The sequence below is a fragment of the Pongo pygmaeus genome, chromosome 10 (genome assembly GCF_028885625.2).
Source record: "Pongo pygmaeus isolate AG05252 chromosome 10, NHGRI_mPonPyg2-v2.0_pri, whole genome shotgun sequence".
In the NCBI taxonomy this organism is placed as follows: Eukaryota; Metazoa; Chordata; class Mammalia; order Primates; family Hominidae; genus Pongo; species Pongo pygmaeus.
The window spans coordinates 56,725,826-56,797,914 of NC_072383.2; the positions used below are offsets into that span (position 1 = coordinate 56,725,826).

A 72,089-nucleotide genomic window follows, 5' to 3' on the forward strand; every position below is an offset into this window, starting at 1 on the left:
TAATACACACACCTATAAAAAACTATAGATGACCATGTTGGGAAAGTTTTAAGTATATTTTGATTATAACAGACACAATTTTTTTATTGTGATTAAAACAACACAACATAAACTTACCATCTTAAAATTTAAGTATATAGCTCAGTAATGTTAAGCATATTCACATTGTTCAGGAACAGATTTCCAGAACTTTTCCATCTTGCATATCTGAAAATCTATACCCATTAATCAAGAACTCCCATTTCCCCCTCCTGCCAGCCCCTGTAACTACTATTCTACTTTGTTTATTTGGCTACTTCAGATACTTCAAAAATGGCACAGTAAGATTCGAAATGACAAAACTGGGAAAAATATACCAAGCAAATAAAAAATTAACTTTGTAATGAATAGACAGACATCAGACACTCCAAGCAAGTTAAACCTTGAGTAACATTGATTTTTAAGAAGTGGGCCATGGGACATACATCAATGAAAGAGACCAAGGAAAAAGACCAGCAAGACAAGTAGGACTGGAAAAATGTAGAGATTCAGAAAGGTGCTACAACAATGTTGTAGTCCAGTAAAATAAAAACTGTAAACATATGGTCAAGTTTGGAAGTTAGGAAAATTGGTGAACTTGGCAAAAGCAATTTCAATTGAACATGAACAAATTTTGATCTTCCAAGGTTGAAGAGGAACTAAGATTTTGAGATGTTTGAATGAGAAAAATAAGAGAGGGGATAATCTAGAGGCAAGGTTAAGGGAAGATAGATATCACATTATAGGATTCTCACAATTATATTTATAGGTTGAGGACAAAGTTAAGATGGAGGGACAGCAACTTCTCACTCCAGCTACATCACTATAGTTCGTTCCCCCATAAACCCCGTACTTCTTAACTTGGAGCCACTCACTGTTCCTACAGAAAAAAAAAAAAAATCTCTTGATGCACGTGGCCATCTGTTTACCTTTAGTAAACTGCATAAGTTGACTTCCTGCTAAGTGCCCACACATCATCTAATTCATCATGTGATTACACTGCTAAGTGCTAGACCATATCATCTGGCGACTGTCAAAAACACAGATTGTTTTACTTCATTTCTTCCTAGAAAGTATCTGATTAACACAGAGGTTAACTGTTTTTAGTATTTCTTATACAATGATATCACAGCTGGCTTAGTAACTATCTGCTTCCCTGTGATTTTCTCAGATGGTTCACAGGGCTCTATGGGAAAATAGCTGTTATGCTTGGGGTAAAAGCAAAAGCTTTGTCTTAGAAGAACTGGATTCTGCCAAGTGAGAAAGAAGAAAAAACATTTCAGGACAAAAGTTTTGTCATTTATCTAGCACTTTCTTGAGAGAATATTTGTCTTGGTAATGTTATCATAGCCATAGCATCTAAGATAGCACCTAGCCCTGTAGCCACTCAAATGTTTGCAGAACTGAAGATGAGATAATATATACAATGATGTTTAGTTTATAAAAGGACACGGTGCATAGGGGCAGATAAGGAGTACTGTATGGTCAAAACATTCGGGGGTGATGAGAGCATGGCTTGAAGGGTGAGCTGGGATGTGTACGAAAGGTCTTATATGACATAACTAGGATTTAAAATCAGTCATCGAAGGTTTTTAAACAGGGAGGTGGCCCATTCAGATTTATTTTAGAAAAAAGTATTTCTGGTGACAGCAAAGACAATGGATTGGATAAAACAAAGGAGGAGAAAGACTAGTTAAAACACTGCTACAAAAGACAGATAAGGGGCTGAACTTCAGCTGTGGCAATGGGATAAGAGGGAAGGTATCATCAGCCTTGAGAAAACTCAGGAGGAAAACCAACAGGAATGGTGATTACTGGTGATTAAGCAAGAAAGAGTACCAGAACTGGAACTGCTGTGGAATGCAGGTGGAGAAAAGAGATAATTGGCTTAGCCTGGGACATGCTGGTGAGGTGCATGTAACACTTCCAGGTAGTACAGTTAGAAAGTAAACATTCGGAGACAATCACTGCCAATTACAGGGGCCTACTGAGCTATAGCATTTAACACATCGATAATAAGTATTTATTCATGAACCTGCTTCCTGTCCCACTGATAATTAGAATAAGATTTTATTCATTTTTCACATCACCAGAGCATAAGAAATGTTTGAAAACTGAGCGTATTGTTACCAAATTTTAACTCTGAGCTGTAGATGAAAATAAAGCCATAGGAAGTAATCTCAAAATAACCAACAAAACAACTACAATAACCTCATAAAAGTATTAGGTGTTGTACTGAAGAAAAAAAGAATTAAGAAAAAAGTTATACTTGTAAAATAGAAGACAAAGTTCAACATGAAACCCAACAAAGGTATATAAAAAAATTATAGAAGAAAAGCAAGAACTGTACAGTTGTGAATTCCCTTGTCATATTCTTTAAAATGTATTCGTAAAATATCTTTAATTAAAACATGTAATTTTAATTAAAAGCCACATGTGAATGTTGGTTTAACTTTTCTGGTCTTCATGGATATCAACCATCATGCAGGCAGATATGGAATCCAGATCTGACACTAAAAAAAAAAAGGAATGAAAAATGAACTTGTAATTTTTACAATAGTAAGAATGGACTTGATAAATTATGCACATTTTAATCTAAAATATAGACTTTCATATGTTTTATCTTAATAATATACCTTGAGTAAAATAAAATGTCTTTGTCAAAAGGCATCCCATTCAGTAACAGATTTTTCAACAACAACAAAAAACCAAATGGCCCAAGATATTGAGGTAATTCAGAAAATATGTGGGCAAAACCTCTTCTCTATTAAAATAAAATACCAATGAAAATACTTCTGTGCCATTTTCCTCACGTTTGAGACCAAGCAAGACAATTATTTCAGGACTTTCCTATTACACATTAGTTTAAGAAATGCCCCATAAAAAAGGTTAAGTTCTGGCACCTAGATATTTCTGGAGTATGAAAATTATTCAATTCATGAAGAAACTGTACCTCTCTTTGAAGACTAATTGTTTTCTTGGCAGGGTATTGTGTTATCCAATGTGTTAATAGAATGCTGTCTTAAACGATGAGTTCAAAATTATCCTATTACATAAATCTGATCATTTCAGATCGCAAGAGTGGGAAGGACAGCTCAGGCATTTTGCAAGGACATTTGGTTCCCATTCTCTTGAAGGATACCAGTGTAGCACATCTATCATAATATTGGTTATAAATTACTTCCTATCACATTGAATTGAAAGAAATAAAGCCTCCCAAGTGTGTAGAAACACCAAACCACTTTCCTTCCTTCTGTCAATCTTTAAAAAGTAGTATGGCTCTATTCTGAGCAGTAACTTTTGGTTTCTTTCTGTAGAAAGGCTGTGAAAATAAATTATATATATTCCACAGATACTTAACTTTCATAAAATTTTGCCAGAACTAAGGAATATTTTTCCCCAATATCCTACAATTAGTGCCAATAGTGGAATTAAGATAAAAATAATACAGAAATTTTGTGAACATCTATTAGGATATGTTGTACATGAACTCATATCAAAAAGCATAGGATGATTAAACTGGAATTTTTAAGTATTCCTCCAAGCAATGTGACATTTATGTACACTAGGCTTTTTACCTTGCGTCTATGTTATTTTAGGTTATCTTACCACCTACTAGATTGATTTTGTTAATTCAATTTGGAGTCTCAAAATCATATATATTCTTTTCCTGCAAATGTCAAAGAGAAATCAAGTTCCTACTCTTTCTCCAGACGGTTAACATTACATCTAATCCACAAATTTCAGCACATACACACAGTAAAAGGGTAAAATCATACTGATGTAGAGTGAATCTAATTTTTGAATTTCAGGCGTTAATGATTTAAATAAACCTTTGTGCTTAAGTATGGAAAAATTAAATCCTTTAAAAGAAGTTCATAATAACTGAAAAAGGCCCCATCTGGCAATAATGAAGACAAATTAACAATAAAATTTTGAAAATCTGGCAATATGATCAAGCCAAAGCATACGAAATTACTTCTCTGTACTTAGTCACTGGTGGTCCAAAGAAGGATCAACTTCCTGTCTTGGATTCTGGCGTCTAAATTAAAGCAGGAAAATCGACTGCAATCTGGGTTCCAGGCTTCTGGCTCACAAGCAACAAAGCTCGAAACTCACTAAAAGCAGGAAGATTTTAACCCCAACATATTCTCTAAGAAGAATCTGCTTTTTGAATAGCTGCTTTCAGTTTAGTTCAAACACAAGACAATGGCATAAATTCACACCTTGGAGGTCAGTTGATTTTTAAAGCTTATTGTGCTATATTAACTCCTTTTGTGCCAATTTATCTTGAGCAAGAGGATTTTTCTTTAAACTACACATATGAGCTAGAATTTACTACAGACTAAAAAAGTTTTATAATCTGAATTATTAAACTGAATTTTTTTCCTTTCAGTTATTTGAATTGTGTCATCTAGTTTTGAAAATATGGTTATATTCCAATGAGAACACATGGACATAGGAAGGGGAACATCATACACCGGGGCCTGTTGTGGGGTTGGGGGAGGGGGGAGGGATAGCATTTGGAGATATACCTAATGTTAAATGACGAGTTACTGGGTTCAGCACACCAACATGGCACATGTGTACATATGTAACTAACCTGCATGTTGTGCACACGTACCCTAAAACTTAAAGTATAATTAAAAAAAAAAGAAAATATGGTTATATTCATTTTTCTGTGTATATATGCCTGTCACGTAATTACATTTTTCAATGAATACTGTTTTAAAACAAATGTTTTAAATAGTTTTATGTGCTTAAGGAACAGATTTTATACTTAGTTTTTAACCAAACCTTGATGATCAAAGAAAATATTTTGGTAATTGTTCAAGAATAGCTTAGAAGTACCATTTATATACAAACTGCTCTTCCAGCAGAAAATCAATAAAAACAGAAAACAATTCTAGCAGCATCTCATTATAACCTGGAACAGTGCATGAAAGTCCACTTCTGCTATAGCCATTTTAGCTATAGACGTATGCAATAAACCACTTGCTTGTTGTAAGAAAAGGGACGGCAAAAGTGAAACTACTTGGATAAGCATAAGGCATTAGACCACGTAAACCATTATTATAATTAAAGAAACATGAATTGAGAAGTGATTTACGGTAGTTGTACTGTATTACACCAGATTATAACAACAAATCTTTTTTTGTTCGTAGATTTAGAAATAAATTAATGTACCTTAAATCTCTGTAGCTCCTTCTCGTTTACAATTGTGCTTTCATATGCACAATCTGATTTCAAACTGTATTACAACAATCCTGGGAGGTAGACAGAACGGTCATTTTTATTCATACTTTAATGGGCTAAATATAATTCCCATGCAGTTTGAGACGCGATAATGTGAACTAATTAAGCCTAAATTGTGCTAAAAATAATAAAAATTGTTACTGTATAAATGGGACTTGGCATCAAATTGACACATTTTATTAAATATGTGCAAAATATAACGAAGTAACTTCTATTTAAAAAATGGTACAAGGCAGGTATTATTTAAAATGCTTTAGTAACTCATTTTCCATAAAAAGAAATCTGGCATTATAAAAATACATAAAATAATCATGATTTATATCATTAATTTACGTAAGATACTTTTTTGCATAAAACAAAGTTAAAAAATAGTTTAAAAAGGTATTCTTATATGAGCATCATTCCCAGTATAAAAATTTTCATAACTTTTTGTAATTTTGGTTCATCTGTTATAAATAAAGCATTTTTATCCTTTTAAAATTCATAACTCCATTTAAAAAACATAAGATTCTCTCTCTTTTAAATAAAAGTTCACTTGAGGTAGTATGTTAAGCTTTTCCTTTGGTCTCATTCAGTCTATGTGTCCAAGTCATAAGACTGAAAATTTGGAGTCCTATAGTTTTCTAAAGTCTGTTTAAAGGTACAAATGTGATTTTCTTCCTGAAAATCTGTCCTTTCTTTCCCATCTTCCTCTGACCCAGAGTCCAAGTCTGGGGAAGAATGAGCTTTCGAATAAAAGGCTCTTGGCTGACAATCTGATGGCTGTCCAAAGCTTGAATAGGCATCTAGGTGAGGTCTCCTGAGAGCTTTTCCAAATGTACCTGAAAGAAAGAAACACCTTGAGCACATGGGTCCCTTTGCTAGCATGTGAATCAATAAAACCCATGGCAAATGAAGGAACATCTTACCCCATGAATATGAGTAAGTGTTTTCTACAAGTCCACATTATGGCACTCACATACATGTACATCTGTGTTACAGACAGATCACTTCTAGAATGGAGCAAAAGATATTTGCCTTCCCTCATATTTACATCCACTGAACAAATGCATCTATTCTTTATCATTTCTCATGACCTGCAGTAATGTTAATGGTCATGCAATAAAGTTCCCCAATGTAAGTTTCCCCATATCCTAGCTGAGAGCCCACCAATTTTGGTGACGGGTGTGTTGGATGGTAACATCCAAGTTAACTGAGGCTAAATATAGAAATTTTCCTTCAAAATAAACCTGTGTCCTGCCCTTTCTTCATTAATTGTGGCCAAATATTACTCAATTGAATCAAGTTCTTGCCTCAGTCATACAAAGCATATTATTTTAATTTTTTCCAAAAAAGGAATGTAAATAATTACACCGGGATAAAACATAACATTTCGTAGAAGTTGGGTAAAATATTTGAAAATTCTCCTTTTTTTAATTTTATTGTCAACATGGCAAGTTGTGGCTGATTTTCCCATCTCTCTGTTCAGTGAAAAGATGACCTCAGCTCTTCCATCCTATTATCCCCATGCATCAGACGAAAAAATTCACAACCTAATCTCAGTGCCAGCCAGTGTCTAACACCACCAACTTGGACCTTAAGACTGGTTTTCTTTGCCAAAGGTAATCCAGCTTGTCAGACTAGCAGTTGTTGCTAGGTAGGATGCTGTTTTCCACCCTTCGACTGCGGGTTCAGTTGGAAGCCACCAGACATACCAAACCACAATCATGCAGAGCACACAACTCCACCCCAAAGGCCGTGGGAGCCCAAAACCACTTTTTCCACATGGCTGACAAGCTGAGCTCCTAAGTCCTCCCCAAACCCTTGTCTTGGAGTAGATGCCACACACGGTGCTACTCAGAAAGCTCCTGAGGCTTAGTTATAGATTAAACACATCATCAAGTAAAATCACACCTCTGACTTTGCTTTTGGAGGCATTTACACTAACTAGTCGGATGTCATGGCAGCCTCATTCAAGAAACCATTTTTTACCAGTTTGACATTAAAGGCTCTCATTGCTCTCTCACACACAACTTGGAGTATGGATCCTCAGACGAGGTACCTGATAACTTAATAAACTTACCCATGAAAGAATTACTCGAGGCAACCGACGCTGGCTCTGGATTTGCACTAAAATCTAAAGCGGACTTGTTTAGACACAGATTTTTCATCCCGGGTCCTTCATTTTGAGAGTAACTAGTATTAAGTAGCTTCCTCACGTGTGAAGGCCATGCTACATTACTGAAGCTCCGTTCGCAGGATTCTTCTGAAGGATGAGAACATGGGTAGCACTCCTTTTTCTTTATGTAACTGGGCTCATAGTGGTCCATTAAAACTGTTCTTGGGTCAGGACTGCAACCTTTTTAATATGGGGGTAGTAACAGAAGGAGATTACAGTTAGCACATCTAGAAGTCTCTCTAAGAAACAGAACTGTACTCAAGCAAGAAAACCACCTACCTGTATGATACGTTTCAAAAGGATCTGAGCCATACACATTTCCCTTCAAATACATAGGGCCTGTGGATCCCAAAAACGGACAGAGGAACAGATCTGTGGCAGCTTCCACATCAGCTTCACTGCTATTGTCAATATGGCAGGTCCCTTTGAAACAAAAATCTTAGTCAATGATCCAATTATTCAAGTGCCATTCAACATTCTCCCCAGTTTTGGCATCTTCCATATTTACAGACGATAATTTGACTAGAACTTTTGTCACATAGACAAAAAAATTGCAAAAATTTACAGTAGGGTTTTAAGAAACTTATTAGAGGACTTGATTAGCCATTGTGCTAGGTGTGGCGGCCTTATTGCTCACTCAGTTTCTACGGGAAACTGATGTGTGCAGATCCTGCAGCCAAAGCAGCCATGCTCTAAACCGCATACCATCAGCACTGTCCCCTTCTTACAAAAGGTCCCAGATGACCAGAACCAGGATTGGCACTTGGCCAATGACCTCTTAATGCCCATCTCAAAGATAAGCTCGGCTAAACATATCATCTCATGAGTATTTGAACCAAACAACACAGAAATGATACGCCATTTACTGCTGGACACAGCAGGTGAAGAGTAAGTGACACCATCAGGGTTAGAGATGTCAAGATGACGCATGTTTCTGGGAAGCAGAAACTGGGCAGTCAGAGGTGGTGGGCTGAGAGAAAAGCAAATATGCAGAATGTGACACAGTAATGCTGGTGGCCCAGAGCTACTCTGGGAGCAGTCTCATCTCCAGCCCCAGCATCTAGGCAGCCTGGCATTATGATGCCCCAGTTCTGTCCCTTTAGGTTTTCCTTAAGTGTCTTTTCAGTTAACCCCATTATACTTTAATGAGCTTGGGTCTCCACTCTTTGCCTCTAAATGGGTCTAACCAGAATACTCACTTCTATGCTCAGATCCTGTAACTCTATGCTCTCTATTTCTGGCTTGCCAAGCGCTTTTAGTTTATCTCACCTCTGACGAAACTGTGAAATTGAAAACATATACTTCTCTCCCAACTACAATGTCTGGCACAGAGCGTATAATAAATACTTATGGGAAAAGTTGGTCATATATTTTAGAATAACATCGATGGCTTCCACTTGCTGAGCCCTTAATACGTGCCTAGCGCCATGTAGTTTTCCATCTTCATTTCATTTGCACAAGTACCTCACCAGAAAGTACTGCATGTGCCCCACAGTACATGCAGTAAGTCGTAGGTCTTGTACCAAACCTGTGCTCTTGTATTATGCTGTCTCCATTACTATTCTCAAAACTATGCAGCACTGAAAGCAAGGGTCAGAATTAGACTTCTCAAAGAAGCTGGGCACGGTGGCTCACGCCTGTAATCCCAGCACTTTGGGAGGCTGAGGCAGGCAGATCACCTGAGGTCAGGAGTTCAAGACAAGCCTGGCCAACATGGCAAAACACCGTCTCTACTAAAAATACAAAAACAAAAAAAAGCATTAGCCAGGTGTGGTGGCAAGTGGCTGTAGTCCCCAGTTACTTGGAAGGCTGAGGCAAGAGAATCATTTGAACCCAGCATGTGGAGGCTGCAGCGAGCCGAGACCACACCACTGCACTCCAGCCTGGGCGACAGAGCGAGACTTCGTCTCAAATAAATAAAAATAAATAAATAAAAAATAGACTTCTTAAAGAAATAATGTAAACTGTTTGACTTTTAAGCCCATTCATGTAACTAGTTAATATCATTTAAGGGCCAAAGAACATTTGTAACGTAAAGGATATACAAATATCCTTTACACATGGAATAATTACATTTTTCTAAACCTACTAGTCTCTTTTTGTTAGAAACAAAGATTTATTTTTTCCTAGTATTTAAGAGAAGGGTATAGAACTATACAATTTCAACCTTGCTAGTGATCTTGGGCCAGGTCCTACATGTCAGTGTCTTGTGAAAATGTCTTGTGAAAATGAATATCATATCTGAGCCTTCCACCATATGACTTCAAAACAATTACAGCCCACGTTCATTTTAAACACTTACCATTACTGTCATGTTGTGGTAAGAAAAATCCAGCACCTGAAGATGTGACAAACTGGTGGTGGCTTCCACTTTCTGAAGACACGTACCCATCCTGCCTGTCAGCTAACGTTCCCTGAGATGACAAATAACTAGGAATATCTGCTGGCAAGTTGGTCTCATCTGTAGTAAAACAGCAGCAATTTATTAACCAAGAATGATCGTTAATTGTCCCACAGGCATCCCGGGTGGATGGCATAGACTATTTTGGCTTCTGCATACATCAAATTAGGGGAGATCTACTCTGGCAAAACCATCTCGATTGTACAGTACTCTGGAACGGCAAATTAGGGCTTTGCTGCTCTGGGACTTATAAGCTGACTTTCTGTTTTATCACCCATTGGATGCACCTCCCAAATTTCAAAACAACAAATGTTTAAACAGATTTTTTAAAAGGCTGAAGGCCTAAGAATTTTCATGGGACAGTATCTAAGCTTTCGAATTACGCTTGATTATTGCCATATTCCCTGCTTAATATTACTAATCAATATCTGACTTTGCACATATTAATCAAGTCACAGCCCCTCTTCCACTAATAAAATCCAACCTAAGTACATTCACATACGCATACACAACAAGACATACAACTACTGCAGAGAGTAAACCTTATCATTAAAGGGCTGTTCCTGGTTCTCCATCACTATCTTATGAAGGAGTTAGAAATATTTTAGTCAGTGACTTGGATTTTATCTCACAGCCACAGGGTATCCTGATGTCATTTTAACAAAAGGTATTAATCTTTAAACATCAGCTTTATTTGGGGCTGGAGTTTTTTAGCAAATCATATTTCTGCAGCTTGAAACAAATGAGTCACCCTTCTGGGATGAATTCAGACTGCAAGACACACATTCTAGAAGTATTTGCAGAACCACAAATACACATGACTCCCGTGACCTGTGCCAAGCTTCTGTTTACACACCTGTGTTGGTAATGCTGCAATCTTCATTCCTCCGCCTTGTGTGGTATATGATGACCACCCACACGAGTGACGTGCCCACCACACAGCAAACCACGGCTATGATCACGACACCCACAGTGGCCCATCCGTCATCGTCTAACGATGGGGCGGTCATCTGAGGGGAGTCGCAGGTTGGAGTGGGGATCACACTGAGGCGCACGTTTCCTCTCTCAGTGCCAAGGGTATTAGACATCTCACATGTGTATTTCCCAGCATCACTGACATCTGAGTCCACAATAATCAGAAGCTGATTGCCTGCTGCAAAAAAGTGCCTCTCGGTTACCACTAAAGGGCTATCATCTTTGGTCCAGTTCAGTCTAGGGGGAGGGCTTCCTCCAGCAATGCATTGTAGGACGGCCGTTTCTCCCTTGGTTACAGTTCGGTCCAACAGTGGCCGCAAAAATGATGGTGTTTCTGAAATAACAAGTTATGCTTTTAATTTCCCAAATAAAATTTAGTTTCCATATCATAAAATGTAGCATTTAAACTTATTCAAACTGTAGCCTAAAATTTTATTCTCCCACAACTTACTGGACATGCTTTTTTAAGAGCCTAAACATATACAACATTCAGTATTTCACTATTCTGCTGTCATTTACTCATAACACCAGTTAAGGATAATATCTACTATTTTTAAAATCTCAACTTCCCTCATTTTTGCAAAAGTCGGGAAGCTGGTAGTAGGGGGGAGAGTGGGAAACAAAAGCTTTTTAAAAATAGAAAGTATAAAAATAATTTCAAGCACAAGGGTATGTTGATAAATAAAAAAAATCAGAATGTTTAAGTTTTTTAAGTGAAACTTTTTAGGGCCGGATGCCTAGGCCTATATTAAAACTCTGACAATAATTTACTTTTATTATTTAGTATCTTAATAGGTTACTTTAATTAGCTCTTTCAAAGATACGTGAACAATAATTGTGTTTACATTTTTAAAAAGCATTTGTTTAGGTAAAAGATGAAAAAAAAACTCTGACTTCCGGAGAGGTATGGTAGGCAGAGAAAAGACAGTAAGGCCTTACCAATTTGTTCCTACATTTTTTTTTAATGTTCTTTATGGTGTTAAGACTACTGAAATAGACAGCACAGTGGGGAAATTAGAGGAGGGTGATTCCCCCATAAAAGGGAAAGCATCCCAACTTTTCCTCGGCCCCTCTCTTCAGGATGGAGGGGGCAGAGATTCACCTCAGTGGCCAGACTTGAGGATGGCATGCAATCCCTGACTTCAAAGTGTTCGAGAGGCCATTTGCATTAATACTTCCCAGGAAAAGGCAACGCCCCATACATCTTCATCTCTTACTCTCACAACTTCTGGTACTTAGGGACCTTGGATGAGCTAGTATCTTCAAGACTGATTTATACTACAGAATCTTAACAAATTCACCCACCTAGGACAGTCAGAGTTGCATTTGCAGAAATACTTCCTGCACTGTTCTGAGCTGTGCAGCTGTATACCCCAATGTCCTCTATCTTCACATCCACAATAAAGAACACGTCATCCTCGGGCATCACATGCATGCGTCTCTCCCGTGCAGCTGGGAAGTCTGTGCCCCCATCCTTCTGCCAGGCTATCTGGGGGGCTGGGTGCCCCACAGCAGCACACTCCAAGCGTGCCATGGCCCCAGCTCGGATGGTGAGGTCCATAGGGGTCTTGGTGAATGAGGGAAGCACTGAAATCAGAGAAACAATATAGGCATCAGCACAATGGAGTCTTACAGGTTCACTTGCATTCCTTTTTATTATTTTTTTGTTTGTTTGATACTTACAGATTGTCCCTGACATAGATTGGGCACCAGTTAATTCCAATTTCAAGTCAAGGAAATTAAAGTTGAGATAGAAAGATTAAAAGGCTTGCTCAAGGTTACAGATACAGAAACAATGAAGTCAGGATAAAACAGAGGTCATCTGATTCTCAGAATGAAGGTCTTCCTGCTATTTTCTGCCACTTTTTAGTTTCCTCAATAATGAACTGTGAGATTTTGGGCATATCAATTAATCTCTTTGTACCCTGACCACTCCCTTCATCTATTTTTTTTAAAGTCTCTCCTGGTAGCTCTAACATTCTGTGACTTTTAAGATGTATGTTTTGCCCTACAATTTAAACTCAAAACTGTTCTATGTGCCAGGCCACAGCCATCATTTGCTGAGTGAATGCATTAAAGAATCGTATTCAAAATCTTCTACCATGGCAGATACAGACAGTTAAATGATAAACTGGCAAGGATCCTACTGTAAAACTATATACCTACCACACAAAGCAAACAAGAATAGACTTCTTGTTTGCTTTAACAGTGGCTAACAGTGCATTTACTGAGCACTACCTTGTAGCCATTTTGCTACATCCTTTACACATATTATTTCACTAAATAAGCATAATGCCTCTAGGGGGCAGGTCTTATTATCCCTAATTGAAAGATGTGGAACTGGAGGCAGAGACATGAAGTAACCTGCTGAAAATCACGCGGGAGTGGCAGGATCACACAGATCTCTGAATTAAAGGCAGTGCGCATCCAGCATGATGCTTTGCAGCCTTCCAGATCAGTATACCACACTGTAAACTCTCAAAGAGGAAAACATGGCTGGGCATGGTGGCTCACACCTGTAATCCCAGCCAGCACTTTGTGAGGCTGAGGTGGGCAGATCACAAGGTCAGGCATTCGAGACCAGCCTGACCAACATAGTGAAACTCCGTCTCTACTAAAAATACAAAAAAATTGGCCGGGCATGGTGGCACACGGCTGTAATCCCAGCTACTCAGGAGGCTGAGGCAGGAGAATTGCTTGAATCTGGGAGGTGAAGGTTGCAGTGAGCCGAGATTGCAACCAGGATGTCATCCAGCCTGGGTGACAGTGCAAGATTCCGTCTCAAAGAAAAAGAAAAAAAAAGAGCAAAACATGTCTGGTTCATCTCTGTGTTACTCACCACACTGAGTACGGTGTCGTCTTCAACATAATTGCAGGTTTAGATACAAATAACCAAGAATCTTAATTTTGTGGAATGAAAGGTAGGGAAAGGAAGAGTCAGGTGGGGAACTGTGAGAAGAAAAGACAGGGTTTAAGATTAAGAGAGAAAAACAGGTGCTTTCTATTTCTAAAAGGTATCTTTAAATGCTAAAGGAAAAGTCAGATCACATACTATTTACTGTAAGCTTGGCTTTGACAGAGTAGGATGAACCAAAGTGATTGGAGATGACACACTGATATTTCCCCTCACTGGCAAATTCCACCTCGCGCAGCCGAAGGATGGTGGTATACTCCATCACCTCGCCACCTTGGGCCCGGAGGTGTGCATAATTTTCCATTTCGGCATCATGCAGTAGCTCATTGTCTTTTTTCCAAGCAAAAGTCATTGGGGAATCACTGCTGCTGGCAGCTGAGCAGATGAAACTCAAATTGGAACCTTTTATTGCCGACTGTGTTTCTGGCTGAACCGTGATCTGGGGTTTGGGAAAATCATCTGTTCAAAATGGAGAGGAGGAGACAAAACAATGTTAAAGCTCAAGAGTCCAAATACTACTGAAATTTGAACACCAAGAAATGCAAAAACAGCGGCTTAGGTTTTACCCTTTGTGTATGTTTTCCAGATAGACTAGCAGTCCCCGTGTTGAAATGATACACTGGGAGTGTTTATAAAGTAACTCATTTATCTCGAATACAGATGGAGATCTATTTATCAATCACTATTACCTGAGAAAAGACTGTTATTTTGGAGCTATCAGAAAACCCACACTTTATTCCTGATCCCTTATGCTTTCTATAAGTAGAAGAAGAAAGCAGTCTAAAAACTTCCAGGCTCAGGGATCATTTTTGAATGCTACTACTATCAGCAACTGCAATTGTTCCCATGTTCTCCCCAGATAAGGAGCAGCAAAATTAAGAAATCAAACATCAATCATGATTAATCAACAAAGACAGCCATTAACACTCCATTTACCAAAACAGAACCACTATTAAAAAACAGTAATTTAGGTAGAGGCAAAAAAAAAAAAAAAAAAAACAGCTGAGAGCAAAACAAAAAGCATCTGTAAAACAAACTGTAAGACACTGGCTTCGGCCTGGAGCTTTGAGAGGCCAATCATGCTGCTGTGCTACCCTGTCAAAGCTACATTATAATTAGAGCTAAGCAACTCTTTCATTCTAAACAGTTATTTTTAGCTCTCTGTTACTTTTTGGAAAAGTTACCTTTTTGAACTTCAGTTTCTCAGAGATGATCTAAACCCAGAAGGAAACATCTGAGATCTACCAAAGTGTACCATTTGGGTGCTACTACTATTTGAAAAAACAACTTTTTGTGTGTATTGAATGGGTTATGGGGGATGCTTTGATAACTCCAGTGCTGCTATTTTTCAATGTCTGCATATTGTAATCGAGGTGGTTTCTTTTCTGTATTATTCTGAAATTCTCATCTAATTGTAATCTAGGTGGTTTCTTTTCTGTATTATTCTGAAATTCTCATCTAATTGTAATCTAGGTGGTTTCTTTTCTGTATTATTCTGAAATTCTCATCTAATAAATCGATGTTCAGATTCACAAGGAAGTGAAAAGAACTATGGATACTATACATGTGTTTCAACGTAATACGGGGATCAGATCTTGGGACTAAAAAACTATGAAATAAGGACCATGGGAAAGGAGAAGTTCAGGCCCTTACAGATGAATGCCAAAAGCTTATTCAGTTCCAAAAGCTACATCAGAGGTTTTATTTCCAGAAACTACTGGCACTGCTTAATGCTGCAACCTAAAAATATATATCGTGGACAAAGCAGTTTTAAGTAAATTTTTAAATGCCAAGGCAAAAGAAGGTTCTTAATATTTTAACACCCATGCTTAAATAAAAGCAAATTCTGATTTACTGTTTTATAAAACATATTTATTTTTACAGAGGTCTCCATGGCAGCTAATAGTAAATAGCAGCATCATGTAATAGATAGAAAGTTGCAACAGAGATGAAAACTTTTCTTTTAAATCCAGATCTGCTACTAACTAGCTATGTAAAGTTCAGGTAACTAGATTTCTAATGCTGAGATTCTTGGATGCTGAAACAATGGACCTTAAAATTATTTATAATAAAATCACATTTCCTATTACTTGTAAATGTTTTACCTGCCAATAGTTAATTTTTTAGCACCCCATAAATCATTAATAATTTTCTCTTTCATGTAAACCTCCCAACAAGCCTCAGAGTTGGGAAGAGAAGAAAGGAGAGTCCCCATTTCATGGATGCAGAGACTAACGTTTAGGGAATTTAAGTTAAGTAGAAGGGCTGGGATTATCCTTCCATTCTCCCAAGATCCAATTTCATTCTCTTTCCACCACACCATCCTGATGCCAAAACAAAGATGAAGCAACTTTAGAAAACTCTCTTTCCCATCTGTGAAATTAAAATAATCAGCAAACTACAGACCCATTTTCCTCTACCTCAGCAGAAATGAAAGCTTTATAAAGAGATCATAAATCTATTCAAAACCATTATTTGGATAAATGGGAGGGGGAAAAAAGAAGAATAAATAAAAGGCAAGGGCAATACTTATACTCACCACACACAAAGCCATCTGGGCTAACAGCAAAAATGCTTCTTCCTTTTAGCAGCTGAGGATGGGCACAACTGGCATTTACAAAGCTCTGAAAGTTGTTTTCCGCCACCCACTGTGGGAGCCATTTTAGTTGGCAATCGCACAAAAGGCTTGATGTATTTAAATGCCTGAGGAGAGTAATTACATTCAATTTGTTCTGTATGAAATGCAGATTTCTACAAGTAAACTAAACCCAAGTAAATATTAACAAAGCAATGAATTTGGAAACTGAATACACACATCCCATGGAATAAGTATCCTTACAGTCCATTTTAAAATACAAGAAATGTATCTAGCATGATTTTCTGTTGTTCTTACTGTCCTACTGAGACAGAAGTGTTGATTTATCAAAAGTTCCTTACAACTGAAAAAATTACTACTATATTGGGTGACTGTACTATATTTGGTCCCACAAAGTTGCGAATTTAAAATAGAAAGAAAAACTCATTTCAACAAAAAGAACAAATAAACTCCTTTTCTGTTGCCTAGTATAAAAATTAAGTATGTTAAGAATGTGCCAGGCACTTTTTATAGATACATAATCTAGGGTGACACACCATATGACAGTTTTCCCCTCTATACTTTCAGACTCCTAGAAGGAAAAGAAAAGCTTACAATTGTTGCAGTTTCTTCATTTGTGAAAATGCATTGCCTTGTAAAGACATGATTGCGTTGTCACTCAGGTCTCTGAAAAATCACCAAATCAAATGCATCAGAGCAAACTACCATCATTTCGTGCTTTTGGACAAAGTTTGGGCCCACATTGTCCACCCCATCTGCCAAACAAATACTCCCTCTATGTGTTAAAATACATGACTGGGGCAACCCCAGAAGAATCTACTGCAAAGCTTGTGCTGAAGACTCAGGGCATTTGTATCACAGATAGGTTTTGTTTTAGTGAAAAAGATTCACTTTCTGTCATCACTTAAAGATTATTTGACTCATTAGGGCCCATGCTGTTCTATTATTTCATTCTATTACTCTTTATTCAAATTAGCAACTATTAGAAACTTCTAAATATACAAATAAAATTTCTCATAATTATGCTTTTATAAAACATTTACACAGTATTTTTGAAGATATGCACTCAGCTAAGTGATTTACATGTGTTACTGCATTCTTACAACCCAAAATATGATGGCATTACTACTTAGCTCAGCACGAAAGGGGAAGGGAAGGGAAGGGTTGAAACAATTATTTTCAATTCCAAAACCTGTGCTTTTAACCATTAACCTAATTCTGTCACCCACAGCTCACTAACATAAATGCAGTAAGATGTTCAGACAAGATATACTTGTTAGAACAAATACTTCAGGCAGGAAATTCATAAAATGAGCACACATTCTGGGTTAATTCTCTTTATACAGAGACTTATAAGCACTCTGCATTAAAGTATTCACCACAATGATTACCACTCTGTTTTTCTTTACAGGGGTCAGAGTATACAAAGGGAATACTGAGTGAGATAAGGGGAAGAGAAGACAAAGAAAGAAGGGACCAGACATGGCTAGACGAAGAGGCTGGGGCAATCAAGGAAGATTTAAGAAAACTGAAGCAGAGATTAATACTCCACTGATCCACTAATTCCACTTTCCCAGAAATGGAATGGGCCAAATGACAAACCCTTTTGGCTAGTTTTCTTTTCAAAATAATTGGTTTCAATAAATACTGCAATGTTGGTCTGCCCTTCCAAAACTCAGCTTTGCAGAATCATTCTACTATGATTTGAACTGCCACACTCACTGTCAGGACGGCTCACGATCCAAGTCTCCCTCAGACGAACTGGTGCAGTCAGAAGGTGACAACACAGTGGTTTACAGATAACAGCTAAATCTTCACTCTCAATACACAGCACACATAGGAGAACCCAGTATGTATTTTAAATGGAAACTTCTTTTGTCCTGGTTAATACATATTAAAACTTCTGGCTATAAGCATTCCTTAACAGTCAGAGTAGATATTATACATTACTTTGTACTTTTACTGTACAAGCGTAAAACATACACCCACGGTCATAAGCAGCTGGTTGGTTCCCTTAGTTAAAACATGCAAGTTTTGATTCCTATCAATGTTAGCTAGCTTTCCTTTCTTAGTGGCTGAAAATTCCTGAGCCCCTAAATGACATTTCAGAAATGTGTGCCAGGAGTTACTAGGAGTTACTGGGAGTAGCGGCAGAGATTGTACAGGCAAGAGCTAGTGTGATGCAGGGACACTGTGAAAGTCGGGGCAGCTCTGGGTTGCGTCCTGCTTCTGACAGCTACTAACTGATGGGTCAAGAAGAAACAAAAGAAAACAACAAAAAAGAGAACAATGGTAAGGGGGGGTTGTATGTTTCATAATTAAACAACAATAAGAGACCAACAATTCTCAAAGTAGTGCTAAAACTCTCCTATGTCACTCTTAAGGATTGTGGAACATTGTCTCTGTTCTTTAAAAGCCAAGTCATCTCCTTTAACTGTCCAGTGGAGTCAATAAACTCTTAGAAACTCCGCTTAACAATAAAGATAATAATAGCTATTGAATTGTATTCTGATTAAGAATTAAATGAGAATATATGCGAATATGTGGTACAATGCCTGACATATAGTGGATGAACTACATCTAGTAGTTTGTTGGTTTTTTTAATTAAATAATCACTGTTTGAGAAAAACAATTAAAAACCCATTAACGAGATACAGCTTTTGTCCTTAAATACAAAGGAAAGCATATACCTGTATACTTCTATACAGGTAGGTAGGTAAGTAGGTAGACAGAGAAAAAGACAGAAAGATAGGGAGATGTTTAAATATATTTTATGGAACCGGAAGGAGCCAACAAAATTACATTCCAGTTTGTTTTATCTTTCATGACACATAAGTAAAAGCCATCTTAGAGATTCTCTTTAGGGTAACTAAATTCTAGCTACTCACAGATGCTCCAATGCATCCAAACCAGTGAAGGCTTTTTTAGTAATAGATCGGATCCGATTTCCTTGGAGTATCCTGGGGAAAAAAATTACATTGGAACACTTAATTTAAAAAGCCATTTTGGGGTGGAACTCTCATAAACAGAACTGCTTTTTAAATTATGTGTGAGCAATTCCTCATTTTCTTCAACTAAACAATATATCCTGTAAAAATGTGTCCATGTCATCTATTTCAATAATGTAGTTGAACATGGTTTTCAAAGCATTCAAACAAAGAGCCCAACAAAAATAGGTATTCAAAAGTCACTCTGCTGATTAAGTTAAATCATTGTTTTTCAGAGTCCTTTTAGGAATAGGTAGAGACTTTATTTCAAGTAAAGTGTCTCAGAACACTAACAAAGCAGATAATAGTGAACGTTTTCTCCTTCCTCTCCTTCTCTGTGGATACCTTCCATCCACAGGAGTTTGGGACTATAGGGAGCTGAATTTGAATACTGCTGGCTTAAAACATGTAATTTGACCATCTGCAAGACCATTTTATGGCTAATTGTAAGATGTTTTCATCCTGTTTTGCTTGTAACCTACCACAGCATTATCAGTGGCTACTAAATTACTTCATTAAAAAAATTCCTACGAGGACAGCACAAAATTGAGGATTTCAAAATGTGGAAATTTGCATGCACTAACTTTTACGCAATGATAATTCCAAAAGTCTAAGCCCTCAACATAGATGAAAATTATTATGAGGATATTAAAGTAAATTACACACACTAAAGTGCTGAATAAAACACTTTCAACTAAGGAAGAAAAAGTTAATAATATACATCTCATGCAACAGCAGGCATTTGGGGAGAGGATCAAGGGTGGTAACCAGATTAAGCACCGATTTCTCATCTCTTCATGATGTCAACTTGTATAGCTGACTTCAGTGAAGACAAAATTTTTAAATCAAAGAGTGAGCTAAATTATGAGGCAATTCATACTCACAGCCGCCTCAGTTTGTCAAGCCCAGAGAAAGCACCATTCATGTCTTCAATAGTCCAGGAAATTTCATTGTTCTTCAGATCCCTAATTTTAAAAGAAGCAGTCCCTTTAGAGTGATAAGCTCAGAAAGCCTAATATCACCACCCAGGTGGCATATCATTTGTAAAAAATTTCTCATAATTCCCCACATTATCTCCACCTCTTTCAAAATAATAGAAAACTCTTTTTCTCCAACTTACTTCTTACACCCTGCCTGACTCCCTCAACAACGTTTTAAGTTTTTCCCTAAAATCAGAAAAAACTGACACTGGCCCTATTAATTCCTCTATCAAAATGACTACATTCTGAATGATCCAAACAGTCTGAAAAATACATTAAACTTTAAAACCACTGTTCCAACCACACATGCAGAAGTTCGCCAAAGCATACAGTATGTCTTTCAATTATGTAATGCTTCAAATAGCGAACAGAGCAAAAGTTTCTGACAGAGCAAAAATCAAAAGCCCATTGCACAACCTTAAATTACCATTTGAGAAATTTTTCAAAGGTTAATTAATTCAACTCCCTTTTCTTTCTCTTAGGACAGAGATCAGGTTGAGGATATAACTGGAATGATAAACAGTATCTTCCTTGCCCTTTGTAGACCTTTTTGCTCTAAGTAATTTTTAACCTGTATTTTACAAAGAAAACTTAGTAGACTTAAAATTGTTTCCCTCTTAAGCAGTTACCAATTTCCTGGAGATCCTGAGAAGGTTCACTGTAATCACCAAAACAAACTGATCACTGTCCTTTTGAATCCCTTTACGAAACACATATGGATGAAATGGATCCATTTTAATCAAACTGATCTGGGAAAGATTAAGACACTACTTCTGAGGCTGTATGCATTTCCTTGACAACAAAGGAAATCTGCTAGGAGAAAAGTGGGCACATTTAGGAACCAATTAGGTTCGTGTACTGACAGCAAAACGTGTAACTTACAAAGTCTTTAAACTGGAAAGCCCCCGGAAGGCACAATCAGCAATGTAGCTGACTCTGTTGTTCCCAATGTGCAGTGTATTTAGTAAGCTTAGGCCAAGGAAGCTTGAATCATCTAACCTTGATAAGTGATTGAAAGTTAGGTCCCTGTAAAGAAAAAAGAGAAAAACAATAGCTTTTATTTTTCAATTCAACACAATGATTCGTTTTCCAAAAGACAGGTACTGTTATGAGCTACGCTAATCCTTATTTTTAAATTCTGCCTTAATAATACCCAAGTAAATACTTCTAATATCAGTGATTAAAAAAATACATTCTCTTTACTTGAAAATAACCATCATTGCTTTTGCCAACGTGCCATAGAACTGCAACAGTAGAATTGGCTTCAACTTATCACAACAAAAATAAGACTAGGTTGCATGTGAAAAAAGCTGTCACCTTGGAAACTTTGTTATGAAAATTTCACAGATCAGCGGTAAGAAGCTCATGCCCTGGCATGATCCCTGCTCTCAAACCTGAGGAGAATAAAAGGCAACTCACAGCTCACTGAGCTTCTGGCAGAACTCCCAGGCATCAGGGCTGATCCTGTTGATGGCATTTTGGCTGAGATGAAGTTCCTGCAGCATCAGCAAGCCGTAAAGCCAGCCTTTGGTAATCTCTGTTAGGTTGTTATGGTCCAGCTGCCTACATTTACAGTAAGAATCAAAAGCGGGATCAAAACTTCATTATCTAGTCTCTTCAAAGGGGACATATGATTACAACCTATTACATATTCCTATTGTTATTAGATGTTTAGCTTTTGTTATATGAAGACATCAGCAAAAAAATACTACATAGTCTATACTATACTAAATTTAGGTACTTATAAATTATTGATCACATTACCTGACTCAAAACTGAATACTGAATTATAAATAAGATTGTGGATGATGAGATGTTAACATAGGATTTCACATAAGACCTACTGAATGTACACTGAGCATTCTATGATCATACTACCTCAGTAGGAACTGTGATAACCCACACTTACAAAATTTCCATGTTGCTCAGCCCCCAAAAAGCTCCATCCATAAGTTTCGTTACTCCATTTCTTTGCATTTTCAGAGACTTCAGAGCACCAAGCCCTTGGAATGTGAGTCCATCTACATTTTTAATCTTGTTTCGGTTCAATTCGCTGCATTGAGTATTACAAGAGTTAGCTTATATGACAATTAAATTCTGGAGGTAGTAATAAAATGTATCATCACTACAATACAGTTCAACCAGTCAGTGTTCAATTACATAGAGTGTTTTCAGTTTCTAAACATTTTTATTGCAAAGAATTTCAATTTGTTAAGCAGGCAGTGAATTTCCTACTGAAATGTGTCATGTGTTTTTGGAATAATAAAATACTGAAACTAGACTGCACTTTAATTTCTAAAGTCTTGTCCACTCAGTATAGACACAAACAAATTAAGATTTGTTTTTAAACAATCCAGAAGGAGATTATTAAGTACACTAAAACATGAGGTCTATCAAGGAGCTGGGCCTCAAGTTTATCCTGTACAATCTGTTTACAAGTTGGTAACTATCTTTCACCCTTCTTTTTAGGTTTACTGCTTTCTCTTTAAGGCAGTAGTTCTCAGCCTTGGTTGCACACTGGACGCAACCTGGGAGTTTTAAAAATTTCTGAAGCCTGGATCTTACCCTTAGAGGTCCTAATATAATTGGTCTAAGGTGTGGCCTGGGCAGTGAGATTTTTAAAAGCTCCCCAAGTGTTTGTCATGTGTAGCCAAAGTTGCCCTATTGCAGGAGTCTGTTCACAGATCGCTCTACCATTATTAACAATTGCTCTACCATTATTAACGAGACAGATCTTTACAGCCACTTAAGCTATCAGAGCCTCCTGGAGTTGCCGGTATTATTCTCATAAATCACAGCTGTTGAGACCTCGGATTTTTTCAGTGCCACAATGGCACTTTTGTACCAGCGTTGTTCAACAATTACACTGTTCACTCTTTCAGTAACAATCTAACGTGTCTTGTCAAGCAGCAGCTGGCACAAGATGACGAGATGATGTTTAAGGCTCTTTCAAATTTGGAGATTCTACAGCTCCAACTCTCAAAGGAAAGGCAGCTACATCCTTGTTCCTAAACTCCTTTTTGCCACATTGTAGATTTTAAGGAAAAGACACCAAGGGTTTGGAGGAGGTGAGAAACAGTATCTAAGAGGACATTTTACTTACAGGTGTTGCAGTTGGGGCAGTTTAAACATCTTGGGTGGGATAGCTGAGATTCGGTTCCTGTTCAGCTTTAACACAAGGAGTGTGTTGGCCAAATTGTCAAAATACCCAGGTTCCATTGATGTGACTCGGTTGCTGTTGAGATACCTGTTGAAAGTTTAAAGATGAGCTTCTCCTTCTGATTTATTTGCAAGTTAAAGTGCAGGCCATCTCTGTATTAGAAGGAGTCTCCAGAGAACCTAACTGTCAATGGAAACTTAAAATAACTACTTTTTAGGTCCTCAAGGACAGATGTTAAGATTCACACATATTGCTGGGAAAAGAGTGATTAAAATATGTGATGGATGCAAAATTTTTTTTATAAATATCCACTTTTTATGACATTCATTTATTAATAAAACAAAGCAATGGTCTGATTTTGATTGTTTTTTTAAAAATGAGCACTTTTCACACCATCTAGGTTTTCTAATAAAAAATATGTAATTTTTTGTAATCTAAAAGTGTAAGAATAAACTGAAGATTGTGGTCGTTCGAGCTTACAGCAAATTTCAAGTCAATAAACTATACTTTCAATCCATCAGTAGTAAAGTAGACAAAGTTTGTTATATCTTATTTTTTCATTGTAATATTTTCATTACAGGTGAAAGTTTTTGCTAAAGAAAACTTCACTTACAGATATTTGAGCTGTAGGGCTGGAAATGCAGTTTTGAGCTCTGAAATATTGTTGCTGCTAAGGTCCAAAGTTTCAAGGGACTGAAACTCTTTCAGATGTTCAGGTAGCATTTCAACAATCCTGTTTCCAGCCCTAGAATTAAAAGAAACCACAGTTAACAAGGTTAACGGTACAACAATCTGAAAGAAGAAAAATATTTTCTATTCCTGACTGGTTCTTCAGAAATATGGAACTGACTAATCTAAACAGTACTTTTAAAAGTTAAAGAGCAATATCATGGCCATTTTAAGTTATTCATTAAATTATAAATCATAATATTCAAATATGTGGAAAACATTCCTATATAAATCTGGGGTTCTGTTTAGCAGCTGTGGCTGTCTAAATGCTATGCACTTAAAGACAGCGGTTTGATTTTTATCCTATTTTTCTTTTTTTAAAAAATTTTTATTTATTGTTATTTTTTAGAGACAGGGTCTCACTCTGTCACACAGGCTACAGCGCAGTGGCACACTCATAGCTCACTGCAGCTCAAACTCCTGGGCTCAAGGAATATTCCCACCTCAGCTTCCAAGTAGCTAGGGTTACAGGTAAGTGCCACCTCATCTCGCTAATTTTTTGGTACAGTGGGGGGGTCTCACTATGTTGTCTAGGCTGGTCTCAACTCCTGGCCTCAAGCAATCCTCCAGCCTCGGCCTCCCAAAGTGCTAGGATTACAGGTGTGAGCCACCACACCTGGCTATTTTTTTTAACAGCTCTGCTCCCTTCTCCTTATTAAATGGTATACGAAATGCCCAACACCAAGGTGGCATACCAGGCACTCATGAGTTAATTCCCTATTCCTTCTTCTTGATTCCTAATCTATTTCCAATTCTTCTCTTGAAAAGTGCCCATATTACAGGTGCCAATGAATTTAAAATACTCGTCAGATTGGGGATTTTTTAGAACTATGCTAGAGAGATCCCCTTTTCTTTAAGAAATAGCAAGTTTCAAGGCACTGCCATAGTCTTCAATACCAATGAATATGCTCCAGCCCTTTCAATAGTACAAAAGTATTACATAAGAGCACTCCAGTTTGAATAATGCCTTGGCATAATTAGATCCAAACATGTTTTACATTAAAAGTCTTAAACATCAGACCATGACGTCCAGTATGGCAGCCACTAGCCACAAGAGGCTCTTTAAATTTAAATTAATTCAAATTAAATGCTAAAATTTAGCTACTTAGTCACAGTAGCCACATTTCAAGTGCTCAATAGCCATACACTCCTGGTAGCTATCAAATGGTACGGCACACATACAGAATGCTTCTACCATTGTGTAAAGTTCTATTGGTGAGTGTTATACTGAACAAATGGAAAGAAACAAACAGAAAAAAAAAAAAAAAAGAGGTCATTTCAAAGTTCTTCAAAAGTCATCAATCAATATAGTAACTCCCAAGAGAAAATGCAGCATTAAATGACAATTTTGTTAGAAAATAGCAATCAAACGGATGTGCAAGCCATCATAATTGTCATATTAGATCAGGCAGTTTGGTCTTTTTTAGACCATCTTTTGGCAGCAGAAAATAACATCAAGTTAGAAAGGATACCTACAAATCATAGAAAGGTCTCCTCTTTACAACGCAAGAAACAATGAAACAATCTGAATGCTCTAAACAGAATTCTGTGTCTTATTTAAGTCACACACTGGTGTTTGTACACGGTCTGCAGTTAATCTTCAATTAAAAAGAAAACTTACAAAATATATCTTGTGCATTTTTTGTACCTAAAACTGGATTTCTATAGTGTTCTGAGCTCTTCTGCATTATTATAACTCCTCAGTCTCTCACTATCGCAGTAGCTTCCCAAGTGAGGTGTACCTCTTACATATTTTCACAAAATCTTGTGCTGCAAGCTGACGTCGAACTTACACCACTGGTCTTCTCTGCCATACTGAGATATTCTTAGAAGCAGAATTCTCTCTCTATATCACCCTTAGAATGTGTATAAAATCTAATAATATTGAAGATCGATTAAGTGCCAAACCGTATGCTAAACACTTTTCACATATTATGCCCTTTAATCATAATAAAATTTCTCTGGTACAGACATTACAAAACATCTTAAAACTAGGGCTTTTCACCTAACAAGTTCAAGCATTCCCGAGCCAGCTCAAAGAATAAGCCCAATTGTTCCTAAAGCAATCCCTTAAGGCTTCTTTCATAGAATACAGAGTATGAAAGATATTCTGGCATTTAATTTCTTATGCAGATATGTACCTCCCTTGAAAAGGCTGCTACTTCCCACCTTGCAAAAATGCTGAACTTCTGGTTTTAAACTGATCTGGGAATCTACCCTGGCTCACTGAGCCATCATCATGCCAACATTAAGAATGCCCCAGAACAGAGGCCCTCCCAGTCTGTGCTTGCCCACTTTGCGGCTGAGAGGAGGCCCCAGAGCTTGCAAGTATTTACTATCTACCAGAGTCAGATGGCCGACTTTCTGTCAGGTGCCACCTTCTTCACAAGAGAATAATAAGGGGAGAAAACAGGCATACATTTTAAATTTAAAGAACAAATTAAGAAAGCATCTCGAAATATTGTTAAAACTCTTCTGAACAGTATTTTTAAGGACTGTGGGTGGATTGCCTTTTTCCAGCTTTAAAATCTAAGTCATCAGAAAATCTAATGTCAGGTAACCAGCATAGATAATGTATATCTTAAGAGCTGAACTTTATGATAATAGTAAAGTTTTAAAAAAGAGACCATTCAGCAGTCCCATGTACAAGTCACAAATGAATATCAAGCCCTTCAGATTCCCATAAAGTCTTACAGGCTTTTGTTTAGAGTCAAGTCAGCCACGACCTCTGATTTTGACCATTTCCCACATCTGGATTTGCCTGTGTATAAAGTCCTTGATCTAGCTGTGAGGTATAGGGTAATGCAAGTGAGACAATTAGTCAATTCCTAGGTCCCGGAGATGGATTCCATCCAGGAGACAAGCCACAAGGCCTTAGGGTCAGGGTGTGTGGGTTAAATAAAACCACACTGCTTTAGGGGACAAAAGTTTTCTCTTAAATGCATAATCCAAATGTTTGCATTAGTAGGATGTCCTCCTACAAACACTGGAGTCACTCTGAAGTGCCTGAGTGCCCCTCTCTCTATCCCCTCCCCCATCCCTAGCCCTATCTCCCTTCAAACTTTGCATCTGGTTTTGGTCCCCAGGCTGTCTGAGGCAAGTATAGATAGCTACACTTGTATTTAACAACAACAAAAACAAAACACTCAGCTATGGATGTGTGCAATAAATAAAGCAAATTAGTTGGGGGCGGGGAGGCAGGGAGGCCCACAGGTGTCTATCATGTTGGTCAAATAAGGCTACCAGTTAGATAACAGACCATACAATCTTTGGTTTATATATTCGTTTGTTTATAAGGTAATTATGAACAAGGTATTAAAACTGCCAATTACTTGAGTGACGAATAAAATTTTCCTTGCAGTAAAAGTATGCTCCAGCCAAAGCCAGCAATTTCCTGAACTGCACACCTCCTAAATTGCAGTGTGAAAGTGCTCAGTTATAGATGGAGCGTGCACAGTGCTGTCTTTGTCAGCACTGCTTCCTAGCACAAAAATCCCTTACAACTGCCAGAATAATAGTCCTTGTATCACAAAAATTTAATCTGTCCTAATGGAACTGAATTAAATCCAAATACTCGTTTCTTATTAGCTCTCAGACTAACTGGCAAGTAACTACCTGATATACACCATAACAGTTTAACACAAAACAAACAAACAAATAAAAAACTTGCTTTGTATAATAAAGAGAGCTAAAAACGAGAGACAAGTACCTTAAAAAAGCTAGATTAAAAAATCTTTTTTATCATCTAAAATCCTCAAAAAAAAAAAAACATATTTTATGGAGTTGGTCAAAAATATCCACTTCTAGAAGACAAAGATTCAACTCAACCCCAGCTTTAATTTTTCTCCAAATAGGAATAAATGCCAAACTTGATCAACACATTAAAAAGCACTGTAGTTAATTAATATTTTTGGCAGGAAATGTGCAACACTTGAACAAAAACAAAACTCTGAATACCTTTTTCCATTACTTAGTGTGGAAATACCATCTTTCCATTGTTCAAAAATCACAAACTAAACTGTAAATACTGGAAGGTGTTTCAGTCTCGTACAAATCCATCTTAGAGACTAGGAATATTTTGGTCTTCTATGTTTGTTGATAGTACACGGAGTTCCACGGTTAACTAATTTCTGAAGTGAAGTATAATTAGTCCCTTGTGGACACACAGACCTGGGGACTTGGGTTGGTCAGGAACGCCAGATGGTTCCCTCAGGCTTCTAAGAGGCCACTGGAAAAACAGGAGTCCCAGGTATTTTGGCCTCAGCTTCTCGGGTCTAATGATAATGGTTTCATTTTGTTGCCAATTTCACTTTTCAACCAACTTTGCCAAATACCTTTAAAATGTAGAGGCAAACATGGCTTATCATTTTCATCTGATGATATTTACTCTGAGAGCACTGGAGTTCTACATGAGCAAGATGGACATGCCCCTTGACCTCACAGAGCTTAAAGTCTAGTGGGGAGGATAGCAGGCAACAGGGAGCTGTCCACAGTGTGGTAAGTGCAGTGACAGGAAAGGAAGAGTGGGCAGTGGAAGTACTGTGGACAGACTTCTAGAATGTTGGAGGTCAGCAAAACTTCCCAAAGGAAGGGAAGAAACGGCCACACTGAACTCTGTGGGATGAGTTAGCTCAGCAACAGACAGTAGAGGCTAGTGCTCTAAGCCGAGGCAAAGATTTGGGCAAGTGAAAGCAGAGCAAAGCTTCCCTTAGAGGAAATGAAGGAACACCTGATGGCTGCGTACAGAGTGCACGGGTGGAGAATGGAGAAAGAAGAGGCTCAAGAGTGAGGCTGCTGGGAGATAACAGCAGTCAAGTTGGGCCCTGGAAACCACATCAGGCATTTGACCTTTATCTCAAGATCAACTGTGGGGAGGGGGCCAGAGGATGTCAAATGGTGGGGTGACAATATCACATGTACATTTTAGAATGGCTACTCTGATGACTGTGGGTGGAAAGACTGGGAGGAGGAGGGCATGACCAGGTGCAAGGGCACCAATTAGAGGCTCCTAACTCCATGCAGGACAGACGACAGAAGGATGACGGGCGACCTTGATGCCCACTTGGGGGGCAAAGCACCACACTTCCTCTGGTTTCCAGGGCACACACTGTGCTTTTCTCCTTCCCTGACATACAGGATCAGCAGCTCTTCCAGCTCTGCAGCCTCTGGCCATAGGGACCCAGTTCAGCTCTACTGCAGTTCTCATTCACTATCCATTACCATTGCATTTGGTGCTTCTGATATGGGAGGTTTTCTAAGACGCAGAGTGCAGACTAGGGTCCCCCTGTGCTCAAGTGTGAGATGCTACTGCCCAGAACAGCCCAATACTGGCATTTTAATGCATCTGTAATCACTAAGAAAATGGATAAGTGCATTATTCTCACATATAAGAACTGTGCTAGTTTGTTCGGATACTCTTAACACCTGCCTTGAATCTAAATCTGGACCAAATTAACAACAGTAAAATACAACTTATGAGGTTAGTGATATGACCACTTACTGTGATGATTGGTTCTACTTCTTGATTCACTGTAATCTCCAGAAAGCCTAAGTGTCTCAAAAGAACGTTCATGCTCTCTTAAGTGGATATAAATGGTGTTAGTTTAATTCCAGGGTCTGAAAGGAGAACCACAGAGTGGAATATTCTTTGTTAGTGAGGAACCAGAATATCAGGTTTTCTCACGCTGGAATTCCTAAACCAACAAAAGTGTAGCTTCCTGTTGAATAAGGTATATCTGTCGAAAGTTTTAGCTGTCTCCTACCTAGTACATGGATAACAGGCAGCTTAAGACCTTGCAGCTGTGATGTGTAAGGACATGCAATCTAGGCAATTTAGAGAAGGTATCTGCATGCAGCATTTGCCTTTTAGACGATGTGTGCGCTGAAATTTTATGTGAAGCCATTTTTTATGTTTGCAATACCGTCTTTTCTTAGAATGCATCACTCTAACCACATCCCCTAAGTCCAATTCAGTGATTGCAACTAACAAATTGCTGAATCTGTGGTCATTCCATACAAACAACCATCGAGCAAGCAGATTAAATGTATTGACTGGTACAATCAAGCCTGGCCCCAAGGAATACTAATTTCTATATATAACTTGCAAACAACCAGCTTAGCACCATTTATAAAGGAATTACAAACTGTTAAAGAAAACACTACATTCTGCAAACACATTAAAGGTCACTTATATTTCCAACAATAACCCCCACTCCCTCCGAAAAGCTTCCTTGAAAACTATCTTGACTGGAATAATTAACACCCCATAATATCAGGCAACTTTTAACAGAAATTTGGCAAGCAAAGAACTCCTCTCATACAGATAAAAAATAAACTGTCTCTGCTCATCATTTTTCTAAAAAGATAATTAAGAGCTTTCATTAAAAGAACACATGTTTAGACTGGTCCATTGGTACTGTGGCATCAAAGAATAAAGCCAACTGAGGAAACTTGTGTAGGGAGACAGATTCTTGATGAAGAATTAAGGACACTAACCAGCAAACGAGTGTTGGTGTAAGAAGCAAAGAATCAGTTCTTTCAGCAAAAAGTCAGGTCAACACAAAACATAATTATCCTTTGGATCACAAACATAATAAAGATGGCCACATATTAATATTTTAATATAGAGGTCCTGCAATAATCAGTGTCTTATTCATGCACCAGTCATAACACATGTTAAAAATGAAAAAAGAAATATGAGCCAAGCTCCACGGTGCATGCAAGTAATTCCAGCTATTTGGAAGGCTGAGGTGGGAGGATTACTTAAGGCCAGGAGTTCAAATCCAGCCTGAGCAACATTGCAAGACCCTGTCTCTTAACACAACAACAAAAAATCAATAAAATAAAAATAAGTCAAAAGCCCCATTGACACCACATACAAAACAGCCCTTCTTTGATCTCCAAGTATAAATTCAATCTAGTCCTTTACGTAAATGGAAATTTGAAAAGCAAATCCTAGAAGACAACAGGATAAAGAAAACATTGAAAAAATATTTACTCTGAAGTAATTTATGTACAATAAAAATGGACTCTTTGATTTAGTAAACTTAAAAATTTTTACTTTCTTTTTTGGGGCAGAGGTCTTCCACAGTCATTTTCACACGTCGGACCATTTATCTCGTTTGAGTCTCCCCTACTAGGCTTGTGATTTACTTGTGAGTAGAGAGAACCTCTGATTTATCTTTGGTTCCCCAGAATTCAGAATAAAATGAATGGGTACAAGACCCCAGAGTGAACAAACTAGAGTCCAGACACTCAAGAGCAGCTGTAGATTGCACCATAAGGATTTATCTTAGCTATTGTTCAAAACACATATGAACATCAGAAAACAAAATGTCCATTACTGCTGCCAGCCAGAAAGCATAAACATAAAACTGTGATACTCTATATTAATCAACCTACTGATAGGATCTGACACAGTAACTCAAACTACAGCTCCCCAGAGAGGAGATTTAGATTCTATTCCTGGTTCTGTGCCTTTATCTACTATGTTTTTGTGAACCTTAATTTTCTCACCTGTAAACAGAGGGAAATGAAATGAAATGATCTCTTCCAGCTCTACTGAGTTGTGACTCTAGATCTGGATGAGAAACACTGCAAATGACCAGATTTGCTGCAGAGAAGTCATACAACTGCATCATGTAAATACTGTAGCCTCTTGTAGAACCTACCCTCCCTCTTGGGGGTTTCTTTCACCTCTCTCCTCCTGGGAGTCCCATTACCTTGGCTGTCTAGTCTTCCTCTTTCTTGGCTTGCTCCTTCATTTTCCTGGGGTCTATCTTTTGTTAGCTTTGCAAGAAACCATGTGTAAAAGCTGTCATTTCATGTTTGAAAATATCTTTACAGGACAATTTGGGTGTATATAGTTTAGGTTATTAATCCTTTTCTCCCTTTTATCTTTTCCTTGAGACGGAGTCTGGCTCTGTTGCCAGGCTGGACTGCAGTGGCACGATCTCAGCTCACTGCAACCTCCAACTCCCTGGTTCAAGCAATTCTCCAGCCTCAGCCTCCTGAGTAGCTGAGATTACAGGCACACGCCACCACGCCCAGCTAATTTTTGTATTTTTAGTAGAGATGGGGTTTCACCATGTTGGCCAGGATGGTCTCGATCTCCTGACCTCATGATCCGCCTGCCTCAGCCTCCCAAAGTGCTGGGATTACAGGCGGGAGCCACCATGCCCAGCCTCTCCTAGGATTTTGAAGACACTGCTCATGGATCATGCCAGCTTGGGGAGCCAGAGGCCATTCTGACTCTCTGCACCAGTGTTTTGTCAACTTTAACACACATCAGAATTGGTGGGCAGGGGCTTCTGGAAGACCAGATTGTTAAGCCCACACCTTCAGGGCTTCTTTTTCTCTGGGTGTGGGTGGGGACCAAGGAAGCTGCATTTCTACCAAGTTCCCAGGTGATGGTGATGTGCAGTCCTCATAGGACCATCTTTGCCTTGTTTTCATTGAGACGTAACTCAGTAGGTCCTTTCAATCTAGAAATACGTATGTCTCACTTGCAGGAAATTCAAAATTTTTTAACTTTCATAGTTTTCTCCTTTCCATTTCTACTGATGTCTCTTTGTGAAATTCCAATTAGATAAGTGTTAGACTTTTTAGTTCATCTTCCTATTTTCTTATTTTTTCCTCCCATGATTTCCATCCCTTTGTTTTTTGGTTCTTTTTTCTGAGTTTTTCAACTTTCTCCCAACATTTTTATTACCTTTTTAAAGTGTCTGGTACCGTATTTTTAACTTTTCTGAATATTCCTTTTACTGTTTTTATTTCACCATGTTTTTCTGATTTTGTGGACATAGTACCTTTTCTTTTCTCTCCAAAGATATTAAATTTGTTTTGATGTTCCTTTCTCCTTCCATTTATCTCTGATTCTCATTTCTCATTTGTTTCAAACTCTGACTTCATTGTTAGAACCGTCTTCAAAAGTCTGATGATCACTGGCTACTCATTCATACTTAATAAAAAGCAGCACTAAAAGCCTCCTGAGGGCTGTGTGTGGTATGGGCTTGTTGAATGGTGAGTGCCAGCACAGCTGAAAGAGGGACCTATTTTAGGACGAAATAGCCACATGTCAGTTTCTGTGAATCTTCTTTCAAATTCTCCAATCTCCAGTCTGGTGAGTACAGCTTGGATGCTACCATCTGGGAAGGCTAACACGAAATAAACTGAGGGCTGGGGGTGTTGCCTTCAGTATTCATATTTGACTTAATTTTCCTGATTTCAGAAGATGTTGCCCCCCTCAATCATTACCCCTTCACAGCTGGGCCTCTGTCCTGAATCCCAGATACTTTCTATTTAAGGTCTCCCAAAATTAAATTTCCAGACCTCTGTGTCATGGGAAAAGTAGTTACTGGGCTGAGTTTTGGAGGCGAAACCTGGAGGTCTGATTACTTTTATCTTCCTATACAAAAATTTTAACCAATCCTGTTTTCAGTTCTACTCTGCACTCCCATCTTTATAGGTTCTATAAAGCATATAAAATATGCTCAAAAAGCAAGATGAGAATTGAGCTGGGATAAGGCAGTGTTTTGGAATTTTAATCAAGCATTTTTACAAGGCCTATGTAAAAGCAATTCTTATGAAAAGTGACAACAAGCTTACTAATAACAGCTGACCACAAACTCAGTATGAGCCAATAATACAACACGGTACTTAAAATGCTAATATAATCTTAAACTTCATTAATGTCTGGTATTCTGGTTGACAGATGACCCCACCATATTCTGTATAAGTCAGACCACATCTCAGTTACCTTGTTCTGGCCATTGTGTTTATACTGTCATGCCAGACAGGTGTGTGATGGAGCAGACTTTAAGGCTCTAGACTTGCATTTTCTAGTATAACAGCCACTAGTTATGAGTGGCTATTTAAATTTACACTGAAAATTCAATTCCTAGGTCACACTAGCCACATTTTAAGTGTTCAATATTCATGTGTCTAGTGGCTACCACCGGGTAGAGCACAGATACAGAACATTTCCATCACTGCAGAAAGTGCCATTGGACAGCACTTGTCTATACGCCATGTCATACAAGAAATGGGAATGAGAATTTGACCCAGGAGAAGGGAATGCTTTAAGAAAATCTCTTATTTTAAGACTTACAAGAACTATGCAGAAAAAAGAATTGCTATCTCCAGCGCACAGAACTACGATAATAGGTAGAAGCTGCTGAAGGGTAGACCTCTGCTTAACGTATAAAAAGACCTAGCAATTAGAATTAGTCACTACGGAAAGGCTGCTCACCAAGAATGAGCTTTCATTCTTAGAAGTGATTAAAGAGAGGGCAGTCAGACAACCACCCTTCCAGGGATTTCTCTATAGAGAAAAATGTCTCTTCTGATTCCAAGTTACTAGAATTATGCAACAACACACTAAACTATCAACAAATGGGTTATAACCAGTTATATAATATAATATAGCAACCTGTTCCTAACTCCTTTCACTTTTTCTTTGAAATTTACATGGCAACTGTACTGAGGAAATTAAGACAGGAAAGGCAAGAGGAGAATAAGAAAAAGAGAGATTTATACAATTAATTGACTACTTCCCTGAGTCTGTAAACATCCAGTCATCTTTGAAGAGTACTGTCCTCTATCCTAGGTCGATACTTTGTGTGGGATCACAAAGCAACGTGACTCAATTCAAAAGCATCTTATTCTTAAAAAAAAAAATTTTTTTTAAATGCTCATTTTGATTCTATTTCATAATTTCTTATTTTAAAAATGGTTAAAATTGCTCATGCACACTAAAAATGACAGTCGAAGAATGTCTACTATGTTTATCCTACACTGTATGGTACCTGCAGCATGAATGTTACCTTAATATTTCATTTTGCCTTCCACCTCACTCTAGAGACTGCTCTATCTGCTCAATAAAGCTATATGAGAGACAGGGAGACAGTGGGCAGGTGATTTTAAGCATTAGAAAGGAGGTGTTTATATTTATAATTGCCTTTTCTTTCATGTTTTAAATTTAGTACTTAAGCAACTTTCAGCCAAAGAGAGAGGAGGTGGTACTGCTAGAGCTCTGTTTCACTGCTTTGGTCTCTATCAAACGAGGGCCCTGAACCTCTGCCCTATAGAAGGCAACTGAGAAACCAAAATAAGGAAGAGAAGGGGGAAAAACAACTAGGCCAGGACAGAGACACATGTTGAATCTTGCCATCCCAATCATGAAAAGAAACTGGCTGTAGCTTTATCGTCTTGTCTCTCTTGGTAGAACAAGTCTCCTTTTGGCACAGAGAAGTCTCTTGGTAGAAGTTGTACCTGATACTTTAAAGCACCAACTGAAATGGCTATTAATAGAATGAAGGTGAGAGAGGGCATGACGGAATGGTGTGGGTTCAGGATAAATATCGGTAATACAAGAGTTTTTGTGGCAAGCTATACTGAAAAGTCAAGTCACGCAGGTGGAAATGAATTTTACGGGCTTCAAGAAACACCACAAAAAGGTTGCCCAAAATGGGTCATTGTCAAATCTAAAATTGTCATTACCTTGGAAAAACCAAGTCTTATTAAGGAAAACAATGGAGACACAGGAACAGAAAAGTTACCCACATATATTAATCTGGACTAAGCCATCCATTCATTCATCCAACACACATGTACTGAGCATCCACCATGGGCCAGGCACTGTGCTACATGCCAGGGTTGCAATGGGGAAAATAACAGACATGATCTCGGCTGCTGTAAAATTTCACTTTGGTGGGGGAAACTTTTAAAAGAATAACAAATAGATGAGTAAAAAATACAATTACTTATATGATGATAAAGTAGACATTATAATAAAGAAAATATAAAAATGTATAAGGGGAAACCTAAGAGTCTGATTTAAACAGTGCAGGCAGGGGGAGTATTCTAGGCAGTGGGAAATACGTATGCAAAAGAACCCAGGGCTGGAACAACCTGGCACATCTGGAGAACTGAGGAGTGACTCCAGAGACTGCTCAATGGGCCAACAGGATGCAGATCATGCAGAGCATTGTATGTCTTGAGAAGGATTTTTTTCTTCACCTAAGAGCAATGGGAACTGTTGAAGGGTTTAAGGAGCCATGCAGCAATTACAAATTTATGTGTCAAATACAGTCATTTTAAATTGAGAATTCAAAAACCTAGCAACCTTGAATTCTGGGGGCCAGTTTATATTTAAATGTGAAGATAAACTTACAGTGTTTGTCACAAATACAGCTCTGTGTATAGTAAACTCTCTTTTATGTGTAAGTCATCTATAAACATTTAAAATCCAATAAAAGATTACAACTTATCATATTAAGACGTTTATGTGTTTATTTTGTAAGACTTGAGCTTCATAAGTTTATTTCCATTAAATGTAATATCTGGTTTGTATGTACTGGTAAAGGTTGCAGTCCCCTGCTGTGGTTTTAACATGTATCCTCTCCAAAACTCACATTGAAATGTAATGTTCAATGTGGTCGTACTGATAGGCCCTTTAAGAGGTGACTGCATCATGAGGGCTCTACCCTCGTGAATGGATTAGTCTATTGACGAATTAATGGTTTAATAGATTAATGAGCTATCATGGGAGTGAGACTGGTAGCTTTATAAGAGGAAGAGACACCTGAGCTATCGTGCTCAGGCCCCCTTGACACAAGATGCCCTACACCGGCTTAGGGATTCTGCAGAGTCCCCACCAGCAAAAAGGTTCACCAAATGAGGCCCATCAACCTTGGACTTCTGAGCCTCCACAATAAGAAATAAATTCCTTTTCTTCATAAATTAAAGATGCTATAGGTATTCTGTATAGCTTTCTGCATAGGTTTCAGGTATTGTTATAAGCACAGAAAATGGACTAGGACAACCTCTAATAAAATGATGTCCTTTACATGTGAAGCAAACAGCCCATTCATCTGCATCAGGACAGCACACGTTCTAGATAAATTTGGCAGTAAAGACGGTCAAATTCCATGGGCTTCTCTATACTCAGATCAGAGTATAAAGATGGGATATAGTTTCTGTCCACTTAATAAAAACAAAACTCTCCAATTTCCCCAGAAACTTAAGTTCTAATTGTGGCTAAAGCTGCTCCTCAACTTCCATAATTAATATGAAAAACTGATGACCACTTTTCAAATACTGAGTTATAAAAGTTCCCTTTTTTTAAAAAAGGTAGCAACTATTTGAGCTCTACTGCATGTTACTAAGAGATACCCTCACTTAAAAAAACATTTAATGCTTGCCTTCCCTCTGCAACTTTACCTCTGAATTCAGAGCATATTAAAATATCAATACCACTTTAAAGTTGTAAGTTGAGTTTGATGAATTAAATAAACTCTGTGCTATGTACTCAAGCAACAGTCTCTCAAATGTTTCCCAAACTTGTTTTTTTAATGGTCTGATTTTTGAAATGTAATGAGAAATGCATGCTTATGAATGAAATTCTCACTTAATATGGTGCTGGGTTCAGTATATAAATAGCAGAATATTGCAGATCTTATTTGTGATCACTACGGCCAACTCTACCCTATTCATCATTCATAAGCTATCGCTCCTATGACTCCCACCTCGTGGCCAGTTTCCCTTTGTGAGAAAAAGAGATGTGGCCCTAACACATAGTAGGGCTCACAACACTGAACAGCTTCAGGGGTCAATGGATAAAAGGCATTTGGCAAGTCAAAATTATTATCAAAGCCACATTTATTTGTTTTTATCCACTTGATTTTGAAAATTAAATGACTTTAATGAATGAAAATGAATGGCCTTTAGTACTATCAAACAAAAGGAGAAAAAGTAGATTCTTTGCTTAACTGTAGTCATTTTATTCCCCTGCTTTAAAAAAAAAAAAAAAAAAAAAGTCTTCAATGAAGACTCCCCAAACATGCAAACCACCTAAGCATGGAAGAAGCTTCCTGAGCTGATCCCTACAAACTCACACAAGTTTCCTTCCTTCTCCAACTCACTTCCCCTCACGCTCCACACATCCTGAAACCTATGTGCTGGTACATGCCCAGGCATCTTCCACTGTCCCAGGCACACTCGACGTGTGCTATGTCTTTACTGTCTGTCTTCTCTCTTGTTCAGAGCACCTTGAAAGTGGGGGCCAAATCCTATTTTTCCTTGTTCCCTAGCACTTAGCACACAGTAGGCATTGTTGCTGGGCATTCTGAAGAGCTTGAAATTCACCTTATAGCTACACAAGCCCCCAGGCTACAAATATTGTTGTTATTTATAATTGAGTACCCACCAAAATTATTAGGAACTATGAAGAGAGAAGTTTTCCTGAAAATTCACCCCCAATGCAAAATGGTTTTTCCTTCCCTCATCTCTTGCTGCCAGGATAATGTTTCTAAATCCTGCATTCCTCCTGTGATCCTCCCATTCAAGAATCCACTTTGGCCCACTGCCTCCAGTCTCTGCTCCTCTGCCAAGCCCACCACAATGCAAAAGCAGCAGCTGCTGGCGCTCACACTTTCAGAACTCTTTCATGTACATTATGCCATTTGATCCTTTACCGGAACCCCAGGAGAGAGATGGGCAGACATCTTAGACTGTTTTCACAGATAAACAAAGAAAAGTTAATTAAGTCTGTCTAAGGTCAGATAAGGTTAGTAGTGTGAGACGAGACGAAAACCTGTGCATCTGTGAGTCCAATTCCCAGCTCAGGGCTCTCTTCTATCGCACAAGGGCCCGTGATTTCTCTTGTCTACTTGATTCTTAGTGAGCACCTTCTGTGTGTCTGAGACTGTAGTGGGCTGAGGGGATTGAGAGCTCGCTAAGATAAAAGTTGGACCCTGGAAGGAGATGTGTGACCATGTCATTAGAGACTACACATGCTGTGCTTGTGGAAGCTTCAAAACTGGAAAAGAAAAATTGCCATCCTTGGGATTCTACAATAACGATAGTTAATGACACACAAATTGCCAATATTCCCTACCACCCAGTATTGATCTCTGTAGCATAGAAATGGGCATGACTGTCCTACTTTCCTGCACCCCCAAAGCATCTCCAATACAGAAGGATGCATGATGTGATGGAACCACATCTCGCGGCATTAGGTTCCAAGCCAGCAGATGGCGGAAAACCACATATCATCAACACACCCTTGAAGATCTCTTATGACACCAGCAAGGTACTTTATGTAGACAGTCTTCCCCCCTCTCAATGAATCTAACATGGGCAGTTTTCCTTCAGTGTGGGAAGAGATCGATGTGGAAAGAGGAGGGTTTTGTCATTGTTGTGCATTTCAAATTTTTGGTTCAGGGCCTGTTTAAGTAGTTCAGAAATGTGATCGCTTCTCGGCCTTTTGGCTAAGATCAAGTGTAGTTCAGAAATGTGAAGGGCACGGGGGCTGTGAAAAAGCTGTATGCTGAACACCAAAGTCACCCTCAGTGGGCTGAGATATTCATGCTTAGAAAGGCATATGGGAAAGGGGGCTTTTATTTCCCTCATACATACTCCAGGGCATGCACTCACTAGCTACGGTGGTCAGCTGAATCCTTGTGTTAAGTGACTTCTCTTGTTCTTTTTTTCCTTTTAATTACTGCTGCTATTGTCAGAATTATTATTATTTTCTCAAGCGTGCATAGTTGAACACAAGTTACGTAAAACATAGGTATGCTGTTGCTACTGTAAATCTTTAGCCACTGGTTTAAACTAAGTGTATAGAAGGAGATCTGTCTGAATTATGCTAAGTGCAGCAGCATGTGGTTATTCCATGAATATTCTTTAATTCATACATTCATAGATAATGTAATTCATACATTAATTAAGCACTAACTTATGCCATATACCTGCATTAAGTGCTGGGGAAAAGAAGAGTTAGCTACAGAGGCCTCAAAATACAGCAGAGGAGAAAAATATAAACAAAATTATTTAATTACTGTGTAAGTTGGATATACAAGGTAAGATGGGCCTGAATGTGGCAGGGCAGGCTCAGCAGAGATGACTCAATGTCCCCAGAAACACACACAACTCCCTCCCTCACTTTCAGTCCCTGATTCAAGTATCTTCCTCCTGGCAAGCCTTTCTCTACATCCCCATTTAAAACTGTAAAACCCCTCTTTGGCCACATGCTTCTGACACCTCTTCCCTGCTGCTTCTCTCCAGCACTTAATCCCCTTCTGATCACATCTCTTATTTATTTTTTGTGTTTCTCCTTCCATAAGCAGGTCAGCTATAGAGGGCAGGGATTCCTGTCTGCTTTCTGAATCCTAACCTTAGAACAGTACCCAGAACATAGTAGGATTTGGTAAATATGTGCCTTTCCTGACTACATTAAAGAACAATTGCCAGAGCTCTCTAATCCCTTCATTCTTTCTTTCCCTTCATAGCATTGATCATGAACTGATGTTATCTTTTCTTTTCTTCATTTATTCTTCTCTCCTCACTAGAATGGAAGCCTCAGGTGTCAGGATAAGAGGGAGTTTGTGTGCTTTTTCACTGGGTGTCCTAGCACTTAAAGGAGGGCTTGGTACATAGTAGATACTCAGAACATTGTAGTTGAATGAATCATCATCCTTATCACAGTTCACATTCACTGAGCACTCAGTACATGCAAGACAGCTTTACCTGTATTCCCTGTATCTTCACAATCACTCTATGAGATAGACACCAGCATTATTCTCATTTTAGAGACGACGAAACACAGTCAGTCAGTAAGTTGCCCAAGGTTACAAATCTGGCAAAGGGTGGAGCCAGAAGTTAATTCCAGGCCACCTGACTTGAGCTTTACTTTTAATCACTGTTCTACTGACGTGACTTCACTAGAGAACAGGCCACCATGGCTTCTCAACCATCATGTGGTTTAATTATCTGCCCCTCTAAACCATCCTCCTGCCACCTCCAGGTCATTTGCCACACTAAAGACAGTATGACATTTTCAAATAGCAGATCTGATCATGTCATTCTGCTTTACATCTCTTCAATGGCTTTCCATTGGTAGAGTACATGTTTTGGTGTCCTACCAGCAAAGGTAATCAATATATATAATAACCTCTCTGGAATGATGACAATGTCACCTCTGGGAAGATGACAGGCTATAAAGACAAGATGGACTAAGAAATGCTTTACTTTTGAGATAAGAAATAAAGAGAAAAGGCTTACTTGATTATGATATGACCTTTATCAGTAATTCTAGAAATATTTATGCAATATCTGATTAGAATATTGCATATGTTAAAATGGATACTCCTGGGCCCCACCCAAATCTACTAATTTAGAATCTCTAGGGATAGTGTCTGATAATCTAACAAGTACCCTGGCAGGGCGCGGTGGCTCACGCCTTTAATCCCAGCACTCTGGGAGGCTGAGGAGGGCGGATCACGAGGTCAGGAGATCGAGACCATCCTGACTAACACGGTGAAACCCCATCTCTGCTAAAAATACAAAAATTAACTGGGCGTGGCGGCATGCACCTGTAGTCCTAGCTGCTGGGGAGGCTGAGGCAAGAGAATGGCGTGAACCTGGGCGGCAGAGCTTGCAGTGAGCTGAGATTGCGCCACTGCACTCCAGCCTGGGCGACACAGTGAGACTCCATCTCAAAAAAAAACAAAAACAAAAACAAAAAAAATCAAGTCCCCTAGGTGCCTCTTTGACAGTCACCGACCTAACATTCTTCAACTCTAGGACAACAGGCAAGCATCTGCATGCTGGGTAACACTATATAAACCATTAGCATCAAGACTAAGACCCAACTAGCTCTATTTAATAACCAACAAGGCTCTTTTGTTTAACTACAATGCTGTAGAACTCGCAGATTCAAACTTCCCTAACCCAAGGCACAGGTTTCAATCATGTCCAATGCTCGAGCAGGTCATTCCACACCATGCAAAGCTAGAGTTCGTACATTCAGAAAAATCAACTCCCTTATGTAAGCCAGGTCAGTAGAGTTTTACTGTAAGGTATGTTCATTCCGAAGACTATTCCACTTCTTTTAAAATATGCCATCCTGCAATAGCTAGGATATTGTGAGAGAAAAATTTAAAAAACATACAAATCATGCCTTGCACCTAGCACATTGGTTGACTTCTGAGCTAGTTGTGTGTGGAATTCAAAGGACAGCATGTCTATTCAGGCCTTGTGCATGCTAAAAGATTCCTAAAAAGGTTAGAGATGAGCTTTGTTAGTGGGAAGATTATCCCAGATTCCTATCATCCCAGATTCCCTGATATTATGAGAACAGGTCCCTAACTGAATTCGTCTCTGGACATGCGGTACTCTTTGATCTAATTATCAGCTCCTGGCTCCTATAGCTATGAGAAGACAAAAGTCTCACCAGGACAGTCCTCTCTGCATGCAGCCCCTCCATCTGTGGGGGGTCTTCATGGCACAGAGTAGAAAGAGTATGGAGCAGTAATATTAAATCCTATGGTTAAGACTTCAACTAATTACTCATTTTCTTTACACACAAGCTTTCAAACTATTTAACCTGTGCACATAACTCATAAAAATGTTTTCCTCTGCAAAATGTAAAAGATACAAACAAAAAACAACCACAAAAAACTCTTAATATGAAAGTCAAATCATTCTAAAAACTACTTTGAAAGGTATGAGATTTAATTGTGGTGCTACAGCAAGTTTTCAATCTGTGTCATGTTATATAACTTAACAGATTTTTTTTTTTTTAATCTCAGAAAAGTATTTCAGAACTCATTTTTAGCTTTATTTTCAAGTGTTTCTATATAAAAGAAAATGTTTTACTCTACACAACACAAATTAAAAGTGCTTGAGAAACAATGATTGCATATTACAATATGCAATCAAGCCTGCAGGAGGAAACAAAACATTCGTAGATGAAAAGAACCAGAGAGGTAAATTTTTCAAGATATTTCATAGGTATAAAAAGAAGTTTTTACTCTCCACATTGAATTATCAGGCCCATGATATAAATTACTCTTCGCAGAGTCTATGTAATCTAGGTAACACATTGGATGTATCATTATGTGAGATGAACAAAACAATCACTAGCCAGAGGTACTGTAACACATTAAGGAGAAAGAAAGTGAAATTATTCAGGGTGATTTCACACCCAGCACTTGCTAAAGTGAAACACAAAAACAATATGGAGAAGAGGACAAATTTTAAAGGAGCACAAATTTCTAACTTTTGAGAGATCATTCTAGCTTTCTAATTATAAGTTATAACTTTAAAGTGTAAAACACTAGGGGCTGGGCGCAGTGGCTCACACCTGTAATCCCAACACTTTGGGAGGCCGAAGCGGGATGATTACGAGGTCAGGAGATCGAGACCATCCTGGCTAACACGGTGAAACCCCGTCTCTGCTAAAAATACAAAAAACTAGCCAGGCGTAGTGGCGGATGCCTGTAGTCCCAGCTACTTGGGAGGCTGAGGCAGGAGAATGGTGTGAACCCGGGAGGCAGAGCTTGCAGTGAGCTGAGATCGTGCCACTGCACTCCAGCCTGGGCGACAGAGCAAGACTCTGTCTCAAAAAAAAAAAAAAGTGTAAAACACTAGGTTACTTATAATTTTCTAACTTCCTCACAAGTTCTTAATGCTCTCAACGCTATACCATGCCAAAGAGTAGACTGCTTTCCCCACTCCGCCCAGATTACAAAACTGCACTGCAGATCCTCTCAGCCATGAAGTATGCCATGACCCTCAAGCTCTCTTAAACATACTGACAGAATCTGCCAATATGCAGTGTGAGGACAGCAAGAGCAAAGTGGAATTTAAAAAGGCCACCTTGGTCAAACAAGAATAGCTGCAGATGTTTACGATACCAAAACCAGCACTCCATTTAGATTCGAAAATTTTAAGCAATTGTAAAAGACAAAGAAAAAAGGTATTTATGCTAGCATAAAAATGTTTTTTAAATACAGTGTTTATTTGTCAAATACCAACTGCTTTTTCTTTCATTCCTTTCTGTTTCTGATCTTTGGAAAAACCACATCAGTATCAAATGTCACTTAGCTCTTATTCAAACAGAGGAAAGCAGACACAGCGGCTGCACCAGTGACTTAGCTGACCTGGGCCCTCAGTAAAAACAAACCGCTATAAATCACCAGATGTAAGCAATTGGGTAGTGATCACTCTATTAATTGAACAGCTTTCCTGAAATTTACTGTATAATTTCAACCCTCCCAACACCTCTCTCAGAAGCAACTAACAATGGTGGTTTTTTCCTTAAGTTGCTTAAAGAAAAACATTTTTTAACATCAGTAGCTTAACTATATTTTTAAATTATTTAAGATTAAGGTGGTAAGCTAATTAGATTTTAGAAATTAAACCACAGGAATTCTAAATGCTACCTTTAAATGCTGAAAGTCAAAATTATTCCAAAACCTACGTCAGTGCGTGTATATACAACGTTACCTACACTAAAAATACAGAAAACTTGGTACAACCTTAATTGTATTTGAAAACTCATATTTGCAAAACAACCTGCAAAGTTATTTCTGTCTTCAGTCACATATTTACTTTTTTTGAGTTGATGTCTCTGAACTCTGATTTCCACTGCAGGTACCACACTTAAAAGAGGATACTCCAATGGCTTATTCTCAACTCCAGTTTCTCCTCACAAAGGAACTCTGATCATTCTCCACTAGGAACTACGTAATATGTAACCCACAGATCCCCATGCCAACCATTGAATAATACCAGAATTAAAGTCCTAGTCTATAGAATATGATAAAATACACATTTCTATGGTGTAAAGCTGGCCCCTTTGAATCTCGAAGACCAGTTCAGCAACAACAGCAAAGTGTAAAGTGTGTTGTTATAAGAATACATGAAATTTAGCGGTGACAGAGTTAGAGGCTAGAAAACAAGTTAACCAATTTAAAGAGCATATCTGTACTATGCCCTGAAGAAAATATTCCATTTTTTCTTCTAAGATCTCTATGCTAGTCCCTATGGAACTCCCACTCAAGGTTCCTGCAAACATACATGAGGAATTCTGCTGATATTCACTTACAAGGAGAGAAGTGTAATATTTGCCGAGACTGGTCCCAGATTTGGAATGGTCTCCAATTCATTGTTGTTCAGTTTCCTACAAATGCCAAAAAAAAAGAAAAAGAAAAGCTGATTAGGTAATCTGTAATTCACAGAGGTGAAAACTTTACATATTATTTCAAGATACCTCCCAAGTTAAAAGTTTTGAATAACTTACTATAATCCAAGTATTCCTTACAGTTAAATAGCATAAGGGGTAATGTATTTTACTCAAACCTTAAACACAAAATAACGAAGACTCACACTTCTCGAAGGCTTTGAAGGTGGCTCATGGAACTTGCCTTGATGAAAGATAATCTGTTGTGACTTAAGTCCCTATAAGAAAACAAAAATAAAATTATAAGTCATTTCTAAAAATCACTAATAGTGCTAACTGGGCTTATGAAGTATCTCTATGAACACTAGTGGGAGCAGGAGAAATAATTGATCTATTCTGTCCACAAACTAGATGGCAACCAAAATGCCAAACTCAAAAATACAAGCTCCAAGGACAAAATTAGTTTAAGGAGACTGGCAGATTCAAATACTTTAAGCCCACAAACATTTTAAGAGATGTTTTTTGGCACATGGTGAACAGATCTTTTGTGAACTGGCAGGTCTGCTTCACCCTCCCATCTCCCCACTCCCAACCTGATATGATGACATCATGGTTTATGAAAAGGAGCTAATTAGGCAGGTTGCTGAAACTAAAGCCTCTACAGAAATCTTTTTATTGTCATACATTTAAGCATCAATGTCCTTATTGCAATCAAGGAAAACAGAAATTGCTTTGCATACATATTTGTTTCTCTGCGTTAAAGCACCAAATCATTTAAAGTATTATTTTGTGTGTGAGTGTTGAGAGGGTAGAAAACAATCTGAACTCTCTGCTTTCTTAAATTCCCCAAATCTCAATATCTGGTAATATATAATTTAAACCACATCGCCATCTAACAAAGTTCAGCAGATTGCACAAAAACTTGTGAACAGATTTCAATCATTAATGTGCTTCTTACCCAATAACTCAATTTAACTTAGTAACAATTTCCATAGAACATCATTACTATTAAAAACAATAACAAACTCATACATATACAATACTCTAGGCTAGAAAGTCATCTCATTTAAGATTCAAAATATGGAACAAATTCCAGCAACTACTCTTGGTTATACTCCCCATATGTGTTAATACATTGACTATGTGCCTTCAAAATAGTGTAATAAAAATGAAATGGTTCCAGAGTGATGAAAAACCGGGATAACAAATAGTATGGCTTGAAGCTTCCCACTGAAAGGGTTATCCAACCCATACTAATCTTTTCAGTGTTTAAAACGGAGATTTTTAAATAACCAAAGTTGATTGGAGAAAAGCATGAATTATTTGTTATATGCATAAGTACACCCCTCCTAAAAAATAAATAAAGAGAAATCACCTCCAGAGAAGCACAGTGTTACTCAGTGTTTAGTTAACAATTAGAAATCAGAGATCCTTTCAGTCTTTGAGTTTTTGTTTTGAGAATAAACCTGGATTCTCTTTTTCACCTAAAAAAAAAAAAACTGCAAGGTTTTATTTGAAATATGTTTGCCCAAAGACCTACCAGACAGTGACAGACATGAGTAGATTTGTTCTGGTAGAGTTATAACATGAAAAAAATCTGGCACAGTCTTTAAACTATAAAAATCCTGCAATTACAACCACTGCTGTGCATGCTCACCACGCTGGCTGGAGCCAGACACTTTCCCTCACAGCCCAGCTCAAGTCCATCTGGAGTTCATCAAGGAAACCGTGAGCCCAACAACTCACGTTAGGATTCAAACAAAACCTGTGTGCTTTTAGCACCCCAGACAGTCACAGATTTCCCACATGGTTTAAAAAACAACCAAGGAAAAGAGTCTTTCACCTGGGAGGTAGCCTGAGTCAACAGAAAGTCTCATTTGGACCCACTTAACTGAAGAGCATTGAGCCAGCGTAAAACTGCATCCCTTATTGTTTCAGGTCTTAAAAAGAAAGGGGAAGCAATCTGGCATTAATATTTAACACAGGTGATTTTCTTTTTAATTAAAAATAAAAAAAAAAAACTAAAACTGAGCACTAACTTCATTTTAAGGATTATTTCACAGGGCAATCCTGTGAGAGAAATGAGACGGAGTGCTTAACTTCTTTTCAACTAGTAATGGGATAAGATTCCTCCTACAAAAGACCTGTAAAAAATAAGAAACTCCCTTCAGAGACCAGTGCACATGCTGGGGACCCCTCATTTCTGATCCAGAAGCAGGAGCTTGAAACTTTGAATATTTCAGTTATTGCAACACACTTCCATTCCTGAGTTTTGTGTACTATTAAAACTACATTATATGTAGGAGGAAAAAAAACACCCCTTAAATGACATTTACTGCTAAATACTTACAGCTATGAAACTTTTAGTGCACCTAAATTTAGATTTAATATAGTTTACATTTGAGAAATGATTACTTTCCAGTTAAGGGATGTCACATTTTCCTAAATCTTCCTTACATTGTTTTTATGGCTAGACCATTAAAAACAGATTCAAGTTGTACAATGTCGATGTTTTCTTAAACCCAGATCATAAAACATTCAATAAGAAAGGCAGATTCTTCATGTTTGGAGTTCCATTAATAACATCTTCCCCACAGAACTTTTACAAAAACTTTTTGTAGTGGGGTTAATGAATGGGAAAGGTAGTAAGGTACGGAAGTGTTAACTATGTACCCAGAGCTCAGCTGGCCAAAACTTGAAAGTCAAACTCTTTCCATATGGTTAGACAGACTTCTCTCTTCCTGAATATTAGCAACTGAATAAATATATATGAAAATAATCAATTTGCAACATTTGGTTCAAGCTATCATTTTCTTCCTTTTAGCACTTGGAAATCTGACTTCCAAGTCAAATTTTAAATGCAAATCCAGCACAGCTTCTTAATCAATCCCACTGGGGCCTGCAGAGCTGCTAATTCAGCACAAATCTGGAAAGCTGAAAAACAAAAAGCCAGGCTATAGCTGTTTTAAGACACTGATCCAAAGTGACTCATAAATCAGCCTGCTATATTCAAGTTTTAGTCTGGAAAATATAGAAAAACAGCTGTGAAAACCGTAAGGACTATTACCCCCACCCCACCCCCAACTCTGGTCCGGACCAGAAGATTTATAACAGGTCAACACTAAAGAAGTCACACCAGCAGAAACTACCTTTGGGACTTTCGCCTGGGTCCTGTTGAGAACTCAAACATTTCTACATAAGACAAATAATTCTGAAATGCCAGTGAGAATTTAATAATACTGGAAGTTCTCATTGGCAATTTAGCAACTTTTCCGTCTCTGGGCTAAATAACATTCTAACAAGCACTCCTCTTTAGGTTGAGAACTGTTTAAGCGCAAACTCTCGACATAAACTCTAGCTTGCCTTTAATGGCAGTTGTGAGCAAGGCTTGGCGTAGTTACTGGGTTGTTTTTTTTTTAGACAAAGTCTCGCTCACATAGTTACTCTTTTAAGAGCCACTTTCATTAAAGCATTAGAGGTTATTTTCTAAAAGGAGTACTGATACAGTATTATTATTTTACAGCTCAAACTATTTAACTTTTCACACATGGGACTCCTATAGTAATAAATCACAACCAAATAAAGTGGAAAAAATACATACACACGTAATTTTTCTTAAACTTGCAAATTCAACAAATGAAACAAAAGATAGACACTGAACTTTTTCTGAAAAGTGCTTTCATAAGCCAGTCCAAAGACAAACTTCTACTATTTTGATTACCCAAGGAAAGGGAAGGTAAGATATGGGGAACAAAAACATGCATTTTTCTATTTATATCTGAACTCGGAAATCATCTCCTTAAGACGATTTTTCTAATTATGAAAAACTTTAGTAGCTTTTTAGACCACCTATTCTAAAATACCAAATAACAGAGAAAGTAAAACTCAATTCCACGTGTTTTTCTGCTCCTTTCAAAAGTGGAAAGAGGAGACCTCTAGAGCTTTAGGTACAAACAAAAGAAATATTTACAATAAAGAATCCAGACCACATGGTTCGGTGACACCTACAAAGATGGTTAAAAGTCACAGAAGTACAAGAATGACAGAGCTGTCCAATGAGTGATCACAGCAGGGTTCCTGACAACAGACTGAGTGCTTATTTATACAAGTGGAACTTATTTTCACGTACATTTAAGGAATGTGGGCTAGTATTGAGACAATTTACTGCTGGCGGAAATGTAATTAAAGACTGTGCTAACCAAATAAACTCTAATTTGTTTTTAGTGTGCCACCAAATTATCTGCAAAACAAAATCCTAATTAGGTCAGCTACTTTTAAGACAATGTTTAAATAGGTATCGAACCCCTTTTGGTTCAACTCAACTTCTAATCAAGGGCAACACAGATTTTTTTTCTAAACATCTAAATCCAGGAAAAAAGAAAAAAAGTACTGCACACTAGCATGATCACAATAGACAACTTGACATCGAAAAACTATCGAACACAAGTTAGATGCCGTGAATAATCTAAGCATATCTAAATACACTCCAGGAAGCACTGTATTCATTTTCTTTCTCATCCCTCTATTATTCCTAAGTGTTCACCTCCAGTCATTTACATGTTCAGTTCCATATGTTGTCAATAGAGCCATTCACTCATGAATAAGGCAGCATGACCTCCACAAGAGGCAATTGAACAGAATTAGCCACAACTAATTGAAAGTCTCCCTGCTTTGGGTTAAAGACCTTATCTCCTCTTCCAATTGCAATAAAAACTACTAAATAAAATGTCCCAAGATAAGAAATTAAATATCAATCCAATACTAATTCTACTTTATTAAACTAAGGCTTATTAAAAAGACAAGGAATATACTTTCTGATGGCCAACAATTCTACATTCACAAAAGTTATTTAGATTAGCACAATAATTTTAAAATATAAATTCTTAAACACCTGACCAAACCTCCTACCACATTAGGGCATTGGAATAGTTCACCAGAATTGTTTTAAAAACTTAAAATTTTCATTGCAATTCTGCTAAGTCAAAATATAAGATTACGTATGAAGTGCACTTTTATTTATTTTAAACAGAACTACTTTAAAAAATACAAGTTTTGATTGTTTAATTTTTACAGCACTCCAATTTTAAAACTGGGACTGAGGAAGAAAAGAGATGACATTTGGAAAAGATCAGCATTTCCAACTAAATTACATTTTCTTCCTTGTTCTTCACGCAGTTGGGAGTGATTTCAGGTTTTCAGACTTCGCAGCTAAAATCCAAAAACTTGCCTAAGAGCTCCCTGCGCTCTCCCCTAAACCGTCTGGGCGTTCTGAGGAGCTACAGAAATCACGCCCTTGATTCTGGATAATCGAGTTCTTCCCTTTCCATAGCTACCGACCAGTCTTTACAATCTGGTTGAGGAGTGAGAACTTACGGTCTGCTAATGTGAAAGCAGAGGGAGAAAAACAAAAGTACGTCCACCATAACTTGGAGAGTGACCGAATTCTGTTGAGGGGGCTTCCCAAATGAAAAGCCTGACTTCAATTACTGGGTGGGAACAGGAAAAGGAGTCTGACGCAGCTAGAAACTAAAACTGAACCAGACTCACAACTCAGCGAGAACTGCAAACTCCTGATGTGCGCAGGCTGCCACTTATCTCCCCTGGGCCTGGCAGAAGCAAGCATTTGAACCCCTTGGCTAGCTTAGGGCACAGGACTTCATCCCCGACCTCTGGCGTCGTCACTGGCCCCCACCCCTGGTCTACCTGCACCCAGTTAGGACGCGCCAAGAGCCCACCTGCGCCACCCGCAAAGCACGTGGGAGGGAAACTGAGGCCCGGACAGTTCTTTTTCCACGCCCACGGAGCGCCGATCGAGGCCTGGGCCAGAAGGAGCTATCCGGAAAAAAAGGCAATGCACGCCGAACCCCAAGCAACCAGGCCCTCGGCGGCTCCTGTTTTCTCGAATCTCCAGCGGCCCGGCCCCCCTCCCCCCCGCGGGAAGAATACTTACAGCCGAGCGACCCAGGACGGGAGTGGCTCGGGAAGACGCGCTAGCCGCTTACGACTGCAGTCCAGCAGGTCCCCGAGGCAGCGGCAGGTAGTGGGGCACGGGCGCTCGGCGGCTACCCCAGAGGGCTGCCCGAGTTCCCCGCGACCGCCGCTGTCTGACCTGCCAGCGCGCCCCAGCACCGCGCACAGCAGCAGCCCCAACCCCGCCGCGCGCGCACGGAGGCTCGGCGCGCTCATCGCGGTCCAGCGGCCTCGGTCTCTGCCCGAAGCTCCCAGCCGGCGCGCGCTCGGGGCCCGGCAGAAACTTCCAGCCGAGGGTGCACGCCCGCCCTCCCGGTCGCGTGCGCGCTCCTCCCTCGCGCTGCCGAGTCAATTCCTTCTTTTACTCCCGGCGGCGAAGCCCTTTCATGCCCCCAAACAGCAGGAGGGAAACTGAAAAGAACTGCCAACTGCAACAGAGTTGCAGCTTGAGCAGCGTCGGCTCGCCGAAGCCCCTTCTTGTCGGCAAAAGAAACTTTTTCGCCTCCACCCCGCGGCGCTGCGCCGAGTCCCCGCGCGGCTGAGTAGCAAGGCGGGGCGGGGAGAGGCCGACGCGCGTCCATTGGCCGGCCTGGCTGCGGGCGTCCCCGTGGCCACGTGACAATAACACCGCTCCAGCCGGGGGCCTACGCGCGGGAGAAAGTGGAGCTGAGATTGTAGGAAATTCAGAGTTATATTTTCCAGCCTCTCCAGCCAGAAGTCTCCACTACGTCGTGGGAAACATATATCAAATGGAGTTGAAAGGCAAAAGGGAGTGAGCAAATACTGGGCTAGTTCTCGGAGTTGGAGGTATTTAGGAGAACTTCAGGGAAGTAAAGTTTAATTAGCAGTGTTTTCAGGAAACCTTTCAATTCCAAATTAAAAACACTGATAAATTATCCTACCATCCACAGATGAAAGAATGGTTTCAGTGAAAACAGTTCTTTTAACGTTAATGCTGGTGGGTTTTCCCCCATACATCGGCTTCAAAAGTAAAAACAATAATAAAACGTAAAACTCGAGGTTTTGGAAAGTGTATATTGAGTTACAAATAGCCAGCCTTCGTGCACTGGATAAAGCTGGGCGGGGTGGGGGATGGGAGATGACCTTCTAATAGACCTCGATGGCAATCATAGATTCCTGGTAATAGTAATAATAAAAGTAGTCACAGTGACATTTCAAAGTAAAATGAAAACTAAGACCTTGGAGAAAAAAATTAGTATATGCACCTTGGTCCACTTGCGCTTTGAGTAATGACACATGTTGATTGAGAATGCTACCAGGGTAAAAGTACCTCCCGGCCTCCTCAGCTGGGGGAGTGGACGTTTGGGGCTGGATTCAGGCTACAGGACTTCCCAGTGAAGTTTGTTCCTTAATTTACAGGTGATCAGCGCCACAAGATATTGAAACTAATGGAGACCGCAGAGATCATGTGCTAAGGGGCCTTCCTCCTCTGGGTAAGGAAATAGACCTAGAGAAAGTAACTAATGTGTTTGTTGCAAAAAAAAATAAAAATAAAAGCAAGACAGAAAACATGAACAAACCAAAAAACAAACCCTGGAAGCTTAAAGTAAGTTTTCACTTCTATACATTGTTTATTGCATGCTGTTTGCCCAAGCTTGTCTGTCCTTGGAGTTGCGTAAACTGCTCATGATTATGGAGTGGAGATAGCTTGTGGAGTTGAGACTTTAACCCTGACTCTAAGGCCCATTGATTTTTCACTGTAGCAAATCACTCCCATTTACGGGGGAAGGAAAAGACTCACTTTGAAGTTAACACACCCTATTTTAGATACGGTATCCCATTTTCTTATTTCCAGCTACCATTAACAACAACCCCACTACCTTTTTGGATGATATATAATTATAATTAGAAAATATCTATAATGATGGCACCTTGGTTTTGAATTTATGATTTTGTCTGCTTGGGAGTGGACAAAACACACTACAGTCATGGTAAGGATTTTCCAGCTCAGTATCCCCCATCTATTTTTATTTATTTTTTTTATGTTTTTATTTTTGAGATGGAGTCTCTGTCTGTCACCCAGGCTGGAGTGGGGTGCAGTGACGTGATGTCGGCTCACTGCAACCTCTACCCCCTGGGTTCAAGCAATTATCCTGCCTTAACCTCCCAAGTAGCTGGGATTACAGGTGCCCGCCACCACACCTGGCTAATTTTTTTGTATTTTTAGTGGAGACAGGGTTTTACCATGTTGGCCAAGCTGGTTTCTAACTCCTGACCTCAGGCGATCCGCCTGCTTTGGCCTCCCAAAGTGCTGGGATTACAGGCATGAGCCACCACGCCCTGCCCGCCATCTATTTCATACAAGGAAAATTAGGTATAATTCATTGAAGTTTTTAAAAAGAAGAAAGATTCCATTATACACATGCCATTATGCGTAAGCATGGTAGCATCAGTATGGAGGCTTGCTCTTGAGACATGAGACATATGACAGGGATATAAATGTGCTACCATTTTGGGGAGTTTTGGCTCATTTCCTTTTCTCATTCTTTATTCTCCTTGTATAATTTCATCTTCTTCCATGAATTCCATTTACATTTACATGCTGACATATACAACATCCGTATTTCAGCCCAGGTCTTTTTCCTAAACTTGAAATCCATATGTGCAATTACCCGCAGGTCATTAAAAATTGGATGTTCAAATGTAACATGTCTAGAATTAAATTTCACCACCCTTGAAACTGACTGGTTACCTCCCGAATTCACTGTCTTAAAGAATGGATACTTCCCTCCATCTAGATGAATGCCCCAGAAACCTGAAAGTCACCTTAACATTACTTCATTCTCACCACCACCACCACCACCACCACCACCACAGTCAATCAATTAGCAAGCCCTGTTAAAGCTAGCTCCCAAATATATCTTCCCTCTGTAGAAATTATGCAAATCCAGACCACCAGCAGCTCTTGCCACCTATCAGGCATTCCACTCCTTTCTCCTCAGGGCAGTCAAGTGATATCTCTGAAGGTCAAATCTCAGCTGTGACTCAACTGACCAGTTCTTTTCTTGGGTTCCTAGTGTCTTGAGAATAAAGTTCAAATTCTTTAGAATGACTTATACAGTTTTGTTTGTTTGTTTGTTTTGGCGTTGAGCCTCTACTTATCTCTTTAATTCATTGTCTTTCATCATTTTTCTCCTACTCTAGGAGCTACTTGCAATTCTCTTCCCAGCTGTGCACTTGCCTTCAGCCCTCTTGCAAATGCTTCTTCTGTCTAAATCATTCTCTGCTCCTTCTTCTGCCGGTTGATAGCATTCCTCCTTTGGCAAACACTTCCCTGAGTCAGGTTTAACTATCTATACCTCCAGTATACTCCCAGCACATCAGTATTGACTGGAATGTAATAGACCATTTTCACTCTAACCCCTAGGTAATACTATAGAATTTTCCCATAACCATGTATTGCTTATTGCCTTTAAGGGTTTTCCCAGCTATTGTGAAGTTAAATTACTTAAGTTTTCAGTACCCCAGTTTCTCAGTCTGTAAATTGGGAATACAACAAAAAATGATCTTATCTGGCTGGCTTCCATTTATCAGTTACTGGATTAACAGTCACTCTGTTCTCTCTGTGCAACCTACTGACTGATGCCTATGACCAGCTGAAATCTAGAAACTACCAGCCTCTCCCTAGAACAGCCTTTGCATATTTGCTCCTACCTGTCAGGTGCTGATCCACAGTAGTTACAGACTTGTTTATATTTATTATTAATGTTACACAATATTGTGTAAACCAAATAAATACAAGTGCAACAAGAAAATACCTTTATTTCTATGATAATGGATTTGAAGTTTGGGAAAGATTCTTTAAAGGTAATCGCTAAAACAATGCTATGCAATTAGATGAAGATAAGACAGTTGTAAATATGGGAGGTGGAGATTACAAATATCTAGGAGATTTTTTTGGAAAGATTACTTTGCAAGTAAGATCTTGTTCCACTTTAATTGTATTTGGGAATTAATCAACAGAGAATGTTTTATGGGTGTGGCTTAAGCTTACTCAGAACTTAATGTGATCCTTGAGAGAGTAAAAGAGGATGACATGGAAAGAATACAGCACACATTAAAAATCACTGTTCTCCATTTCAATATGTGGTTAACCATGTGGTCAATACAAAGGGGAACTAGTCGTACGTGAAAACTTTATTTTTTTATTTTTATTTTTTTGAGACAGGGTCTCACTCTGTCACCTAGGCTGAAATGCAGTGGCAGGATCTTGACTCAGTGCAGCCTCAACTTCCTGGGCTCAGGCGATCCTCCCACTTCAGCCTCCTGAATAGCTGGGAACACAGGTGCATGTCACCATACCCGGCTAATTTTTGTATTTTATATATATAGATAGATAGCTAGATGGCGTTTAACCATGTTGTCCAGTCTGGTCTCGAACTCCTGGACTCAAGAAATCCATCTACCCGTTTCGGCATCCCAAAGTGCTGGAATTACAGGCATGAGCCACCTGCCTGGCTGAAACTTTACATCAATGTAATATTTTCACAGGCTTCTCAAACCTTTCATGAACCACAGGGCAGAGAGAACTTCCACTGGGTATCCATCTGGGCAGATGAGAACTAATATCTTTTGATGTCCCTTACAGCTCTGTTCTGATTCCTTTATAGTAGATAGAAAATAGGCATGAAGGCAGAGTGACAGCAACGATAGTAGTAATAGAGGAAGAAAGGGGTACATAAAATTCTGTTTAATCTCCCAAAATTTATCAGGGAATAACAGTGACCTAGAAACAGGATTAATGTATCACTGAATTCTCTGATACTCTTATGATGTCATTTTCTTGTATACACACACACACACACACACACACACACACAGAGGACACAGTGCTATCAAATGTTGAGTCTCAGTTTTTGTGGCTAATGTCTTACGAATAAGAATTTAGTATGAGAAAGTCAAATTCATTTTGACCAGAGGTCTTTTAACATTTGAAATAAAATGAGATAAGATGTTGGATTTCTCTACTCCTTCAGAGGTTTACACCGGTTAACCAGGTAGCTGGAAGTTGGCTTTCCACTGGAAATTGCTGAGATCACACCAGACAGTTTCTCGTTTCCAACTGTGTCCCAGTGAATGGCAAGTTTCATCCATTTTCAAAAGGGTCTCCTACCGCCCATTTTGTGGTTAGCATAACCCAACCCCAGTGCTCTTTTTAGTTTTCCTGGTCTTTTTTCTTTCTCTGGCAAGTGTGAGACTTTCTTATCTTGAGTGCTGGCAAGGCCAGTGACTCACCGATAAAAAGTAATAGAGGTGCTAAACTGTCAGTTTTAACATCCAAGGACAAGAATGAAAGCTAAACACTCAGTACTTGCTTTATCATTACAATGAATGACACAGTTTGTGTAAGTGTGAGCTGTGAAAAGGGAGAAGAGATAAGGCAAAGGAGGAAGAAAAGCACAAAAATCCCCAGATAATGATACCAAAAGCAAATGTTGCTGTACTTTGTAACTTAACCATATCTTTTCCCGTTCATTAAGGCATTTTAGAAGAAATAGATAACCTTCCTTTCTCTCTCTCTCTCACACACACACATACAAACACACAAAATGCACAGCTTCACTTAGAGAGCAGATTACTTTACACAACCCCTGCTATGAACATGTATTAACTTTCAGAAAATATTTAGAAAAATAAAGATAGCCACCCATCTGTTTTTCTCAAGGTGGCCAACTGTATGATATTATTTGAATTGAAAACAGTGTTATCTGAACTGCAAATTAATATATGCTATTTTGTATTTTACTCATTTCCCATGTCACCTTCTGGGAATAATGTGAGCTCTGAGGAAAACTCATACTGTAGACAACACTGGATATCCTGGAAATCATTTTGGAGCTACTGGGAGTCTGGAGATGGGGTAGGGAATGGGAAAACGGGGAGGGCGCCTTCAGCTTCCACCAGACCCTCCTCAAGGCAGAGTGTCCTTCCCAGCAGTAGAGCCTTTGAGTGGTCTCCAGTTTTCCCATTCCTTTGAGAACCTCAGAACACTTTCTCTTCTTTTTCCAATCCTTGCTGCTTCTTCTTCTCTCTTTTTTTTTTTCTGTAGCCAGCTGCAATCCTAAAACTCCGCTGAGAATCTCAACTCATGTAAAATAGCCTCCCCTGTCAGGAATACAGAAATCTAAATGCTTGAAAAATTGTCAGAAGAAGCGGGGTGGTCAGAAGGTGAAACGCTGGAACTTTGGATTTCCTCACACTTCTATGCTCCATTTTTCTCACCTGTAAAATCCAGTGAAAAATGATACCTTGCTGTACCGTACTACAATATTTTGTAACTATAACGTCCCATATAGATTCTAGTTCCTATTACTTCCAAATTGCTGTTTTCATTATTCAGGGAGACAAAGTGAGTGCGCTACGGAAACATCCCACTGCTGAGATTAATTTCCAATGGAATGTTGGGATTAAGTAAACCTTCAACTATTAATATGAAATAGAATGAGGAAAATAATATTTAATTTTAAAGTGAAAACAAAACTTAAACCACTTTTAACCTTAATACAAGGCTCTAAATCTGTCTGTTATGACAGCATACTGTACATATTCTGAGATTTTTTTTTAGTAGGAATTTTATTATGCCATCTCAAGAAGTTACTGCATAACTCAATTTGTTATGATTTATGCCATGAGTTCAGAAAGAATCATTAGGCATATTTACTAAAAAGACTTATATATCCCTCCTGGGAACTTTTTTGCAGAATGTTTTTCTCCCACTTCTTGGATGAACAGTTGGCCTATACGCTATTCTAAGAATTAATTTGCATTTCAGAACCATGAGAGCACTCATACATGAGTTATTTATTGCTTTTATTTATAGTTTCATCCTCTTACACATATTACATTTACCCAGGCCTGACTATCAAATTATTAAGGTGACTTTGTCACAAACATTGTCAGAATCAAGTTCCCTGCACTAAAAGCTCTGCTTCTGTCCCTAAATATAAGGATCGCTATCGAGTTATAATATGATTCCACATATGTATTTTCAAATAGACAGTGAGGGATAATTCTGGTGGAATGGGGTCAGTTTCAGCAAGATGCTGTGCACCTGTCACAGTAGGGACAGTACGAATACTTTCTTGCTAACATCTTAGAATTTAGCCCAAAGCTTTCCACACTTCTGCTATGTGTATACATCCATGCAGAAAGATTTCCACTGAAACACTGACATGGAGCATGAAGATGCCCTGCAAGAACACCTCACTCATCTGCTTGCCCCAGGCACAACTGTGACTACAGCAGGAAACCTCTTCTGCTCCCATGGCAGTTATTTCAGACTTGAAAAACTTTTTTTTTCAGTCAGAACATTCATCTTTACAGCCCACATAAATAAACTTCTGCTCTCTTGTCATTTGAGTATGTTTGATCTATTTTTTTCCTGGGCAAAATTGAAGCTGTCACCAGCAATATTCCTTAGCTATCTCTTTGCAAATTAAATAATTACAATTCTTTTTTTTTTTTTTTTTTTTTTTTTTTGAGATGGAGTCTCACTCTGTCACCCAGACTGGAGTGCGGTGGCATGATCTCAGCTCACTGCAACCTCCGCCTCCCGGGTTCAAGTGATTCTCCTGCCTCAACCTCCCGAATAGCAGGGATTACAGGCACGCACCACCATGGCCAGCTAATTTTTTGTATTTTTAGTAGAGACGGGGTTTCACCATGATGGCCAAGCTGGTTTTGAACTCCTGACCTCAAGTGATCTGCTCGCCTTGGCCTCCCAAAGTGCTAGGATTACAGGCATAAGACACGGCACCCGGCCTAATAGTTACAATTATTTTAAACACTTTTGCATGAACACTACTGTTCTTCTATTTCACACTCTCATGTGTATCAGGGATGTCTTTCTGCTTATGTGCCTTATAGAAATGAATATGGAGACATAGAGGTATGAGGCCCTTGCAGCTATACAAATGATAATATTTGACATTTATCAAGCTCTTATTACTCTTACTATTCTCTAGATACTTGATATTATTAACTAATTTATTTTTTATAATCATCTTCTAAGTTATTATCCCCATATTACCAGATAAGGAAACAGAGGGATGGAGATGCTAAGGAATTTACCTGTGATGGAGTTGGGATACAAACTCAGTCAACCTGACCTCACAGTGTACCCCTTGACCACTATGCTACACTGCTTTCCACTAGAGTCAGAAGAAACAAGGATTTTCACTGTCTTCCTTAGTGCTAAAAAGGAGTTTCCAGTAGATTGAAATCAATAAGGAAAGTATGGACCTTGCCTGGTTTTTTGAAGGTGGTCAGTTGCAATCACTCTCCCTCCTTTTTTTTCTCCTTTCCTCATTGATCCAAAAAAGATTCGTTTTATGCAGATGTATGAATCAATCACTTTAGGGTCCGATTTGTGAAGGTTGATGTCCTGCCCAGATATCAGAGTAGTGCTCGGAATCTAACCATTAGAGATGAACTATGGGTTCAGACATTACTGTCTTTCGGAAGTCCTCTTCGGCAATATCAATACACCCTCACCTCTAGGAGTGTTGCATAAGGTATCGTTGACATTTTAGGGTCAGTGTTCTATAAAACTAAGTTTGGCTCACAAGAGAACCTAGGTGGTTGGTAATCAGAAGAGGAAAAGGATGCAGAAAGGGAAACAGGCTTTTCTTTCTTCACAGTTTTGTCTAGGGCTGCACCTAATTAGGGGAACCATGAATGGGGTGCATGTGGTCCCACAAGTCCAGGGAAATGAAATATTAATGCTAGAGATTGTTTTTACTGTTGAGATACTTCACATGTGGTAACAGAATTTTTCTTTTTGTTTATGGGCAAATGCTAATTTTTATGCTTTTCTAACTTCTGAACAGTATAAGGAGAAAATTTTAAACAAAAGTGTCCCAAATTGGCTGAGTTTAAATTCTAGTTTCCCATTCAGCTTTTTATGTTTTGAGTCTGACCTTCAAGTCCACTGGCAAAGGAACATCTCAGAGGCTTCCGTTCTTTAGGAGACTACCTGAGTCATCTCAGTGAGGCTTGAGTTAGAATCTTCCCTCAAATTCAGACACAACACAAATTCTAAAAGTCATTATATTCATTTAAGTTATATTCATTGTCTTAATTTATACTTAAGCCATACAGTAACATGATAAATACTTTCTGCTATGAGGAATACAATATACATCATGAAAATGAACCTACTGTAATTCTGATAAAATCTGTATTTTCTGATAAGAGAAAGTACTAGAGACATATACTCCTTGTGTTAAAAGCTGTGAATTCATTTTTGAATTTTTATTATCATCGGATATTAAGAGCTCTAATTATGATTTTATCAGTCTATGCACAAAAGTAATTCATATAAAAGTATATTGAATTTTTCAGATATATAAAAAATATGTTCTTAAAAGTAAAGCTTATTTGGGCAGTTAGTCCTAGAACATTAAATTATTTAATGTAATGGTAATATTTTTTAAAGCCAAGGCATCTTAACAATAGGAATTTGGATAAAACATTTATTTCACCTAATGAAAATACACTATGAGGAAGTTAACGGAAACTTGAATAATTAATTGCATTAAATGTCAGTAGGTCTGTTCCAAAAGGATTCTATAGCATTAACAGTTGATGGACATTTTCTTGAAGTTTGTGATTATTCATTTAAATTGATACACTTGTGAAGTAAACAAGAAAATATACTGTATTTTTACCATAACTTTAGATCTTTTTCTGTAGTGTTCATGAGAGTACATGACAAATGTCTCAAGGTGAGGATAGTATTCTCCATGATGTTAATAATTACACTTGAGTTCTGGTGATCTAAGACAAGAATGGTAGAAACAAAATTATGCATAATTTGAACATACTGTTAGCAGCCACAAAAGCTCTTTCTAAAAGTTTTGCCCTAGGCAAATTTTTAAAAATCATCTTTTATAAAATCACTCAAATGTAGCATTCTTGCCTCCATTAAAAATAGCTTCAATATCCTAAGGCAATCCATATTTGGTAACTATAGTTACATCTTTAAGATGCATTTTATATGTGACTAGATCTGATATTAAGAGCTGTCAGCTTCTTATAACTCTGATATTTAAAAGAATAAAAAGTTTAGGTCAGAGAATCTTTAAAATATCTTTCATCTTTTATCCTCCTTAATTATGAAACTTTATCCTGAATATGAGTCCTCTGTCTACAGTTTAGAAGGCACAACGCACTAAGATAAAACTGAACAATTTATAGATGATAGTGGTTCTCCAAGGATGATCAGTGTAAATCTAGCGTCAGACATGGGGGAGGATTATTAAACACAAAAACTATTCAAGCCAGGTATGGTGGCTCATGCCCGTAATCCCAGAACTTTGCGTTGCCGAGGTGGGAGCATCACTTGAGGCTAGGAATTCGAGGTTACAATGAGCCATGATCATGGCACTGCACTCCAGCGTGGGTGACAGTGACCCTGTCTCTAAAATAATAATAATAATAATAATAATAAACCAGAAAGACTATTTGGCTCTTTCCCAACTTACTAAATTAGATATTCTACAGATGGGTTCTGGGGATCTGCAGTTTAACACACCCTCCAAAATTTGAGAATCTGCAAGTTGCTACTCTGGAATTGTGAGGAACAAGTTCTATTACCATGTAGCTCTTCTTATGCTTTCTTTCTATGGGTGATGAAATGCTAAGCATGCATAAACTCTTCTCTTTTTCCATCTAACTCCATCAAAGAATATAGATGAATCTTAAGGAATACAGAAAAAGACACTCTGATTCTATCTTGAGTAATCATCATAGCCTGGACAAGTTTGGAAATTTGGAGAAAGGGGGAGGGATATTTACTGGACAAGGAGAATACCTTCTGTGATGTGAAGGAATAGATACTTATATGGTAAATAACCATGAAGAATCTGCTGCTGTACAAACTAATTTGTACAGTCAGCTAGCACAGAAATATCAGATATCCACATAGCAGCAGGCCACATCATTCACTTGTCTATTTATGCAACTGACAAAAGGAGAATCATTTAAATAAAAGTTATGAAAAATCCAGAGATAAGGAAATTCCTGTGTATATTTTTATTGCAATACTTGTTAGGGGTAGGGGTGTGTGTGTGTGTGTGTGTGTGTGTGTGTGTGTCTATGTGTGTGTGTGCTGGTTGGTTTATTTCCAGTGATGTGAACTCCTTGCATCTTGAGTCCAGGGCCTGTCTTAATGATCTGAATACCCATCTCAGCTAGTAGTATCACTTTTTATCCACTCACCCAAATTCTTAGGTATCTTCCTCACTCCTCTCTTTCTCTCACAGTTTACAACCCACCTCCCACCTCAGCAAGCTCTGTCAGCTCTACTTTCAAAATACTGATTCTGACCAGTGTCAACACCTCCACTCCCACCACCCTATTTCAGCCATCATCGTCTTTCACCAGAATTAATGGGAAAGCCCCTTACCTCATCTCTGATACTAGTCTCAGATCCTGTAATCATTTCTTCACAAAGCAACCCATGTCTCCTTGTTAAGCATGGACCAGATTCCTCTGCTCTCCCACTCTGAATCTTCCCATGGTTTGTCTCACACTTGGAATAAAATCCAGAGGTTTGCCTGAGGTCTCCCAGGCCCCACAGGATCCATTTGCGTTCTCAACCTTATCTCCCCCTGGAAATACCACACTTGCTCCCTTTCCTTTTATTTCTGGCACATACCAAGGCTATTATCATCTGAGGCCAGTTGCCCTTGCTGTTCATTGCACCTGGAACGCTGGAGCCTCATGCCTCATTCTCGTTTCCTTAAGACCTCTTTTCAAATTTCACTTTCCAGAGAAACTTTCCTAACCACATCTTCAAAATAGCTTTCTTCCTCTCCCTGCCTCCAGGCAATCTCTTGTCCCTCTGGGACTTATTTTTCTTCTTTGTATTACCACTACCTGAAATTATATCTGTATTTTGTATTGTTTATGCCCTCCACCAAAATATAAGCCCCGCAGGTTAGGAACTTGGTCCTATTTGCCACTGAAACTCCATGCCAAGAGCAATGCCAGCCATGCTGTAGTAATCAACAAAACCTTATAGAATGTTTAATCCCCAGCGCTGACACATAACCAGAGCTTCATGTATCTATGCTGAGGGTCTAAATGAATGAATATTAGAAGCTTTGTTTTTCTGGTTGCAAATATTCCCCTTGAGCAGAATGTACTCCGTACAGGTGGCCATTCTAGCCTAGTCCTAAATTCTATTTCCTTGACCCTATTTCCCCACGGGAAGATTTATTTTCTCTTGTTTGAATGAAGGAAGTCAAGGAGCGATCTAGTTCTTATTAATTAAAAAAAGATTTGGGATTTATTTCATCCTGTAAAGTAATCAGAAATTAATTTTGTCCAACAGAAGGATACAGGGTGACATTCAAGTTATCAGGAAGCAAGTCAATATGAGCGATAAAATAACAGAGAGTTAATAACGGGCAATTCTCTACTTGTTTCTATCTTACTCTTCTCCAGTGAGGACCTAAATATTCTAAAACAATCCAGCTGTGTCTCCTTGTTGTAATTTCAGATTCCTCATGAGATTACCAGGGGACACTGAATTAGGTTTTAGACACAAGCTGTCTTACTGTCACATTTCTAAACAGAAAGTCTTTCTTTATGGAACAAAAACAGTAGAACGTGTAGTTGGAAAGCTAAATGGAGAAGCTAAGACCAAGCAGCACTTTGGTCTCATGGAACAGTGTCTTTCTATTAGTACCTTAAAAAGTATCTTCAAAATATCATCTGCTTTCATAGGAAGAGAAGTATACCCTCTGAGAATATTCTCCGAAATGTTTTGGAAACTGACATTAATGATGAATGCAAAATAAAATCATACAATAGCTTTATGTTACAGTTTCTTCCCCATCTTAGAATCAGTTTGTGGAGAATTTCAATTTGTAGACAACTGATTCCCACATGTGAATTATAGTTAAATTATACCAATGATGTCACTGATGTGGAATAGAAAGTGCTGTGAATTTTAGTGATTGCTATTTCACCACAGCTGTGAGCAATGTGTTCCATAAAGACTGGTATAATTCTCCCAGGAGTCATGTTAAAACCTCACTCTTGCAACTCGTAAGCAACTAATGCTTAAAAATATATGCAAAAGACATTTACCCACAAGGTCAGTATTTTATGTATTTCCTAGCTAACAGGTTTAAAAAAGTTCTTGTATTATTATATCCATTAAACATTAGGCTAAAGTCCAGCGTGTGCTATGTAAATAAGCAAGTCTGCAAATTAAAGTAAGAGAGTGATCAAATACAATAAAGGTGGTTTTCTGGTTTGAAATAAAAGCATAAGCACGTGATGCCTTTGAACTTTAAATATTGAAGAAAAGTAGCCTGGGTCAAAGGTAGAACAAGATTTTTCTTAAAGAGCTTTAGGATTGCCTACTTTTATTTTGGTTGGATTAAAGCAAATCGTTTGCATTACTGTAACCTGGGTCAGAGCTGGCCTGCGGGGATGGCTGTGTGCCCAGCAGACCCACTCCACCAGGGAACTGCCATGGTGGCCCTATCCACAGGTGTCCCATGGAGCACAGTCCTCTCCTTGGGGGGTCTCAATGAGTCACCATTGAATTTTCATTGAAGAGAGAAAGTTTCCCAAAAGAAAAACAACAACTGGCAACTAAAAATAAGCAGCTGTATTTAGTGTGGAGAAAGTGAAATTATTTCTTATATCCAGAATCCTTTTCCTTTTTGCCCAAATCTGATGTGGTATGACCCTTAACAGATTACAGTCTTTGTCTAAGACATCTGTCTGGGTCCTTCTTGGCCACATTTTGCAAAAGAAGTATTTATTCCAGTCATTGAAAAAAAATAGAGACTCAGGCCGGGCGTGATGGCTTACGCCTGTAATCCCAGCACTTTGGGAGGCCGAGGTGGGTGGATCACGAGGTCAGGAGATCGAGACCATCCTGGCTAACATGGTGAAACCCCATCTCTACTAAAAATACAAAAAAATTAGCCAGGCTTGGTGGTGGTCGCCTGTGATCCCAGCTACTTGGGAGGCTGAGGCAGGAGAATGGCGTGAGCTTGGGAGGCGGAGCTTGCAGTGAGCCGAGATCGCGCCACTGCACTCCAGCCTGGGTGACAGAGCAAGACTCCATCTCAAAAAAAAAAAAAAAAATAGAGACTCTTGGGTTGAGATTATATGGCAGGAAAAGAGGGTTATTTGGGACAAGAGTTGATAAAAAGATTATCAAGAGTGAACGTGGATAATGTCTTTGCTATGTGTCGTCCCTACTATTATGAGCACTGAGAATGCAGAAATTATTTCTAAGTTATTTATCACCATACTCCCTGAACCTAGCTAAGTGTCCAGTGCCTAGAACACTGTACGTGCTGAAGAGGTGTGTGTGTGTGTGTGTGTGTGTGTGTGTGTTGAAATGAATAAAGGGAGAAGGGAAAAACTTAAAGAGGGAAAATTACCACGATACTGAGTAGCAGGTCTAGAAAGTGATATATGGCCATTTTCAGAAGAACATGTAGATCCCTGAGCCTGAAGAACTAGGCTGTTGAACAAAGGACAAATCAGGGTGGATGTTAAGAACTAAGATGGTGAACTCTGCCAGGACATTGGGTGCCTTTCTAAAAAGTCCCAATAGTGTGGAAACAAGGCTGCCCGACAGCTTTGGAAACTGTTTATGACAGCCACAAATCCCCAATGGACGTATTTGCTCCTGTGGCAAGTCCCACTCAGCAACACCTGACTCACTGGCTAGTGCTCCCTTTCCTTGCAACAGTCCCTCCTCCTGCTCTTCCCACTCGAGTGTACTTGAATCTTAAAAGCACGTGGATCTGTCTCTAGGTCTGGAAGACATAGAAAGGTTTCCGAAGACACTTCATTTACAATCAGGAAGTCTCTCAGACATCAAGCTATTTTGGCTTAATTAAGAAAAAAGATCCTTGACAGCTACAAGTGGAAAGTTCTTGGGATGGGATAGCCTTTAATAGCCCCAGACTTGGCAACCTTCTAAGAAGAAATCCTGCCAGTTCTTAATTTTAAAACTAAGGCTATATTTATGCAACACTTAAACAACTGGTTAATTCAGTGAAACTATTGCCCCAATTTAATTTGACGACATGTAAATGAAGAGACCTTTGATTAACTAATTCACCTTCCAACTACTTGTCAAGATCTTCCAAAAGTGGGCTGATTTCTATTTCACACAGCTGAAATTTATGATATCATTAAAGAGCTAAGGTTCAATGACTTTAAACTATGCTTGAATTATAACTTAAAACAATGTCTTACATTAATAATGGTAGGGTTATGAAGATTTGCTTTCAAACTTAGTGCAACATTTCTGGCTTTTAAGTTTTAGTGACATATTTATCAAGGGCAACTAGGTGCTGAGTGCTCAAACGCACCTGTAATCATGCTTTCATCTTATGTTCAGAAAACTATAGCAGCCTTATTTTTTTTCTACATTTTGTGACACTAATCTCTTTCCTCTAATCTGTTTTATACTACTAAGGAAATCTCCTTAAATATTATTTCATAGTTTTCCTCCTCAGAAAACTTCAACATTATGTATGTATACATATCTCATTGTACCCAATATAATTGAACCTATAAAAATAATAAAAATATGAATAGGTATACACCAGAGTGATGCATATGGAAGTGTTTTAAAGATTCTTGTTTATAATCTGTGTTTTATTATTTTCTGCAATGTGTCTTACCTATGTAAAATAAGTTCATTTACTTTTTTTTTTGAAGATTCAGTAACTCAATTTTCTTGATTTAAAAAAAAGAAAAAGGTGGAAAGCATGTATGGGTGTAGAAAGAATCAAAATATAATGGTAATCACTATTAATGTAAATAGACTAAACTTTCTGGTTAAAAACAGATGTCAAATTGGATTTAAAAACAAATAAAATACAAAAATCGAGCTGCATTATGTTTATAGGATATACACTTAAAACTTCTGGATAAACATTTAAAGCCAAAAGACAGACAAACTCTGTTTACCACTCATTGATAAACAAAATAAAGTTAATGTAGTCATTTTATTATCAGAAAAAGCAAACTTTAAGAGGCATTCCTAGAGATAAAGAATTCAACCACTGCTAAGATATAATAGTGCTATTCTTATATGCACGTAATAATATAGTCTCTGGGTATAGCCAGAGATTTTATACTACATTTCTCAGTAACTGATAAATCAAGCAGAAAAAAATCAACAATTCCACAGAAGATTTGAACAGTACAATTAACAAATTTGATCCGTGTAACATTCAGAGAACGTCATACTCCACAACTGGGGTATAAATATTCTTTTCAAACACAGGAAAAACTTTATGAAAGTTGACTAAATTCTAGGGCATAAAGATATACTCAACAAATATTAAGCCATTGATAACCATATAGCTCACATTTCTTAAATACCACCCAAGGAAGTAAAAAATCAATCTAGGCATAATTCTAGGAAGAAAAAAACAAATATCTGAAAACTTACAAATACATTTTCAAATAACTGATAGGTTAAAAGAAAGAAATCATAATTGAAATGTTAAGTATTTAAAACTAAATAATAACAAAAATATTACAAAACCTGTGGGTTGAAAGTAAAGTAAATTTTGGAATGAATTTCATAGCCTTAAATATTTTAATTACATAAGAATGCTCAGAATTATTGAGCCAGACTGTTTATCCTAGAAAACCAAGGTTAATTTAATAGCAAATTAATTAATTTAATTTACTGCATTAATAGATTAAAGGAGAAGTGCCTAATTATATTAATAAATACAGAAAGAAAGTTTGGTAAATTCAATATTTATTAATGATAAAAAGATCTTAGCAAGCTAGGAATAAAAGAGAATTTCCCAAATCTGAAAAAGGTCATATCCAGAAGTATATTATAAATGTCATACTTGGAGTGAAATATAGGAAACATTCTCTTTATAAACCAGAACTAGACAAATATGCTCATTATCATAATTTCTAACCAGTTTAAAAGAGTTTTGGAAATGTATTTGATAAGAAAATCTATATACAAAATTCAATTGTATATCCACATGCCTGTAACAATCAGGAAATGTAATGAAAATAAAACAAACCAAAAAACATTTTTAATAGCTCTTAAATCAACAATAACAATAATAACCACCATGAACAACAAAAGAACTATTAAAATACACTAATGTCCTTTATTGAGAAAATTATAACATTTTATTGTAAGATATTAAGTAATACCTAAATAAGTAGAGACATATACAGGTTGAGCATCCCTAATTGAAAATCCAAAATCTGAAGCGCTTCAGAATTCTAAACACTTTGAGCACTGACATAATGCCACAGGTGGAGAAATTTTATGCCTGATGTCATGTGACAGGTCGCCGTCAAAATGTAGTCAAAACTTTGTTTCATGCACAAAATGATTCAAAATATTGTATAAAATTACTTCAGTCTATGTGTGTAAGGTGTATATAAAATGTACATAAATTTCGTGTTTAGACTTGGTTTTCATCCCAAGATGTCTCATTATATATATTCAAATACCTAAAAATTCAAAAAAATCCAAACGCTTCTGGTCCCAAACATTCTGGATAAGAGATGCACAACCTATATACCATGTTCTCAGGCTTTATAAGGAAGTGAATTCTCTCAACTTTGGTCTAAAAATTCAAATTAATTTCAACCTGGTTTTTCATGGAATTGGACAAACTAATTCTACAGTTTGTATCGATGAACAGAGATGATCCATGTGCCACTTGCCCAATCAGATATTGTGACAGTGTGGCGTTGTCACAGTACAAAAAAAATAGAATAGGACCAAATAAAGAACCTAGACAGAGATTCTTTCCTTTTTGGTATTAGGCTTTTGGAAGAAGAGACATTGCAAATCAGTGGGAAAAGAAAAAACAATGTAATTAATGATGCTGGAAAAAATGATGACCCCTGAGGATGAAAAGTGAAATTGAAGCCCTAGCTCATCTCACACTCAAAAATCAATCCCAGTTGGATTAAAGACCTAAATGTGAAATGCAATATTTAAGAAATGTATTTTATTTTTATTTTTTATTTTTATTATTTATTATTATTATTATTATTGTTATTATTATACTTTAGGTTTTATGGTACATGTGCGCAATGTGCAGGTAAGTTACATATGTATACATGTGCCATGCTGGTGTGCTACACCCACTAACTCGTCATCTAGCATTAGGTATATCTCCCAATGCTATCCCTCCCCGCTCCCCACATCCCACAACAGTCCCCGAAGACACAGGAAGGGGAAGAAATGTATTTTAAAAAGACAATATACGTCAGTATATTCTGTTGTTGGGATATAGAAGCATCTCTTAACATACTTAAATGCATTTAAATTAAGTATTTCTGGGCTGGGTGTGGTGGCTCATGTCTGTAATCCCAGCATATTGGGGGACCGAGATGAGTGGATCACTTGAGCTCAGGAGTTTGGGACCAGCCTGGGCAACATAGCGAAACCTTGTCTCTCTCAAAAATACAAAAATTGCCAGGCGTGGTGGCATGCACCTGTCGTCTCAGCTACCTGGGAGGCCGAGGTGGAAGGATCACCTGAGCCCAGGAGGCAGAGTTTGCAGTGACCTGAGATAGCACCACTCCACTCCAGGCTGGGCAACAGAGCAAGACTGTCTCAAATTAATTTATTAATTAATCATTTCTGTTCAGAAAAAAATACTGTTTCAGGAAACACACACACACACACACACGCAGAGAGAGAGAGAGAGAGAGAGTAAAAGATAAGCCAGGGACTGGGAAAGAATATTTCCAACACATGTCACTGAAAAATGTTTGCTAACTAGTATACACAAAGAACTCCTATGGTTTAAAAAGGGGAGAAAACCTAACAAAAGCTAATAGAGGAACTGGCAAAAGGCGTGAATAAACATTTCACAGAAGAGGAAATCGGAAAAGTCCATAAGCATATGAAAAGATGATAAACATCATTAGTAATGAAGTAAGATATAATTTAATATATTTACATGTTAAATCACAATGAGGTATTTTATTATGCACCAAATTGGCAAAGATTTTCAAAGTCAGAAAATATCAAGTGTTTACAAGGATATAGGACAGAGGCTGGCTAACTTTCCGTAAAGGGCCAGATAGTAATTATTTTAGGATTTGCATAAATTTTCTCATAACTACTTGACTGTGCTGTTGTATTACAAAAGCAGCTGCACACAATATTTCACCAAATGAACATAATTTTCTTCCAATAAACCTTTATTTACAAAAACAGGCAGCAAACTTGATTGGGTTCATGGCTGAGATTTGCTGATCTCTGATGTGGAGGAAAAGAGAAATCACGTGGGAGTATAAATTGGTATAAACCTTGGAAATAATCTTTGAAAATAGTTTATGTACAGTGTATCCTGGCATATACTATACAGGAACTCCAGCATATGTACACCAAAGGAATGTACAAGAATGTTCATAGCAGTTTGCTTATAATAACAAAATAACAGAATAACTTGTTTTAGCCTATTCAGGCTGCTATAATAATATATCATAAATTGGGTAGCTTGTGAGCAACAGGAAATTTATTTCTCACAGTTCTGGAGGCTGGGAAGTCAAAGATCAAGGTGCCAGCAGATTCAACATCTGATAAGGGCCTGTTCACAGACAGCACTTTCTCACTGTGTCCTCACTTGGCAAAGGGTGGGAGTCTCTCTTGGATCTTCTTTATAAGGACACTATCCCATTTATGAGGGCTCTTCCCAGGTGACCTACTACGCTCTCAAAGGCCTCACTTCCTTGTATCACTACATTGGTTATACACATTCAGATTATAGCATGATAGGTTAGGCTTTGTGTTCCCGCCCAAATTTCATCTTGAATTATAATTCCCATAATCCACACTTGTCAAAGGAGAGACCAGGTGGGGGTAATTAAATCATAGGAGAACTTTCCCCCGTGCTGTTCTTGTGATGTGATAGTGAGTGAGTTCTCACGAGACCTCATAGTTTTATAAGAAGCTCTTCCCCTTCACTCAGTACTTCTCCTTCGTGCTGCTGTGTGAAGAAGGTGCCTTGCTTCTCTCTAGCCTTCCACCGTGATTGTAAGTTTACTGAGGCCTCCCCACCCATGCAGAACTGAGGGTCAATTAAACTTCTTTCCTTTATAAATTACCCAGTCTCGGGTATGTCTTTATTGACAGTGTGAGAACGGACTAATACACAGCATAACTCACATTATATCATCAGTAACATGGATAAATGTATTTTGTAATGTTGATACAAAGAAATGCTATGCAACAGAGCTAGACGCAGTAATTCCTGGATGCATCTGAAAAACATAGTATTGTAAAAAAGGAGTGATCACCAAGGAATATGTACAGTATGAGCCCATTTGAATAAAGTACAAATAAACAGACAACACTAAAATACATATGTGTGTGTGTGTATATATATACATATATATATAATTTGAATCACATGCTATGTGACCGCACTAAATTGAGAAGCAAGACAATAATTAGTACAAACTTTAGGAATGTGTTCACCTCTTGGGGGAAGGACAGACTGAGATCTGGGAAGGCCAAACAAGGGCTTCTAAAATACTGGGAATGTTCTGTTTCTCAGTCAAGTTAGTAGACCTTTAGTTGTTGGTTTCATTTTATTCCTTAAATGCTAAGTATGTATTTTATATACTCTTGCATATGTGATATTTTGTAACAATATATCAATTCAACTACAGTCTGAAATCAAATTAAATTATGTTTCAGGAAGATCACTCTGGCAGAGGTATTTGGGACTAACTAGAAGAGGAGGAAAGTAGTGTCAGGAAGACTGGGTTAGGAGAATGTTATAGTATTCCCTGCATAAGGAGTGGTGGTCATGTAATTTGAGAAAAAGGAGTGCATTTAATAAATGTTTTGAGGTAAGGATGTAAAGATATTAGGTAGAGGTGATGGGAAGGATAGATAAGCCTAGGAAATTATTGTTGTTGTTGTTGTTAACTATTTGTACCTTTTTAAAAA

The 72,089-nt window shown here is 38.3% G+C and overlaps 1 protein-coding gene across 5 annotated transcripts; it reads right to left on the reverse strand.

The window, feature by feature from the left end:
- Window positions 1–5,435: 5,435 nt before the first annotated feature.
- Window positions 5,436–51,664, reverse strand: LRIG3 (leucine rich repeats and immunoglobulin like domains 3). 5 transcript variants are annotated; one of them, XM_054444342.2, is made up of 19 exons: window positions 51,093–51,664; window positions 45,349–45,420; window positions 45,068–45,142; window positions 24,059–24,190; window positions 23,389–23,532; window positions 22,195–22,338; window positions 21,705–21,848; window positions 21,168–21,311; window positions 20,190–20,270; window positions 19,207–19,278; window positions 16,913–16,984; window positions 16,262–16,425; window positions 13,861–14,181; window positions 12,114–12,395; window positions 10,690–11,142; window positions 9,735–9,893; window positions 7,712–7,855; window positions 7,337–7,612; window positions 5,436–6,095 (listed from the first exon to the last, which is right to left on the reverse strand). In XM_054444342.2, the coding sequence occupies exons 1-19, from the start codon at window positions 51,326–51,328 to the stop codon at window positions 5,851–5,853; spliced, it is 3,360 nt and encodes a 1,119-aa protein (XP_054300317.1). In that variant the 5' UTR covers window positions 51,329–51,664; the 3' UTR covers window positions 5,436–5,850. The 5 variants fall into 5 exon arrangements, with proteins under 5 accessions (XP_054300317.1, XP_063528920.1, XP_063528919.1 ...); XM_063672850.1 differs by lacking the exon at window positions 51,093–51,664 and adding an exon at window positions 50,690–50,708; XM_063672849.1 differs by lacking the exon at window positions 51,093–51,664 and adding an exon at window positions 50,516–50,641.
- Between the last annotated feature and the right edge of the window lie 20,425 nt (window positions 51,665–72,089).

Excerpts from the sequence above, each read along its gene's own strand:
- LRIG3 (XM_054444342.2), bottom strand. The coding sequence starts at position 51,328 with ATGAGCGCGCCGAGCCTCCGTGCGCGCGCGGCGGGGTTGGGGCTGCTG. Across the intron at positions 22,339-23,388 it reads CTGCCCCAACTGCAACACCT|CGAATTGAACCGAAACAAGA; the intron begins GTAAGTAAAATG and ends TACTCAATGCAG. Across the intron at positions 20,271-21,167 it reads CTTTCCAGTTTAAAGACTTT|GGATCTGAAGAACAATGAAA; the intron begins GTAAGTTACACG and ends TTTTAAAATTAG.